Here is a 72,089-nt window from a genome sequence, read left to right as displayed (position 1 = left end):
CCCTCAAAAAAAAAAGAAATTACGCCCACCAAAAGGCCCCCACATCTATTATTTTATATAAATATTAAATTTAGAAAATATGATATACAGTATACTGTAATCTTCTTCCATAACTCACCCCCAAACACCCGCTGTCTGTCCTCAGTCCTCCTGTCACTCTTGTGTCTGCCGTGGCCACCGCCCTATAAGATCCAGCCTGCCCCGCGTGAGATGGAGTGCCCTGATGTCTGACGTCATTGTGCACACCATGATCATGCAAGGGGCGTTCCCCAGAGGAGACACTCCGCCTCCTCATACTCATCAGTTTGCACTACAGGCGGCAGTAAGAGATGGAGAAATACCGCCCGTAATGTAACGGCACACAAAACTGTTGGAAAAAAAAATCTTGGGTGTCATTTTGCTGCCCCTCTCAAAGTGCTGCCTGGGTCCAATGGACCCAGTGGGACCCATGGTAGGGCCGGCCCTGGTGGGCTCTATCTGACCTACTGCGGTTTCTAATGCACACCTTGAGGATCTCATAGTGTGCACTGAAATTAGAGTAAGCAACTTCAGTACAGGAGAGGAGTCTGTACAACTGTGCAAGTGTTCAACTTTAAAGAGAGGGCAGCAATGTGCTCTGCCCTCTCTGTCAGCATTTACTAACTGAATCCAATATCCACGAGATACTGTCTCACACATGCTGCACATGCACGATGTATAACAAATTCATTTTCTTTACATTAAAGCGGAGTTCCAGCCATTTACTCACCTGTCCAACGGTCCAGCGATGCGGCCGCCGGAAGCCTCGATCCTCTCCCTCGGCGCCGGCATCACTGCTGTGGGCACCCGGCTGTTACAGTTTGCGGCTTCACAGCCGGGTACCCACTGCGCATGCGCGAGTCGCGCTGCGCGCCGTGATTGGCCGGCAATCTTCTGGGACCTCTGACGTGTCCCAGAAGATTGCAGGGAGGGAGGGGGAGAGGAGAACTTCCGCTCAGGGCGCCGCGGCGCTCCGAGCGGAAGTGGGAGCGGGTACCTGTCAAAACTAGGTACCCGCTCCCCCCCCCCAAAAAATGGCATGCCAAATTTGGCATGTCGGGGGGTCAGGACTCCCTAAAGCAGAAGTTCCACTTTTGGGTGGAACTCCGCTTTAAGCATGTGTCAGTCTCTCAGTTTGATACATGGAAAGGACGTCATTGCAGTGCAGACACCTACAATGGACATATAGAGAGTCAAAAAGGCATGCCATGAGCGCCGCAGTTTCCTTTCCAGTGAGTCCAAACAATTTATACAAATTATCTTTTTCCCAAATCTTTACTTACACTATATTACCAAAAGTATTGTGACCCCTGCCACATGAACTTTAATGGCATCCCAGTCTCAGTCCGTATGGTCCAATATTGAGTTGGCCCACCGTTTAACAGCGTCAACTCTTCTGGGAAGGCTGTCCACAAGGTTTAGGAGTGTGTCTATGTGAATGCTTGACCATTGAGGTCAGGACTCTGTGCAGGCCAGTCAAGTTCCTCCACCCCAAACTCACTCATCCATGTCTTTATGGACCTTTTTGCACTGGAACAGTCATGTTGGAACAGGAAGGGGCCATACCCAAACTGTTCCCACAAAGTTGGAAGCATAAAATTGTCCAAAATTTCTTGGTATGTTGATGCTTTCACTGAAACTAAGAGGCCACCTCCAACCCCTGAAAAACAACTACACACCAAAATCCCCCCTCCACCAAATGATTTGGATCAGCGCACAAAGCAAGGTCCATAAAGACGTGGATGAATGAGTTTGGGGTGAAAGAACTGGACTGGCCTGCCCTCAACCCAAAAGAACACCTTTGGGATGAATTAGAGCAGAGACTGCGAGCCAGACCTTCTCTCCAACATCAGTGCCTGACCTCACAAATACGCTTCTGGAAGAATGGTCAAACATTCCCATAGACACACTCCTAAACCTTGTGGACAGCCAACATGTTTTTGAGTATAAGGCCCCATACACACTGGACGTTTAGCTCTGGTGCATGAGGCTCTGGTGTATAGCTGTGGGTGGAGGGCACTGGGGGACCATCCAATCCTGCTGCCAGCACCCTGTAAAACTGTAAGCTGCTGTGGTTAGAAGTGTCTGGTCAGTGCAGGGCAGGGGTGGATCCAGGGGGGGAGGGGCAATGGGGCAATGGGGCAATTGCCCCCCCCCCCCCGAGAAAATATTGCTCACTCTCCTTCCTGCTCTGGGATGACGGGTCGCAAGCCCAGATTGTGGGTTCCCGACCCGCCATCCCTGAGCATCACTGTAAATAATGGAGCCGGCACTAGAGGAAGCGGATCCGATGCTTCCTGTATAGTGTTGGCTCCTGTCACAGGCGGAGTGATACCAAATGTACTCCGCCTGTGACAGGAGTGATACAGGAAGCAGCGGCTCTGCTTTCTACTGCAGCCGAATGCTTCCTCTAGTGCCGCTCCTGTCACACTGATGGTCAGGAATGGTGGGTTGAGAACCCAACAACAGTACCAGCCAGCAGTACCCGCCAGCAGTACCAGTCAGCAGTACCCGCTAGCAGTACCGACCAGCAGTACCAGCCAGCAGTGCCCACTAGCAGCAGCAGCCAGCATTACCCATCAGCAGTAACAGCCAGCAGTACCCACCAGCAGTACCTGCCAGCAGTACCCACCAGCACCAGTCAGCAGTACCCACCAGCAGTACCCGCCAGCAGTACCCACCAGCAGTACCCACCAGCCGTACCCACCAGCCATACCCACCATCAGTACCAGCCCGCAGTACTACCCAGCAGTACCAGTCAGCAGTACCCACCAGCAGTACCAGCAAGCAGTACCGACCAGCACCAGCCAGCAGTACCCACCAGCAGTACCAGCCAGCAGAACTCACCAGCAGTACCAGTCAGAAGTACCCTCCAGCAGTATCAGCCAGCAGTACCCACCAGCAGTTCCAGCCAGCAGTACCCACCAGTGCCTGCCAGCATTACCAGCCAGCAGACTCCACCAGCAGAATCCACCAGCAGTACCCCACGCAGTACCAGCCAGAAGTACCCACCAGCACAAGCCAGCAGAACCCACCAGCAGTGCAAGCCAGCAGAAACCACTAGCGATACCAGCCAGCAGTACCCACCAGCAGTACCAACCAGCAGGGCCCACCAGCACCAGCCAGCAGTACCAGCCAGCAGAACCCACCAGTAGTATTAGCCAGCAGTACCCACCAGCAGTACCAGCCAGCAGTACCCACCAGAAGTACCAGCTAGCTGTACCCACCAGCAGTACCAGCCAGCAGAACCCTCCAGCAGTACCAGCCAGCAGAAACCACCAGCAGTACCAGCCAGCAGAACTCACCAGCAGTACCTGCCAGCAGAATCCACCAGCAGTACCCACCAGCAGTACCAGCCAGCAGTACCAGCCAGCAGTACCAGCCCGCAGTACCAGCCCTGTAGGACAGCCAGCAGCAGCCAGCGATACCTGCAGTAATCCTGAGGAAGAAGTGAAGATTGAGGTTAGTTGACGTGCAGGTAAACAACAGTGCAGCATTAGGCCCCTTTCACACAATCAACCTAATCGGGTCCGCCTGTCTGTTTTTCAGGTGGACCAAATTGGACCCTCCATTCACCTCTATAGAGTGGCAGAGGTAAATGGATTTGTGTCCATGAACACCCACCTATCTCCAATCCTATACACTTGAAAAAAAAAAACAGAAGGGGATCCGTCCCCTTCTGTCTGGGCGGATCAAAGGGCTTATAAAGTAGATAGGGCTTTGTCAGTGTCTGCTCTGCATATGCTGAGTGGACATGGACCTGTCATCTGCCCGCTCTGCTCATTGTGGCCTGCGACTGGTTACCAAGGCGCTAAAGTGTAGGCCCTCTCTCCTCAAAAGGTTGGGCACCCCTGCTGTAGGGGCATGAGTCCCAGATGGAGAGGGGCGCTGTAGCAGCATTCCCTCTTAGTTTCGCCGTGGTGTATGGAGGAGGGAAGGAGTCCCAGATGGAGAGGTGCCCTATACTGTAGCACATCAGGAGACCTGCTTGGAAAACATAAAGGTCTCCTGTGAAGTTGAGAAGTGTTAAGACCACCGCCACTGTCGTGGCTAGCCTTAACATTTTCTCTTACTATGGTTGGCAGGTCTCACTATTCTTCCCTACCTCCCCCGCACTGAGAGGAAGTGGCATCATTTTAAAAATGTCACTGTTTTAAACAAAGTTAGGACTGTATGATACGTTAAAAAAACAGTTCTGTAAGCAACAACTTATTTTCTGGCAGTGCCCCTCCCGAGACTAGACTCTGGATTCACCCCTGGTGCAGAGAGTGCTACTAACATTTACCAGTGACCAATGCCCTGAACACAAGCAGTCTGTGATCCAGGCATTCCTCCCTGGGAGCATACTGCCTTGGACTGAAGTACTGCTAAGTGCACTGCCCAGCTTTATTCAGCCACAGCAGCTGTCAGACTGTCATAGAGTTTGACATCAGTGGGTTTAGGCGGTGCACCTGTGCCTTCTGCCTGCTCCTAAACGCCAGAGCCTTATGCACAGTTTGCATCTCTCTGTGCTTAGAGCCCATCTATACTTGCCAGCTTTGGTGCAGATGTATCAGACTATTATTTACTTTATTAGATTGTACCTATTTAAATGCTTTCATTTAAATGTATATTTTTCATTAGCCACAATGAATGTAAATTCACTTTGTGTGCACCAAATGTCTTCTCTCCTATATCACCATGTAAAAGTAGCAGTGACATCATCACTGTGCTGTACATAGCCTGTGCAGAGAGCCGAGCTGTGGGAGGAGCCTAACAGGCTCCACCCACTACAGGCTTCCTTTAGAAAAAAACTTTAGGAGGGGGTGGAGACAAGACCAGTCATACTGCACAAGGAGAGAGAGCAGCATCTATTGGTCTTTGTTACAGCAGGCCCCAGCAGGCAAACTAAATTTTTCAGTTTTTTTTCAAAATTTTTTTCAATTTTTTCAGAGAGCACAGAGAGCGCAGTAGGCAGGGCAGTGTGTATGTCTCACTGTCAGAGTGGACCTGCAAGGATGCAGAGTGAGCGGAGTGGTGGGTGGATCCCAGGTGTGTGCAGGGAGCCCATTGTGTGGGGGTGGATCAGGCCAGTGCACCGTGGAGGAGGAGGAAGAAAAGGAGGAGGATGTCAGGGTGGAGTAGCCCCCCTGCTCTTTGCTGTCGCTGGAGATCCCGACATAGGACACCACTACCACTCCCACCTGGCTCCGCTGCAGGACTGGTGGGATCTGGGCGGATTAGTCATTCCCAAGATGTGTGTGATCAAAGTGACACTTCTGTCTTGTTGCCTCCTCCTTTCCGGCTGCTGCCCTCCTGTTCCACTGCCCCCTCCTGTGATACTGCCTCTCTCATGTCCCGCTGTCCCTCTTCTATGACACTAACCCCCTCCTGTCCAAAATGACCTATCGTCTGTGTAGACAAAAATCCTTATAGAAGAAATGGCTGCACTCCAGGTATGATCAAAATTCTCGTTTATTAACCGAACATCCCAATGTGGCAAACAACAGGTAGACGCGTTTCACACACTAGCAAGCAAACCGAGGCGTGCACCTGTACATCATCAGGCTTCTTGATTCACCTGGAGCAGTGAGTCTTCCTTATCTTTGTAGACAAAAATCTTTGCACCCACCATGGTTGCTAGTTAGGCAATTTGGTTATATGGTTGTGGTTCACTTGTATCTTCACATTTGCTGTGTTTCCTGATTGCTGATGTAGACAATGTCAGTAGGGCAGAGGATGGTGTCGGTAGGGTTAAGGTTGGTGTCGGTAGGGCAGAGGTTGGTGTCAGTAGGGCAGTGGATGGTGTCAGAAGGGCGGTGGATGGTGTCAGTACTTTTTAATTTTTATTATTTAACTTTTGCATTCTTTTTTACAATTCTTTTTTTTTTTTTTGACAATTTTTTTTAGGAGCCCTCTTGGGGGGCTTTGGTGAAATATTAGGAGTCTAAACAGGCCCTTGATATGACCGAAGAAAGGACTAAGGACATCGACAGTGCCCTTCTCTGCAGCCTCAGCTGCACTGGACAGTGAATGAATGGGAAGTGCTCTGAGCTGATCAGCTTCAAATTCATTCACAAACAGTAGCATAGCAAACACCTTTAACTATGCTTCAGTTATGAATGAACACAGAAGCAATCGATGCTGATCACTCACTGTGTTCATTTAGAAAAGGACGGGACTGATAAATTACATATTTACTGGCCTCTTCCCCCACTCGCCATCCTGAAACATCCCTTGCAGCAGCCAGCAAGAGAGAAGAGGGGAGAAACCGGCAGTGCTGCGGGGGTGGGGGGGCACTGGGCAGCCCAAAGAGGACGGACAAGAACAGGAGGGGTGACATTTACTGGTACCTATCCCTTTTCTTTCCTGCAGCCTCTGCTGCATCCACCTAGGAAACTATGACCGTTTGTTTCTTTTTAATACTCGTATTTCTCCTTTAAAGCAGAGTTCCGGCCTATTTTGCAACTTTAGTGATTCCTGGAGCGCTGGCTATGCTGATCCACAATTGGGCATCTAAATTTATTTTCGGGGGTCCCTTACCTTAGTTTCAGGGCATTTTTGATTGTACTTCCTCCTTCTCCCCACTCTGTGGCCATGGCCACCGACATCCCTTCTGCCTTTGCATTGCATCCTGGGAGCTGTTTGTCATCACTCCCAGGAGGCTGGAATCAGGAAGAACTCCCAGAACACTCCCTGGAATCAGGAAGAAGGACACAGCAGATTACACTGCGGCTTCAGATGCCCACATCCAAGATGGCCGTGCCCAGACAGCATTTTTAAAAGTAAGATTTTGACTAAAATCCAATACTGTACACCTTGTAAGTATGAGAATAGCGGTTCTGTAAAGGGCCATGGATTAGTATTATAGGGGTATTTTTAGTTAAAAAATGTATTTGAGACTGGAACTCTGCTTTAAGACAGGGGGTGAGCAGGCCACATATCAACTCCCCACTGCCTGTGAAATGCCCTCTGCAAAGTAATCTACTGCAGATCACTCTTCAGGGGGGTATTGCAAGTGTAAACAATCCCTTGTGGAGGTTTTCCCATGACACAATGTGGTGCAGCTTATTGGTACAAATGGTGCCAATTGCGATTGTTGCAAGCAAACCTTTTTTTAATTATTTTTGATTGCCAGTGCATTTTGGCTGGGTTGTGAAAAGGCCCGGACTGGCTATAGAGCACACTGGGCATTTGCCCGGTGGGCCAGGGCCATATGTCCTAATAAGAACTGGCTAATGCAGGGGTCCGCATCCCCCAGGCCGCAGACTGGTACAAGTCTGTGGCCTGTTGATGACAGGGTCGCACAGCAAGAGGTAAGCGGCGACCATGTTCCGGACCGGGCTAACACTGGCGGTGGTTGCCGCTCACCTCCCTCTATATGGCCCTGCAGCAGTATCATTCTATCAGCAGAGCGGGGGTTGGAGTAGCTGGAGATCTGCACAGAGAGTCTTTTCATCAAGAAACAAGTAATCACCCACTTGTTAATATAAGGTGGATCTGAAGCTCCTGGTGCCCCCTGCCCTGCTGATGGGCGGACATCATTGGTGAGGTGGGAGAGGACACACGGCGGAATCCTGCCTCTGCCCTGCGAAGGTAGGACTGTGCATGGGAGGCAGAGAGTAAAAAGGGGCACTGTGATTAGAGAGAAAAGGGAGGGCATGACTGCAAGGGGCACTGTGATGGGGGCTGTGATTGCTAGGGGCACTGTAATGTACAGGGGCAGTGTGATATAAAGGGGAAACAATAATGGTTAGTGTTGCGCTGCCCTGTGTTGCGCTGCCGTTAAATTACCGATAAGCTAAAGTGCCTTTAATCTATAAAGTGCAAAAAAACTAAGAAGGTGTCAAATGTTCTGTCAAAGTGTTGAAAAACAATAATCAATAAATATAATAAAACATCTTAACATTATAAATCATCATATTTACATAGAGTTCAATAATGTAAAACATCCATAAAATGTACCGTGCAACAGTGCAAAACTACAATGAATGTTCTGTGTGCGAAGCAATTAATGAAATCAAACAAATGGGAATTTCTAATAAGCATTCAGGTGAGTCCTTTCATACATAAAAAGTGTACCGTGCAAAGGTGCAATCTTCAACGGACATATGTAAACCATCGATCGATAAAAAACATGAAAAAGTCCTTGAAAGCTATTCAAGTGAATCCCTTTACCAGTGTGAATAACTGGCACCTCTGTGCTCTGTAGCCAGGGCTGGCACAAGATATTGTGCTGCCTCGGTCTAAGAATGAAATGCTGCCCCCCCAAAAAAAATACTGTTACCTTCCTCCATAACTCACCACCGAACCTGCCCGCCAAACACCCACTGTCTGTCCTCAGTCCTCCTGTCACTTCTGTGTCTGCCACGCCCTAGAAGATCCAGCCTGCCCTGCATGAGATGGAGTGTGCTGATGTCTGAAGTCATTGCGCACACCACGATCACGCAAGGGACGTTCCCAAGTGGAGATGCTCCGCCTCCTCATACTTATCAGTTTGCACTACGGCAGCAGTATGAGATGGAGAAATGCCGCTCGTAACGCGCCGCAAACTTGTGACACACAAAACTGCTGGAAAAAAAATCTTGGGAGTCAATTTGCCGCCCCTCCAAGTGCTGCCTGGGTCCAATGGACTCAGTGGGACCCATGGTAGGGCCAGCCCTGTCTCTAGCTTCTCATCTCAATTAACTACTTAAGGACCGCCCGACGCACATTTACTGCCGCAGGCAGCCCCTATTGCGCGAACCGACGTAACTGTACGTCGGTTGCGTGCCTGCAGCTAGGGGGCGAGCGAGTGATGCCGGTGGTGCGCTCCTGCCCCCACTCAGCAGCGGGTACTCCGATGCATGGGGCAGGCGGCTCTGATTGCCGCCGGGCACCTGCGATCGTTCCCCGCTGAGAGAGAAGAACAAGCAGCTGACCGTTCTTCTCTCTGGAATGATCACAGAGCACCTGTGATCCTTCTATGTAGGAACACAGGTCTCTATGATCATTTCAAAAGCCCCACCCCCATACAGTTAGAATCATTACCCTAGGCTTACATTTAACCCCTTGATCACCCAGTGTTACCCCCTTCCCTGCCAGTGTCATTATTACAGTAACAGTGCATATTTTTAGCACTGATTACTGTAGAAAGGTCCCCCCAAAAGTGTAAAAAATGTCAGTTAGGGGTCTGATCTGTCCGCCGCAATGTCGCAGTCCCGCTAAAAATCGCTGATCGCCGCCATTATTAGAAAAAAAAAAAAAACAATGAAAACGACATAAATCTTTCCCGTAGTTAGTAGATGCAACAACTTTTGCGCAAACCAATCAAAATACACTTATTGCGATTTTATATAGCAGAATGGGAAAAATATTGTTTTTTTTTCAGAATTGTCACTTTTTTTTGTTTATAGCGCAAAAAATAAAAATCGCACAGGTGATCAAATACCACCAAAAGAAAGCTCTATTTGCAGGAAAAAATGGACATCAATTTAATTTGGGTACAGCATTGCACGACTGCACATATGCCCGTTAAATAACGCAGTGGCGAATTGCAAAAAATTGCCTGGTCATGGTCATTCAGGGGGTAAATCCTTCCGGTCCAGAAGTGGTTAAACTTGAAGCAGGCATATAGTGTTAATACTGGATTGATCGATTATCGGCGATGCCAATATATCTGGGGCCAATATGCACTTTCCCCGATATATCGGAATCGGCCCCTGAGGTTACCGATATTGCCGATATTTCGGGAAAGTGCTTGTACCGGAGTGATGCCTGCAGCTAGAGGCATCACCCCGGTACAGGCGTCCATAGCCGACGGTCAGCTGTCTTGTAATGACAACCGATGCGGCTGAGAAGCCACTCGACTGTCATTACAAGGAGCGGGAGGGAACATCACCCTCCTTCTGCTGCCACTCGCAGCTCGCCCGGGTCTCCCGTCCAACCGGGAGACCCGGGTATCCTACCTGCACGGCCGCCGAAGAGAAGACCTGATCAAAGCCACATTCGGCTCTGGTTGGGTCTCCATGTAAAAAACCCGGAAGTGATGTCATGACATCACTTCCGGGTACTCGGCGGCAAATTAAACAAAATGCGAGCATTCAAAACAGCCAAACTTGGGGTTTTGAATGCTTTTAAGTGCAGAGGAGGGGTTTGGGATTGTTTTGACCCCCTGATCCCTCCACCAGAGTACCTGTGAAAAAAAATAAATGAAAAAAAATTTTTTTTTAAATGTCCGAAAATATCAGCCAATATTGGGCGATACCAATATCCGAAGACCAAAATATCGGTATCCGTATCGGCACTATAAAAGCGATATCTGTTGATCACTAGTTAATACATCCTTGGAGTAGCCATCCTCTATTTTCACCACTAGATATCTTCAGCGCATATATATCCAATGATATATCAGCCCTATCCCTGGCTGATATTCTCAGAGGCCATTCGGAACCCTTGTCACCGTATGTTTGTAAATGGGGGTGTAAAAGGATACTCTCATAGTGTAGTATAGTTAAACTATTTATTGATTCAATGCAGCAAACACTTATAATTTGAGTTAAAAACATCCAGCGGTAGTTTACAGGTTTCCTGCTCGTAGCAGTACAAACGTCACTTCCGGTAACTTCCGTCTACGCCCTATGCGTGACATCACGGTCATGTGACTTCTTCAGGGAATCCCCGGAACATATGGATGTTCTAGGTTTTTGCACTCTATATAAATATGATGATTTATCATGTTCAGATGTTTTATTATATTTATTGATTATTATTTATTCAACACTTTGACAGAACATTTGACACCTTCTTAGTTTTTTTTGCACTTTATAGTTTAAAGGCACTATATCTTATCAGTAATTCAAGGGCAGCGCAAAACCAACCATTATTATTTGCATATCGAAATCGCTGAGGATAAGCGCTTGAGTGTTCTCAGCAACCCTTTTAAGTACACATTTAAGGCCCGTACACACGTACCGATCGTCGGCATACAAACGTCGGCGGACGAAAGATCTGCCGATTGTACGCGTGTTAGTATGGTGCCTCCGACAGATGTCTGCGCACAATCCGCGGACAAAAGTCTTTCTTGCAAACATGAAAATTTTTGTCTGCGGACACCAGAACGGACGATTGTTCGCCAGTCAGTACAGAATTCGGCCGACAGACCGCAGATTTGCAAGACTGGGCATGCTCAGAAAATTAAAAACACAGGGAAAGTTAACCATTACATGACATCACTTCTGCAGTCAGCTGAAGTCTGCAGACAAAATTCTTGTGCTGTCCTTGTGCTGTCTTTGCACTTTTCAACAGACACCGACATCCCGGGGAGAAAAGAGGAACATTTGTATGCCGACCATCGGTACGTGTGTACGGGGCTTTAGATTATAGATTTTTTTTACTCTTATACACATTGACAGCGCCAGGTTTTTTTTTTTCACATTTATACAATGTGGTATAAAGGGGGCTGCACTGTAATCATTACAGTACAATCCCCCTTATATCACAGTGCCCTTTAACCACTTCAGCTCCGGAAGGTTTTACCTCCTTAATGACCAGGCCATTTTTTGCGATTCGGCACTGCGTTGCCTTAACAAAAAATTGCGCGGTCGTGCGATGATGTACCCAAATACTATCAATGTCCTTTTTTCCCACAAATAGAGCTTTCTTTTGGTGGTATTTGATCACCTCTGCGGTTTTTAGATTTTGCGCTATAAACAAAAAAAGAGCGACAATTTTGAAAAAAAAACAATATTTTTTACTTTCTGCTATAAAACCAATAAAAAAAAAATAAAAATCAGATTTTTTTATCAGTTTAGGCCAATTTGTTTTCTGCTACATATTTTTTGTAAAAAAGAATCCCAAAAAAAGCGTATATATTAATTGGTTTGCGCAAAAGGTATAGCGTTTACAAACTACGGGATAGATTTTTGGACTTTTTTTTTGTTGTGTTTATTAGTAATGGCGGCAATCAGAGATTTTTAGCAGCACTGCGACATTGCGGCAGACAGATCGGACCCCTAATTGACATTTTTGACACTTTTTGGGGACCAGTGACATTACTACAGTAATCAGTGCTAAATAACATGCATTGTTACTGTATAAATGACACTGGCAGGGAAGAGGTTAATTACTGGGGGGTGATCAAGGGGTTAAATGTAAGCCTAAATGTGCTTGCTAACTGTGGGGGGAAGGGGCACTGTGACAGGCACACAGAGATCGGTGTTTCAGCTTAGCTGAAACACACAATCTCATTGTGCCTGTCTGACAGGAGAGCCGCCTGCTTTGTTTACATAGCCAGGCGGCTCTTCTGTCAGTTTCCCCAAATATTGTGGGAGGCCGGCGGCGATCGAGCCTGCTCCTCCCGCGGTCTGGCTCTCGCTGTGTCTAATCACAGTTGGAGTGAGGTTCTGGCGCCGCGCGCGCACCGCCGAGACTTTGTGCACATAATCACGTAGATCTACGTGATTATGCGCAGCCGAGCCGCCGTGCTGCAGTAAATATGCATGGGGCGGTCGGCGAGTGGTTAAATTACAGTGCGGAGGACGGACTCCATGAATATCCCGTCACCAACCTCCCCCATGAATGCCTGCAAAATTAATGAAAACAGAGGCAGTGTGATTGAACACTCTGCGCCGGAAGGTGCAAACCACATTTGCAGCACTGTGCAAGCAAGCTGCTGAAAGCTGGTCCAACATGTTCTCCGTGTCCCCTACAGTGTCACGTCTACTGGACAGCTTTGCCTGCATGTATCGCAGTATAAAAAAAAATAAATCTAAATTAAGGCATGTGAAATATTAAAAAGAATAAATATACTAAAAGCTTTTATCACATTTATTATCTCCATCCATTCACCAGAATACAATATTTCTTTGCAATAGCTGTCCTTTAATCAGCTGTTACCAGACAGTTACTTCAAATGGAATCAATGTATTTAAATGACGTGAAGTGAAATCTCTTATCAGAAAGCAATTAACATCTCATGTGTGGGCCTTGAGGGCCAGAATGGAGCACCTCTGGTCTGGTTTATGAGATGCAACATTTTCCATTTTCCCAATAGATGAGCAATTACTCCAGTGATTCACCAGTGATAACCAGCAGACAGACCTTGGAGAGGCCGTGCCATGTGTTTGACGCACATTATGAGCGCATTAATTGCAGAAACTGTGAAAGACCAAAATGAATGAAAGGCCATATGGGTAGTCAGGCTGATCAGGATGAACAGCATAGCTAACCTGTTTATCAGGCATCTTACTCTTTCTAGTCATCTGCTGTAGCCCGAGGGAGCAAGTGCCATGACACTTTAAATTATTACTCTAGGGTAATGTTTGACAGCCTCATCATCAACACTTCGACTCGTGGATTGGTCGTGATGCTTTCACTGTGTATAAATAGAACGGGCATCCCTTGGATAAATCCCACTCTTCACAGCCTGTCCAGAGCACCTGATCCATCACCGATAGCTACCCACTTGTGGTCATTCATCCTCTTGGGCTGCAATCATGAACTCACACGTGAATGGAGAAGTCAACTGCAACTATATAACCAGCCACACCAATGGCACCATTGACATGAAAAAAGCTCTAATACAGCAAAATCTGAACCAGAGCAAGAAGGAACAGCTTGATCAAGAGAAGCTGCCTGCTTTAGAAGGTGCCTACAACTCCATCCTCCGAGAGCTGGGTGAGGACCCCGAAAGAGACGGACTGCTAAAGACCCCCCTGAGAGCTGCAAAAGCCATGCAGTTTTTTACCAAGGGATACAATGAATCCATTTATGGTAAGTCCACATGGGCACCTGGTGTAAAGTATACCTCCTAACCTTCTTAGGTGGGAAAGAGGGACAACTTTTAGCAGTCAAAGGACTACAACACCCATGCAGGCTATGTAGGATAAAAAAAAAACAAAAACCTTTGTTAAACCCAAAAAGGTTTTATTTTTCAAATGTAATCTTCTTTAAACTGTCACTTTAACCACTTCTGGACCGGAAGGTTTTACCCCCTTAATGACCAGGCCATTTTTTGCAATTTGGCACTGCGTGATTTTAACTGGTAATTGCGCAGTCATGCAACACTGTACCCAAATTAAATTCATGTCCTTTTATTCCCACAAATAGAGCTTTCATTTGGTGGTATTTGATCACCTCTGCAGTTTTTATTTTTTGTGATATAAATTAAAAAAGATGACTTTTTCTACTTTTTCTTATAAAAAATATCCAATGAACATTTAGCCCAAAATGTATTTAGCTACATGTCTTTGATCACAATAAGCGTATATTTATTGGTTTGCGCAAAAGTTATAGCATCTACAAACTACGGTGTATATACTGAAATTTAGACAGCTTTTACTTTCTGACTGCCTATCTCATTTCTTGAAGTGCTAAAATGGCAGGGCAGTACACAACCCCCCAAATTACCCCTTTTTGAAAAGTAGATAACACAAGGATCTTCCTGTGAGGCATGCTGAGCCCATTGAATATTTAATTTTTTTGTCACAGGTGTATGAAAATCTTTTGTTTTTTTTTTACACAAAGTTGTCATTGAAATGATATATTGCTCACGCATGCCATGAGTATATGTGGAATTATTCTGGCCATACACTATGCAAAAAAATCGTTCAAACTCATTTTTGAGAAACGAACACTCAGTCGTGAGTCATGTGATGACCGATAAATCATTCAATGGACATAAATGAATCCGTTTTTTAATTTGTTTTTTTTTCACATATAGCTAATGCAAACAGTTTGGACGAGAAACACAATAACCTTTCAATTTATCGTTCATTCGGCAGAAAATTTCCAAACTCATCCTTAGTTTTTTAGGTTCAAAAACGTCACAACCAATTACCGATTCGTGTCCATTAACTGGCCGAAAAACTAAAAAACTGTCCAATTTTCTGCCGAATGAACGATAAATTGAAAGGTTAATGTGTTTCTCGTCCAAACTGTTTGCACTAGCTATATGTGAAAAAAAAACAAATTAAAGTGGAGTTCCACCCTGGGAATTTTTTTTTAATAAAAATACCCCCGGGACAGTCAGGGCTAGTACATTCCACAATGGCTAGCCTCTGATCTGTCCCGGGTTGCACTTACCTTTTAGAAGAAATACTTACCTTGAAAATGTATTGTCCAGCGCTGCCATCTCAGGTGTGGGCAGCTTGAAGCCAGCGCGATCCTCTTCTGTGTCCTCTTCCGTCTTCTTCGGTCCCACGATGCACTGCACTGGCCCCGCCGTCACTTCCGGTGGCGCAGCGTCATCCCTGCACAGCTTCTGGGCATGCCCAGAAGCTGTTTAGCAAGGTATGACGGCGCCTGCACCGAAACTGACGTCGGGGCCGGTGCAGGCGCATTGATTCCTGGGAGCAATGACTTCAGCTCCCAGGAATCGATGCAAGCCAGGAAGTGACGAATCACCGTGGCTGCCAAGGAGAGGAAGTAAGGTAAGTAAGAAAAAAAAAAAAAAAGGTGATTATCCATTTGTTTTTCAGGTGACCCGGAACAAGAAGATGGAGGTAAGTATAATTTTAGGGTGGAACTCCGCTTTAAAAAACTGATTCATTTATGTCCATTGAATGATTTATCGGTCATCACATGACCCACGGCTGAGTGTACCCGCATACAGGACCCCGAAAACCAATCACTGCCTTCAGGCTTTCTAAGGGCGTAAATTGTTGAATTCACTCCTCACTACCTATCACAGTTTTAGAGGCCATGAAATGCCAAGTTAGCACAAAACCCCCTAAATGACCCTTTTTTGGAAAATAGATACCCCACACTATTTGCTGAGAGGCATGGTGAGCCCATGGAATATTTTATACTTTGCCACAAGTTTTGGGAGTATGACAATTTTTTTTTTTTGTACTGAAAGTTGTAACTTAAATTATATATTGCTCAAACATGCCATGGGTATATGTGAAATGACACCCAAAAATACAATACATTCTGCTGCTTCTCCTGAGTATGAGGATACCCCATGTGTGAGATTTTTTGGCAGTCTAGCCGCGTACAGGACGCTGAAAACCAATCACCGCCTTCAGGCTTTCTTAGGGCAAAAATTGTTGATCTCACTCCTCACTACCTATCACAGTTTCGGAGACCATGATATGCCAAGATAGCACAAAACCCCCCCAAATTACACCTTTTCGGAAAGTAGACACCCTAAGCTATTTGCTGAGAGGCATGCTGAGTATTTTGCAGATCTCGCGTTTTGTCACAAAGTTTTGAAAATTGAAAAAAGAAAAAAATATATATATTTTCCTTTTCTTTCTTCTTTTCCATAACAACTGAGAGCTGCAAAATACCATGCCTCTTAGCAAATACCTTGGGGTGTCTATTTTCCAAAAAGGTCTAACACGTGGTATTCCAGTACTCAGGAGAAGCAGCAGAATGTATTTTGGGGTGTCATTTAACATATACCCATGGCTTGTTTGAGCAATATATCATTTAGATGAAACATTTTTGTAATTTTTCTCAATTCCATGATCCAGTGGTGTGTTTAGGCTTTGTGCTGCCCTAGGCCCGACTAAACTTATGCACCCCTAAATTTAAATATGACCCACCCCTTCCTGCTAAGGCCACATCCCTTCCTGTTTAAGACCCCCCTGTCATCTTCAAACCACACCCCTTCTTCTTTAGGCTTCACCAACGCAGCGGCTGGTGTGAATGGACCCTAAGCTGTATTGAGAGGCTTTTACTTGCTTCAAGTAGGTTTTCCATACCTATGCAAGTCTATTGGAATGCAAAATGCAGCCCATGGGCTGAACGAAAAAAAATGAACATAGCAGATTCCTACATTCACATCAGTCGATGTGGAATAAGAAATCTCTGCCAAGAAAAGTGTTAAAAAATAAATGGTGAAGCATAGGGGAGATCCGCCCCTCTGTGTCCACCCCATCCCCTATGTTTCGCCATATATGCTCTTTTTTTTTAACTGCGGTGGTGAAATCACCTCCTACAGCACTGCAATCATTGATTTACATATATGCTAAGAGCTATTGTTGTCAGAATAAACAAATCGGTGCTGCAGCTGATGGGCGTACCTGCAAAGCAAACAATGGTTAACAATAAAACACAATAACAATAAAACATTACAATATAATACAGTGCAGTAAAACAGTAAAATGGTGGTATCCGCAAAGAAAATTATGGTTAACAATGAAAAAGCACAACAACAATAAAACATTAAATTATAATAGCAGACAGTATAGTAGAATGGTGGTATCTGCAAAGCAAACTATGGTTAACAATGAAAAACAGTAACAATAAAACATTACAGTATAACAGTATATTATAAACTACAATAAAAGAGTAAGAACAGAAAATTATTGCAATAAAATGACAATTATTTTTGGCTTTTTTTTTTTTTTAACTTTTTTTGTAACTGTAAAAAAAACTTTAACGTTCCAGGTTAGAGCCTCTCAAAATGCAAAACCATCTAACAGCTTTCAAGACCCTGTGTGAAAGTGTGCCCTAGACTGTGCCAGGCTGTACCTTATTCTAATACTCTACTAGTGCGTGGTAGCGAGGGAAACAGTCACTGATGCAGAGACCGGGTTGGCTAGGACAGGAGAGACAAAAAAAGTGGGTGTCACGCCTATATCTGTGTTTTCTGCAGACACAACCTCTTCTTTGGGATGCTCTTTGGGTAGGGGTACCAGGGAGGACATCCGAAAAATGTCTCTCAAGCAGCCAGCTCACTGCATCTGGATTGCGAATTTGAGCCACAGCACCTTCTGAATACAGAAGGACTGTGATGATCTCTTCCTGGAATTTTAGCAAGAATCCACTTCTTCAGGAGACAATTGAAATAAGTATACAGACCCTTTTTTTTTACCAGCTTCTAGCCTTACGTTAAGTACGGTGCCATCATCTGGTCGTTGAAGCCCACCCCTCCCATGTTAAGATTTTATTTGTGGGGCTTCTCAACAACACCAGTCGCCGTCGCCCCCCCGTAAGTCAGGAATCTACAAGCCGTTGGGGGAAGCCCTAGTGATTAGGTCGCACGGTGCCAAATACCCCAATTACACAGAATGCTGGGCAGGACTACCTAATATACAGGAGGGTGTAGGGCATAGAGTACAGGGTTCAGATGTTTGCTTTGCACATAGGACACTTCTGCCCCCACATCCAAAGCTCACCTCTGCACCCTTCTTTCACAGATTATCTCTGCAGCCACCTTTTAGCCCTTCCCCCACAACAGCCAAACTCTTCATCTCTCCATGCAGCTGCATCACCTCTGACCCCTGCTACCCCACTGCCCACCCCCCCCCCAATCTGCTCACCCCCCCCCCCCCCCGGGTCTCAGCCCTCCAGACAGTTAATTTTTGGCTCTCCCTCTCCTCCACTGAACAGCAGCGGGAGCAGCAGGGAGATCGTCCAGCAGGGGGCATCGGCATCCAAGCCACCAGGCTGTTTCTCAGCCAGCATGGGATGCCCTGTCTACATTAATTCGGCCCTGAATACGCGGACAAAACCATGGACAGACTTGGACCAGAGACAGTGTCCTCAGTCCAGGGACTGTCCCCGGAAAACTGAGGACGTCAAGTCACCCTACTACTGGGCCAATCATATGCAGCTGGGAAACTCCCTGACCCCGCAGCCACACGTATGGAAAAGGTGTGTAATGTCCCAGTACAGGTCACAACTTCCTGGTGGGCTTGCTCAGGTGGACTGGGATCTGAACTCACCCGATTTTATCCTTACTGTTTGGCTGATAATTTTCCACCCAGCTCAGTCTTTTTTATTTGCAGGGCCACCCATGGCTTGAAATTCTATGAATTAAGCAGGAATTGGCTGAAAATTAAAGTTAGAGCAAATTCCCATACATGACTTTTACCTATGGGTAAGCCTATAATAAGACTTACCTATAGGTACTGTAAATAGCTCCTAAATGTGCACCGCTTAGGAGATATTTACTGTACATGGCGCTGGTGACATCACCAGCGCCATGTGCAGTAAATATCTCCTAAGCGGTGACATCATGTACATGCTGATACAGGCCGCTGGTGACATCACCGACGCATGTGCTCTGAAGGAATGGCCATCTGGGATGTTCCTGCGCTATAAACGGCGGCTCCTATGCACATGCGCAGGAATTATGTAATCGCGGCTCCAGCCAGTCACATAGTCAGAGTCCGCGAACCTGGAAGGAAGACAGGTGAAGATGAAAGCCATTTTAGTGGTGACAGCTCGCCGTTTGAAGGGCTTTATTCTAAGGTAAGTTTCATATAACTTGCTATTATACAATGCATACTAGCACATTATGGCTTTACCTTGCAGGTTAGAAAAAAAAATTGTCTGCGGTTTACTACTGCTTTAAACTATTTATGGCCTAATGTTGGCCATAGACAGTTTGAATCTCAGCTGGATCAGGTTGGAATTCTTCCCGTGAGGAGAACACAATAGCTCTGTGGGAGGGATTCCCCTGTCAACATTGTCTGCGATCATGGGGAGATCAAGCGAATTTATTCACTCCGGAGAAATTTGCTCCATCTATAGCCAGCCTTAATAATCTTCTCTCGATCCCCCCACTCTGCAGAACATGTGACATTTCCTATGCCTCTCTGTAAGGTAGTCCCTGGTCTAATTGCCTGGCCCAAGCTCTATATCAGGGGTGTAAAAATCTATTTAATTGCGGGCCGCATCAGCATTGTAATTTCCCTCAGAGGGCCGGTTGTATCTAAAAGATGAGATGTCCAGAGCACCCTACCCCCCTTTACATCAGATGTCAAGAGCCCCCCCACCGTCAGAAGTCAAGAGTCCCCAAACCTCCCTTACATCATAGTGCAACCCACTTACCTGCTGCCTGGAAAAAGCTGGGTTAGGAGCTTGGAAGCAAAAAAATATGGGTCCTGGAGTAGGACCAGAGGATGACGGGAGTCAGCTGCCTGAGTCTGCTGAATGCTGAGACCAAGGGAGGCGGATACAAGGGGGTTATGTGGCTGCACAGAGAGGTGCAGGATCTGTAGGAGGAGTTCTGTTTTTTCTACTAAGATGGGGGCAGAGAGGACCCTCTCAGTGGCTGCACAGAAACAAGCAGGATCTGGTGGATGAGTTCTGACCTCTTCTCTGCTGTTGACTGCTGAGACAAGGTGGGGGCTGAGACGGGGGTCCAGCAGCTGCAGGAGATGTGTAAGGGCCACATAAAATAGCCTGGAGGTCTGGATTTGGCCCACGGGCCTTGTGTTTGACCATGTGCTCCATATGGTACAGGTGGGGGATGGTGTGTATAACCCTTAGTAAGCATACCTTCCCATAACTTTTTGAGAGGGGAACGGGGGACACCTATTAGCAAAAGTATGTAGCATAGGACACACCTCCTGCCACGCCCCCTTAAAGGAGAATTATACAAAAATGTACTTGTTAAACTTACAAGTGTTTTTTTTTTTTTTTTCTACCGCTAATATTCCTTTATATTGGCTGTTGAAGTTTATAGATGGAGCAATTTAGAAATTGGATAGAAAGTTTTTCACTGGGAAACACTTTTTGAAACACTTTTTGAAAGATAAATAGTGCATTTTACATACAAATATAAAGATCTGACCAAAATGAGAGACAAATGAGGAGAAAAGAGGGACAGAGGGACTTTGTTCCAAATAATTGACAGTCCCTCCAAATGAAGGACAGTTGGGCGCTATGAGTAAGTTTCTACTTGCTCAGTAAGTCCGTACTGACCCAGTGGTCTGAATTCAAGTAGTGGTTGAAAGGTACATGCAGGGCCGCTGATTGGGGGGGGGGGGGGACCACCAGTCCTCCTGTAGGGGGCCCAGGCACACAGAGGGGGACCCGAACAGTAGGGTTAATCAGTGTGGCTGGGTGATTACAGAATTATGTCTGTCCATGTATGGCGTTTCACCTCTCCAGGTAACTTTGATTATCTACTAATAACAAATTATTGACGTGCTGCCAGGAGGGTTTATGCATTATATATGGTGGCATTTTTGTACATGGCACTTGTAGTGAACAAAGCCCACAAGGCTGAAACGTGTTTACATCTTCTGTCTGTTACCGTGTCTTTTATGGAGAATCAATACATTTTGAAGATTTTAAAGAACAAGTAAGGAGTTGCGGGCTATCTTTCCACGCAATTTCACGATTACAGGAGCATGCTCTGTGCGGCTCTCTGCAGCAGCTGAAAGCCAGTTTTCTTCCTCCTGACAGCTTTTAGTGGCTACAGGGAGAGACACTGAAACAGGGCATCGTTCTTGTAATTGCTTCCCCCACACAAACCCCCCCCCCCCTCCCTGTTGTCCCTGCTTCTGATTCTCTGCTTGTGCCCCCCTGTCACTGTAAATCCCCCCTCCCGTGCTGCCAGATTTTCTGTCCTGCCGCCAGCCACAGGTACGGGGCATGGTTCAGGATGGAATGGACAAAGTGAGTGATCAGTAACGATCACTCCCGTGTCCATTGATAACTGAGCATAGTAAACTATGTTTAGTATGCTTCAGCTTACTAATGAACAGGAGCCTCTGTGTCCTGTTCATTCATCTTCAGTGTAGCTGGGGGGCTACAGAGAATGGAATTGAAGAATCTGTGTCCTCAATTCCCTTCTTTGTCTCAAACGTGAGATATCAGAGGTCTGTTTAGACCCCTGATTTCTCACCAAAGCCCCCCAAACAGCGTTGGAAAAAAAAAAAAAACGAAATATAAAAAACAGTTTAAAAAATGTAAAAAATAACTAATTGTAAAAAAATATTTTTTTAAAAAAATGGCAATGAACAATTTAAAAAAAATTGTAAAATAAAGTTTAAAAAATATATACATTTTTTTAAATTATAAAAAAATTATTTAAATAAATTGTAAAAAAAAATGTTAAAAAATGAAGGGTGCTAATTCACATGAATTCTCGGTTAGGTTTGTTTCTGCTAATATAGATCTTGTTAGTGTATTTTTAGTGAAAATACTGTTTTGATATATTTGGGGGGGGGGCATGCCAGGTAGGCTGTTCGGGGCCCCTTGATTTCTAGCAGCCCTTGGTACAAACCAGTTAGGATTTTTTTTCCTTTACTCCATAGCCTTAGGTACTCTAGAAAGCTCTTTCATGCCTTCTATGCTGGAGAACCCGCTATTCTCCCTTCAGCATCAGATCACATGGCCTTACTTAGGTAATATTCAGGCAGGTCCGGGGAGTCTGTAACTTGCTCTGTGCACATACCTGATTTTTGGCATAGATCGTGTTACCAATACCTTGAGGGGGTATGTTATTTGCAGATTAGGAGTGTAGATTGAAAACTTCCTGTTCCTAAAGCTATAGAGCAGCAAACACAGACATGGAAAAAGTGTGGCACATTAACATTTTCTATGGTATTACTTTCTGTGGTGCGCTGTCCCTGTATGGTACAGTTTCTTGCAATCTCTTTGAATATTGCATTGTATATCCCAGTCTCTAGCAGTCCTATATTGCAGTCTCTTGCAGTATCACTATGCAGTGCAGTCTCTGGCAGTCACCTTCTAAGGTGCAGTCTCTGTATAGTAGAGGTTCTGGCAGTCCCTCTGTATAGTACAATCTTTGGCTGTCTCTTTGTATAGTGCACTGTTTGGCAGTATCACTAAATGGCGCAGTCTCTGACATCCCTTCACGTGGTACAAGCTCTGGCAGTCCCTGTATATAACAGTTTCTTGCAAATATTGTCCTGTCACTTTCAGCCTCCCTGTATATTACAGTTTCTGACAGTTTCTCTATATGGTATATGCAGTGGTGTATTTAGGTTTTGTGCTGCCCTAGGCCTGACTATACTTGGGCACCCCCTAATTGAAACATGACCCAACCCTTTCTTTAAAGGCCACACCCCTTCATGTTACCCGCCCTGTCATCTGTAAATCACAGGCCACAACCACAGTCTATCAGTGCCCTTCAGTGCAGCCTCATCAGTTCCCATAAGTTCAGCCTCATCAGTGCTCATCAGTGCAGCCTCATCAGTGCCCATCAGTGCAGCCTCATTAGTTCCCATCAGTGCCCATCAGTGCAGCCTCACCAGTGGCCATCAGTACAACATATCAGCACATCAGGACAGCATATCAGTGCGTCCTCATGCCCATCAGTGCAGCACATCAGTTGCCCATCAGTGCAGCACATCGGTTGCCCATCAGTGCAGCACATTGGTTGCCCATCAATGCAGCACATCAGTTGCCCATCAGTGCAGCATATCAGTTGCCTATCAGTGCAGCACATCAGTTGCCCATCAGTGCAGCACATCAGTTGCCCATCAGTACAGAATATCAGTGCCCATCAGTACAGAATATCAGTGTCCATCAGTGCAGCTTATTAGTGCTGCCTTATCAGTGCAGCCTTATCAGTGCCACTTCATCAGTGCAGCCTTATCAGTGCCCATTAGTACAGCCTTATGTCACTGGATTAGTAAGATTACTCCTTTCTTTTAAGATATTTGGACTTGTGTTTTCTGCCACTGATTGTAATCATAGGATTGTTTCACTTATTTGTATAATAAATAGGAAGTGCATATTTAATATACAAATAAGTGAAATAATCAGTGGCAGCAAACACAAGTCCAAATATCTTAAAAGAAAGGAGTAATATTACTAATCCAGTGACATACTGCGATAGCACATATGAGGTGAGCAGGTCCAAAATATTATTGCCATCCTATACAATTAAAAGTCTTAATTGTATATGATGCAAATCAATATGCTCGCTCAAGGAGAAGGATGTTTAAAGAAATGAAATTATATTATTGACATGATTCCTGACATACCTGGGGGTGGAGGAGGGTAGGTGGAGCATTAGACTGCAGCGCCACACTTATTAGCATTGGCAGCCATCAGGCCAGTTGTATTAAGTGTGGTCGGCGGCCTGCGGTCTGTCCGAATGTCCTCACCCACCGGTATTATCATACCGGCAGGTAGCAGTGTGACTGCTTTATTGGGGTGCCAGACTGATTTGCCTCCTGGACCCTGCCCTCCAGCCCAATTCGCCCCATAAGACTGGTACTATACTAAAAGTGTAGCGCAAGCTGGCTGGGACCCTCTTTGTGCGGGAACTGAGAGGAGGCTGTTTTTTTGGGGTTTTTTTGTGCGGGGTGTAGCTTTTTTGCTGCCCCCCTGCAAAGTGCTGCCCTAGGCCCGTGCCTTGTTGGCGTAGGCCAAGATACAGCACTGGGTATATGTGTCCACATGGACATGAGGGCTCTGAGAAATATGGCAGGATCCCTTTAACCGCTTGCCGACTGCTCACAGTATATTTACTGCGGCAGTCGGCCCCTCACAGGCAGAGTGACCTAGGTCTACGTCGCTCGCCTGTGAGGCTCTGGGGAGCGAGCGCGCGCCCGCGGAGGCGCGCTCCCGCGCGGTCACGGACCCCCCCCCGCGCGTGTGACCAGCGGACCCGATGTCCGCCGGTCACTCGCCGATCGGCGGGGGAGAGGGAGAATGTCAGGCAGCTTGTGTAAACAAGCCACCTGTCATTCTCCTCGCTGTAAAGACACTGATCACTCGGATCGAGTATGTAGATCCGTTGATCAGTGTCCTTACAGCTCAAGCCACAGCCAATCACAGTAGAAAGCACGCCCCTAGGGACACACACAGCCCCTCCCTCCCAAATAAAGTTAACCCCTTCACTACCAGTGTATTTTTACAGTAACAGTGCATATATATAGCACTGATTACTGTAGAAATGTCACTGGTAACCCCAAAAGTGTCAAAAATGTCAGTCAAGGGTCCGATCTGTCCGCCCCAATGTCGCAGTACCGCAAAAAAAAATCGCAGATCGCCGCCATTACACGTTTAAAAAAAAAAACACCAAAAATGACAGAAATCTTTCCCTTTGTTAGTAAACGCGATAACTTTTGCGCAAACCAATCAAAATACGCTTTTTGCGATTTTTTTTACCAAACATAGGTAGCATAAAACAAATTGGCCGAAAATTTTAAAAAATTTAGATTTTTACATTTTTTTTTGGGGGAATTTCATATAAAAAAATGTGAAAAATATTGTTATTTTTGCAAAATGTACGCTCTTTTTTTGTTTATAGCGCAAAAAGTAAAAATCACACGGGTGATCAAATACCACCAAAAGAAAGCTCTGTTTGTGGGAAAAAAAGGACGCCAAATTTGTTTAGATACAGCGTCGCACGACCGCGCAATTGTCTGTTAAAGTCACGCAGTGCCGAATCGCAAAATACCCCCTGGTCGTTTAGCAGGAAAATCCTCCGGGGCTTAAGTGGTTAAACGTGATTTCCCTTTGGGAGTATCTCACCAAACATTGAATTTTTTGCTACAGGAGATGACTAAAATTTGACATATATCAGTGCAAACTTCTAAGAAAATCTGTGAGCCAATCACACAAGCAGAAAATGACATTTCTGGAGGGCGTTCTGTATACCATCTGTGTACAGAACACCTCCAGGTTGAAATATTGCATTTTACAGAAAATGACAGCAGTGCAGATTGAAAAGAATAGTCAATTTTTTAAAAAAATTCAATATTTATATGACTTGTGTAGCAATTGTATATGATATATTTTTTTTATTTGCTATTTTTTTTCCCAATGAAAGTGGAGTTAACTTTTAAAGCGGAGCTCCACCCAAAAAGGGGAAGCTCTGCTTGTTTGCACACTCCTCCCCTCTCCTGCCACATTTGGAGCTTTTTGGCCGGGAAGGGGGGGAGTGGATATCTGTCAAAACCAGGTACTCACTCCCACTTCCAGGTAAAATAGCCGCACAATGATCACGGCAATCTACAAAATTTCTGGACCCTCCTCCTTCCTCAGCTGCCTTGTGGGAAACACACAGGTCCCAGAAGACAGCGGGGCCATTCAGAAAGAACAGCACGACTCACGCATGCACAGTAGGAAACAGGCGGAGAAGCTGCAGGGCTTCACTTCCTGTTTCCCTTATTGTAGATGCCAGCGCCTGCATTCACAGCCTATGGATGAATAGGTTAGGGGTGCCAACAGTACAAGATACCTCGACAGGTAAGTGTCCTTATATTAACTGCTTTATGACAGCCCGCCGCAGTTATACATATATAACTGCGGCAGGCAGCCGCTCCTGAGCAAACCGACGTAACTATACGTCGGTCGCGTGCAGGAGGCCAGGGGGCAAGCGCGCACCGCCAGTGGCACGCTCCTGCCCCCACTCGTCAGCAGGGAAGCCGATGCAGCAGGTGGGCAGCTCCGAATGCTGCCTGATACCCGCGATCGTTCCCCGCTGGGAGAGAAGAATGGTCAGCTGTTGTAAACACAGCTGACCGTTCTTCTCCCTGGAATGATCGTAGAGTCCCTGTGATCCTTCTATATAGGAACACAGGTCTCTATGGTCATTCCACAAGCCACTCCCCCCCACAGTTAGAATCACTCCCCTAGGCTCGCATTTAACTCCTTGTTTACTTATACTGTTAACCCCTTCCCTGCCAGTGTCTTTATTACAGTAAAAGTGCATATTTTTAGCATTGATTACTGTAGTAATGTCACTGGTTCCCCACAATAGCGTCAAAAATTTCAGTCAGGGGTCCGATCTGTCCACCGCAATGTTGCAATCCCACAAAAAACCGCAGATCACCTCCATTACTAGTAAAAAAAAAAAAAAAAACAATAAAAATGACATAAATTTTTCCCGTAGTTAGTAGACGCAAACCAATCAAAATACGCTTATTGCGATTTTTGTTACCAAAAATATGTAGCAGAAAACAAATTGGCCTAAAATGTTAATAAATTTCGATTTTTTAATTTTTTTTTTTTTGGGAATGTTATATAGCAGAATGTGAAAAATATTGTTTTTTATTCAGAATTGTCGCTCTTTTTTTGTTTATAGAGCAAAAAATAAAAATCGCACAGGTGATCAAATACCACCAAAAGAAAGCTCTATTTGTGGGAAAAAAAGGACATCAATTTTATTTGTTTACAGCATTGCACGACCGCGAAATTGTCCGTTAAAATAACGCAGTGCCGAATCGCAAAATATGGCCTGGTCATTAAGGAGGCAAATCCTTCCGGTCCAGAAGTGGTTAAAAGTCATCAGCTACAGTTTTTGTAGCTGCAGACTTTACATTTTTCTTTACAGGCTGGAACTCCGTTTTAAGTAGTTTTGTAGAGTGCAGTCTCTGTATGGTGCAGTCTGACTGTCTCTCTATACCACCGGCAGTCCCTGACAGTATCTATGCACCACAAGCAGTCTCTGGAAGTTCCTCTGTAACTTATGTAATGTCCAAAGTTTTAAATGCAGACAGATATGTTAAAAAAAAGAAAATCATACACTGATGCAGTAATCAGAGTCGTCACCAGTGTTAATTTTGGCAGCAAATTTCAATTTAGTTTTAGTCTTAGGACTAAAATGGCATTTTAGTTTTAGTCCCATTTTAGTCTTCTGCAAGTGTTTTAGTTTTAGTCGTATTTAGTCGACTAAAACTCCAGTACATTTTAGTCGACTAAAACTCATTTTAGTCATCTATAATCGAATGGGTGTAGTTCAATTGTAATTTGTAATGCATTATTTAAGCATTTCTCTACAATTTTCAAACTCATTATATACTACTGCTGGTCCTGCATTGAAAAATCGAATATGTTATTATTTATGGTATTAAGCTTTGAGCATGCACCAGTGTTAATTTTGGCAGCAAATTTCGATTTAGTTTTAGTTATAGTCTTTTGACTAAAATGCCATTTTAGTTTTAGTTGTATTTTAGTCTTAAGACTAAAATGCCATTTTAGTTTTAGTCGTATTTTAGTCATCTGAATTGTTTTAGTTTTAGTCGTATTTTAGTCGACTAAAATTGTGTTAATTTAGTCGATGAAAACGTTTTAATCGGTTTTAGTCGACTAAATTAACACTGGTCATTACAAAACAATATTTCTTGGAATAGCGGTCCTTTATGCTTTAGGCCTTAGGCCGGGTTCAGAAGTTGGGCCTGTGGGTCACAGCAGGGGGCCTGGTGCATCCCTGTTCTCCATTTCAGGTGCGAATCAGGCCAGAATTTTTGCCTGAATTTGGACCTGAAACGGACCAGAAGACGCACAGGACGCTTTTCCAGTGCGGACCATGGCCGCCCCAGAGGTGAGTGAACCGGCTCCATTGAAAGCCGGTCATACTCTTCTGTCATGCGCATTGGATGCGTGGAAACCTGTATCCAATTCGCATAAGTGTGAACCCAGCCTAAATCAGTAACAAAACCATAGATCCCAACTGTCCCTGATTTTGAGGGACTGTCCTTGATTTGGAACAAAGTCCCTCTGTCCCTCTTTCCTCGCCATTTGTCCCTCATTTTGGTCTGCTCTATATACTGTAGTTGTATATACTATTTATCTTTCAAAACAGCGTTTCCCAATGCTAAACCTTTCATCCAATTTCTAAATTGCTCCATTTGTAAATTTCAAAAGACAATATAAAGGAATAGAAGTAGTAAAAAAAAAAAAAAGCACTTGTGGGTTTAACTAATCTTTTTTGTATAATTCACCTTTAAGGGGGCGTGGTAGGGGGTGTGTCCTATGCTACATACTTTAATAGGTGGCCATCTAAAAAGTTGGGAGGTATGATTAAACTACTTAAATTAAGCAAATACTTTTGTGTTTTATAGTTCTATTAAGTTTAACAATTAATGCTATTATAATTTGTGTCTCTAGATATACTCAACAACGCCATATTTGATGAGAACCATGATGAGATTGTCATTGTGAAGGACATCGATGTGTTTTCTCTTTGTGAACATCACTTGGTACCATTTTTTGGCAAGGTATGAAACCAGTTTTATGATTATAACCAGGAGGAGATGGGAAGGGGGACGGGGCAGGGGGACAGAGACATTTAGGGGACCCAGAGATAGAGAAAAGTTCGATTGCAGAAAGAGAAAAGGAGAAAGGAAAGGAAAAGAGAACTAAAGATAAAAAAGTGGAGTGGGGTCAGGGAAGGGTTGCCACCCATTCCGTATCATTACTGGGTCATCTTGGATTCCTAAAGTAATTCAGTATGGGATGCAGCTGCCAAATATTTCATTTAAAAAAGCAGCTCTGTATGAATAGTGATAGTATTCAAATGTGCATTAACAAAACTGAGTTTTAAATCAAATAAAATAGATCACAATAAAGTGAATAAAAGCCCAAAGTGTAAATGAAATAATTCCAGTGCTATTACTCCATAATTTCAGTAAAGCACTGTCTGTGTGTTGCCGTCACCAAAAAGTGCACACTCACCAGAATACGTTGCTGTCTAAATTTTAGAACAGCAAAAGTGCATTCAGTATTCAATGGCCTTCCTTATAAAGATACATCTGATACCCTATGGATGTGGTAGATGTAATTAGCGGTGTGAAGTTTTCTCGTGGGATCGGGCAGGTGGGTTGGGGACTAGCAACCTAACAGGTGAAGTCGTCAGGGAAAATGCTCAATCTCATCGAGCCAGACAGAAGGATCACCAACAGAAGAAAAAATTTCTCCCAGTGTAGTATTTAGTGGCGGCTGGTGCATGGTAATTTGGGGGGGCGGCAAATCCACCCCCCCCCCCCCCCCCCGCGGGACGCATGGCAGGCAAATACTCCACCCCCCGACCAGCGGGACAGCCGGGCGGCTGGCAGGCAAATACACCACCCCCCACCCCCCAGGCGGGACGGACAGACAGTCGGCAAATACACCCCCCCCCCCGGCAGGACAGACGGCCGGACAGCCAGCATTCCTACCTCCTCTGGCCGTGTGTCTCCTCCCTCTTCCTGGCCAGTAAAATCGCTTCTCTTTTCAGCCAATTAGGAAAGAGGTCTCACGACCCGCTTCCTGATTGGCTGGGAGGAGAATCCGTGTGATAAAAGCGCATATTCATTTGCTATTGTCATACAACTGGGTGGGCTCAGGGCGCAGTATTCTGCGCCCCAGGCCCACCCTTTTTTGAAGCCTATAACAGCCTCTGCCTCCAATCAGGTGCTTCAAAAAAAAAAAAAACTCAATTGGAATCCATGCATCCGGCACCCTACATTTAGATTAGGGTATGCATGGATGGGGGGGGGGGGGTGCCCCTGCGCCCCCAATGGACGGGCTGCCACTGGTAGTATTGATTAAAAAATGTAAGAAACAAATTAAAAACACCACCAAACCGCAGGGAATAGTGTTTGGACTCTACAACTAACCATGCAAGCAGTCCATATAAAATGCATAAGAAAACATAAACTCACATAGTATGCTGCCAAACTGAGCTCCAAATGGCAGCAGGATCTCTGGCATATAATTCAAGCTCGGCACCACACAGCGTCATTCATTTCCATGGTGCAGGAGGACCAATGGCAGCACCATGAAAACCAATGATGCCATGTGGCCATGACACATAGCAGTTGGTTTGCTAAAACTGGAGAGTGCAAAATCTGGTGCAGCTGTGCATGGTAGCCAATCTGCTTCTAAATTCAGCTTGTTCAATTAAGCTTTAACAAAAAAAATCTGTAAGCACTAAGAAAACACAAAGCATTCTCCAAATGGTGTCCCTACCATGCAGCAAAGGTCCTGTGCTCACAATGGGCGATAGGTGTGGGACCCAGAAGTTAGTGGAGTAGCTGTGTCTACTTCAATGTTTTCAGCTTCTAGAGGGATCCCACAGGAATAGTATATGCATAGTTACATTGTTCCAAGTTGAACCAACTCAAATATATAAAACATGCCATGTCTGGATTTAAAACGAGTCCTCACTTACCAACTGTAGCAGTAGGGGCTGTAGAGCAATTCATCCTCAAATTATACAAGAGACACAGTGAAGTTGTTCAAATTGCACTCTCTTGTCTTGTACACCTGCTCTGTGTTTTATATTAGAAATGAGAAGATTTGTAGGCCACCAAGCTCACTGCTGAGGGGGGGGGGGGGGGCTGAGCTGCAGAGAGGCATGAAAGCAAATTGTAGAAGGTGCAAATGAAGCATGAAGAATAAGATAAGAATACATTGCTTCACAGTGGCTGCAGCGTCAGAGGTCAGTGAGGGCTTGTTTTAAAGTTTATTTAACCACTTGCCTACCGGGCACTTTTACACCCTTCCTGCCCGGGCCAATTTTCAGCTTTCAGCACTGTCACACTTTGAATGATAATTGCGCAGTCATGGTACACTGTACCTATATAAAATTTTTGTCATTTTTTTTCACACAAATAGAGATTTTTTTTGGTGGTATTTAATCACCACGGGGTTTTATATTTTTTATTTTTTGCTAAACAAACTAAAAAAAAAACAAAATTTTGAAGAAAAAAACTTTTTTTGCATAGTTTGTTATAAAATTTTGCAAACAGGTAATTTTTCTCCTTCACTGATGTGCGCTGAAGAGTCTGCACTGATGGGCAGTAATGAGGTAGCACTGATGGGCACTGATGGCTGGGCACTAGTGGGAACTGATAAGGCTGCCCTGATAGGCGACACTGATGGGCACTGATAGGTGCCACTAAAGGACACTGATTGATGGCACTGATGGGCACTAATAGGTTGATGGGTGGCACTGATGGGCACTGATAGGCAGCACTGATAGGTGACACTGATGAGGAAGCACTGATGAGCACTGCTTGGCAGCAATGATGGGTACTGTTGGGACTGCACTGATAATCAGTGCCCTGTATATCAGTGCCGATGTCCCTTTTACACAAACCAGTTATTGGCTCTCTTCTCCTCATGCTGTCAGCTTGAGGAAACAAATGCCGATAACCAGCCTGTGTTTACATCGGGATCAGTTGTCATTGGATACAGCTGATCAGGTGGTAAAGGGTCACTGTGATTGGCCCGTTACCCAAATTTGTGATCAGCTGTGTCCCAAGGACACCTGCGGCATGCAAGCAGCTCGATCACAGGAGGACGTCTATGGATGCCCTCCGGGCAATGTAAGCCTGTGCTGTAGCCATCTTATGGCTACAGCGTGGGTGGGAACTGGTTAATGGCTTGTTAAGAATTTTCAAATATTTAAATGTGATTTACATGCTATGTGTCTTTGAAACGAGTGTACTGATCATAATAGTCCAAGAAAAGTCAGAATCCTTACATGCACACTTGTTTTAAGACTTACAAATCACTGAAGCTAGAGGGTCGGCGTTGCAGCCAGTTAACCAGTATAGGTAAGGTGGAACACGTAACAGTAGCAGCTTCAACATTTCTTTCATCTCCGGTTTACTTTCAGCTTTTACAAAATCTATTATGGGATTGTGGGCAGCACAATGACTTCGTTTTTAGCACTTCTGCCTTGCAGCACTGGGGTCCCTGGTTTGCCTGGTTTGAACCCTGAAGTAAGTAGAGATGGGCTCAGGCATGTTTGGGATCCTAGTCCCAACCCACCTGCCTGATCCTGCCAGGAAGCCGACACTGCACACCGCTAATCAGAGACAGTGAGACATTTGCTGGTCTGCGCAGCTACGGGCTGGGAAATGTCTCAATGCCTGTGATTAGCGGTGTGCAGTGTCGTCTTTCTGGTTGGACTGGGCAGGTGGGTTAGGACTAAGATCCCAAACGGGCCTGAGCCCATCTCTACTGGTAAGAATACTGTCTGCATGGAGTTGTGCTTATGCTGGTTACCTCCTACACTCCAAAGTAATGCTGGTAGGTTAAATGGCTATTGCCTAAATCAGCCTTTTTTAACCAGGGTGCCTTGGGGTTTCTTCAGGGGTGCCTTGGCAAAATTTCTAAAATTGCCAAAAAACTGTATACAAGCCACCGTGTGGATGAAGGCTGCCTTTTAGTTACATAAAGACACAGGTTTTCATTATGCACCATTACATTCTTCTAGCTGCTCGCATCCTAACGACCAATGGCATCATCAGTTGATATAGAGCAGGGGTTTTCAAACTATGGCCCTCCAGTTGTTCAGGAACTACAATTCCCATCATGTCTAGTCATGTCTGTGAATGTCTGAGTTTTACAATGTCTCATGGGACGTGTAGTTCCGCAACAGCTGGAGTGCCGTAGTTTGAGGATCCCTGATATAGAGGATGTCAGTTGCCTGCATAGCATCCTTTTTTGACCCTCCCTGGCCTCTCTCCATCAGCATTGGGGTCACATTAGCTAAGTGATGGAGAAAAACTGAGGGAGAAGAGAAACATTGGAATACTAGTCAGTATCAGTTTGCAAAAGTGTATTTGCTTTGGAAGAATAAATCACCTCTACATTGGGTGTCCTATGTGTGGATGTCGCTAGATTGTGTAAAACTATTAGGATCGTTTTTACATTTTAGAATAGGGTGCCTCAAGACTGTCCATCACTTTGAAAGGGTGCATTGACTGAAAAAAAAAGGTTGAGAAACATTGGTCTAAGGGCCGGTTCACACTTGTGCGATGCGGGAAGGCTGCGAATTCGCAGCCTGTTCCCGCATCACATCCGCACATCTGGCAGTTCACACTGCCATATGCGATACGCAGGGGGTGTCAATTAAATGTTAACGACACCCCCAGTTTTGATCGATTTGGCCTTAGACTGGCCAAACATTATACAATTTTTAAATTCAGTTTCCTTTAGATTTACCCTCAACTACGTAGTGCAAGGGCCTGCCTGATTGCATAGGAATTGAACGTGTTTGAGCTCATATTGTATGGTTTTGGTAAATATAAAGGAAAAATGTACAAGAAAATTGTATAATGCATGGCCAGCCTAAAGCTGGATACTCATTATACAACTTTTGTTGTTTGATTTCCTTTAGATTTACTTTCAACTATGTAGTGCAAGGGCCTGTCTGATTGCATACAAATTGAAAGTGTTTAGGTTTGACCTCATATTATATGGTTTTGGTAAATCCAAAGGAAAGTTGTACAAGAAAAATGTATAAAAGTTGTATAGTGTGATGGTGGGGACTGATGTGAATGTATAATATGTAAAGCACTGCAGAAAATGTTGGCACTATACAGTATAAATACCTGAAATATTGTAATAAATCAGACTCCTCTGGCTTTCACAGGTTCATATTGGCTACTTGCCAAACAGAAAAGTAGTTGGACTGAGCAAGCTGGCAAGGTAAGTTCTTACTGGAACCTTAGTACTGACAGGTAACTAATAAAATATGACATACCGTGGATATAAAATTTTACACACCCCTTGTAAAATGTCAGGTTTCTGTGATGTAAAAACATTAGACAAAGATAAATCATTTCAGAACTTTTTCCACCTTTAATGTGACCTATAAACTGTACAACAAACTGAAATCTTTTAGGTAGAGGGAAATAAAAAAAAAAAAAAAAACTAGATAATATGGTTTCATAAGTGTGCACACCCTTAAATAATACTTTGTTGAAGCACCTTTTGATTTTATTACAACACTCTTTTTGGGTATCTATCAGCATGGCACATCTTGACTTGACAATATTTGCCCACTCTTCTTTGCAAAAACACTCCAAATCTGTCAGATTGTGGGGGCATCTCCTGTGCACAGCCTTCTTCGGATCACCCCACAGATTTTCAATCAGATTCAGGTCTGGCCTTTAGCTGGGTCATTCCAAATCTTCTTCCGATGAAGCCATTCCTTTGTTGATTTGGATGTGTGCTTTAGATCATTCTGAAAGATGAAGTTCCTATTCATGTTCAGATTTCTAGCAGAAGCCTGAAGGTTTTGTGCCAATATTAATTGGTATTTGGAACTGTTCATAATTCTCTCTACCTTGACTAAGGCCCCTGTTCCAGCTGAAGAAAAACAGCCCCAAAGCATGATGCTGTCACCACCATGCTTCACTGTGGGTATGGTGTTCTTTTGGTGAGTGTTGTTTTTGCACCAAACACATCTTTTGGAATTATGGCAAAAAACTTTAAATTGGTTTCATTAGACCATAACACATTTTCACACATGCTTTTGGGAGACTTCAGATGTGTTTTTGCAAAATTGAGCCAGGCTTGGATGTTTTTCTTCGTGTTCCATGGCATATGTAATGCCTTGGAAATTATTTTGTACCCTTCTCCTGACTAATACCTTTTAACAATGAGATCCCTTCTGATGCTTTGGAAGCTCTCTGCAGACCATGGCTTTTGCTGTAGGATGGGACTAAGAAAATGTCAGGAAAGACCTACTAGAACAGCTGAACTTTATTTGGGGTTAATCACTTTAAATGATGGCAGGTGTGTACTGACTCTTATTTAACATGAGCTTGAATGTGAGTGATTAATTCTGAACACAGTTACATTCCTAGTTATAAGAGGGTGTGCACACTTATGCAAGCACATTATTTTAGTTTTTTAATTTCACCCCCAACCCCCCCCCCCCCACACACACACACACACCCAAAAAAAATCTTAGTTTATTTTTCAATTGAGTTGTACAGTTTATAGGTCACATTAAAGGTAGGAAAAGTTCTGAAATTATTTGTCTTTGTCTCATTTTTTAACATCACAGAAACCTGACATTTTACCAGGGGTGTGTAGACTTTTTTAAAAATTATACCTGTGCTGACTGCCTTTATTTTTTTTCTTTCAGAATTGTTGAAATCTTCAGTCGGCGGCTTCAAGGTTTGTAGAGGAAAAAATTATTATGTTATATTTCTCCCGTAAAAAATTGTAGGGTATTGTAATTCCCCATCCCAAAAACCTTTTGATACCCATTCACATGGGGGGGGGGCAGGATCTGGGGGCCCCCTTGTTAAAGAGGGCTTCCAGATTTTGATAAGCCCCCTGCCTGCAGACCCCGACAACCACAGCCCAGGATGGTCAGGAAGAGGCCCTTGTCCCCATCATGGGGACAAAGTGCTTTGACGTGGGGGTGGGAGGAGAGCCCCCCTGCCCCAAAGCAACCACCCCCCCCCCCCCATCCCATGTTGAGGGCATGTGGCCTGGTATAGTTCAGGAGGGAAGAGAGCGCTCGCTTGTCCCCTCCCCTTTCCTGACCTGCCGTGCTGCATGCTCAGATAAGGGTCTGGTATGAATCTTGGGGGGGAACCCCACACCGTTTTTTTATTTTTTTTTATTTTGGCGTGGGGATTTCCCTTAAAGTTCATACCAGAATGTATAGACTGGGGGGGGGCCATGCCGTTTTTTTCTTTATTTCTTAAATAGCCGGGTGCCGGCAATTGTAACCGCGAGTTATTTTAAATGGAATTTGACTGTTATTTTTTTTATTCTTTGGAAATTTCATTTTTGCTGTAGCATGTTTTATGCGTGCTACAGATGCACCACTTTACAGGCACATTAAGGGGACACCCCCAGCCACTATATTTAGAGGAACTGTTAATTTTTTATTGTACTTTATCCACCTCCTTCCCCAGCCTATTCTGACACTCAAAAATCCATTTTTTTTGCTAGAAAAATACTTAGAACCCCCAAACATTATATATAAATAAATATATATATATATATATATATATATATATATATATATATATATTTTAGCAGAGACCCTATAGAATAAAATAGTGTGTGTTGCAATTTTTTTTATGTCACACTGTATTTGCACAGTTTTTTGAAAAAAAAAAAAAAAAAAAATCACATTTATGAATAAAAAAAAAAAAACAGTAAAGTTAGACCAATGTTTTTGTAAAATGTGAAAAATGATGTTACACCAAGTAAATAGATACCTTACATGTCACGCTTTAAAATTGCGTCTGCCCGTGGAATGGCGGCAAACTACTGTGCTTAAAATTCTCCATAGGCGACGCTTTAAACGCCTTTACAGGTTACCAGTTTAGAGTTGCACAGGAGGTCTGGTCTCAGAATTATTGCTCTCTCTCTGACGTTCGCAAGAATACCTCACACGTGTGGTGCGATCACCAAAGCACATCACCACCCAGCAGCATTCTTGAATGTCTTCATATGGGAGGATTTTACAGCTAAATACCACGCATAAAATACATTAAAAGCACATTTTATCTTGTGGGAAGATTTTTTGTTGAAATTAATGGTCTAGTGACAGCATATATTTTGCTAAATAATGTTCTTTCATGAATGTCTTATGTCAAAATTTGACATGAGTATCTTAAAGAGTATTTGTTTGCTGCACCTTTTGGCTGTGCAGCAGTGCGATTAATAATCTCCTGTTTTATGTATTTATAGTTCAAGAGCGTCTCACAAAACAAATCGCATTAGCCATCAATGACGCTCTGCAGCCACTAGGGGTGGCTGTTGTTATGGAAGCTTCGTAAGTATTGTCTTCAATTACTTATTTCAAAAGGTTTTTTATATGTATTTCAATGTCATTCATTATTTATCCCATCCAGGGTCAGAACTGGGCAAGTTGATGTATAGCTATAGACGATAGAGGTGGCTTTTCTCTGCATCATGCCATATATTCAGGGCCATCTTTAAAGAGGAAGTAAACTCTTCCTTTTATTTTTTATTTTTTCTTTCCCTGCAAAGTAAATGTATAATGTGCTAGTATGCATAGCATACTAGCACATTATGTGACACTTACCTGCAAACGAAGCCCGCATTGTCCCCACTGTCGGCTGCATCCATCTTTGCATGTCTTCCTTCTGGGTGTGCGGACTCCGGCTGTTTTACTGGCCATAGCCGTGTGACGTCACTCACAGGGCTCTGAAGAAATGGCATGGGCAGCCATTTCTTCAGAGTGCATGCTCCGATGACGTCATCGGCTGCATGCAATGTAAATATCTCCTAAATGGTGCAAGTTTAGGAGATATTTACAATACCTATAGGTGAGTCTTATTAAAGGCTTATCTATAGGTAAAAGTTCTAAAAGTGGGTTTACAACCACTTTAAAGCGTGCAAAAGGGGCAGCTGTCCCCCCCCCCACCACGCACTCTTGACTGATTGATACAAGAGACCACACTTTTACAGGGGAGAGGCACATTTGAGCAGTAATGATGTGCAGTAACCTAGCAACCAATGAGCGAGCGGTAATGATGTGCAGTAGCCTCTAGCAACCAATCAGTGAGGGTTAATGATGTGTAGTAACCTCTAGCAACCAATGGGTAATCAGTAATGATGTACACTAACCCCTAGCAACCAATGGGTGAGCTGTAATGATGGACAGTAACTTCTAGCAACCAATTAGTGAGTGGTAAGGATGTGCAGTAACCAATCAGTGAGCCTGGACCAGTTCCTTTTGTTTACATTACTAAAGATTTTTGAAACAAGTCTATGTTTGCATCTGTTTGTTTTTTTGGATGTTGGGGTGGAAAGCAATATTGCATGGTGGGGTGGGCGGCCCCAAGAAAACGTTAAAAATAACAAACATGTTATACTTACCTGCTCTGTGAAATTGTTTTGCACAGAGCAGACCAAATCCTCCTCTTCTTGGGTCCCTTGCTGGAGCTTCTGGCCCCTCCACCCCTGCTGAGTGTCCCTACAGCAAGCAGTTTGCTATGGGAGCACCCGAGCCGAGCCAAAGCTCCGTGTGTTCATTCAGACACGGAGCCGCGGCCCGGCCCCATCCCTCTCTCTCCTCATTGGCTCACTGAATTTGATTGACAGCAGTGAGAGCCAATAGCTTCACAGTCAATAGAAAATGACTGCACTCAGGATCTTTTTTTTTTTTTTTGGAAAATCTGTTTATTAAGTTTTAAACAAAGAAAAAAAAAAACAGCAACAAACAAGGTGCAGTGGTTCACAGCGTAACTACCCAAATGCTCAAAGAATAAGGCAAATTACCCGTGCAGGGGTCCATATGAAAAATAAGTACATAAGGAAAAGAAAACACGGACATGGCAGTCACAGTCTACTCTGCACTCAGGATCTGTAACGCTCCTGCGTTTTTATAGTAAGCTGGATTTGCAGCTGCAGAATCTCCACTCAGTAGTCATGTAGAGATGTGTTGAAACACCAGATCCAACTCTCCAGACTCATCACTGTGGGCCTGTCTGCTTCAGCATACAGATATACACACACTCAATAAGATGTTCCTGGAGTGATGGGATGTATATGACAGTATGGAGGTGATGTGCTGAAGGGACAGGTGTGAGCAGTGACAGCAATGATAAGCACTTGATAGAAATGTTCAGGAGAGTAGTAGATGGTAATAGGTAGAATGCAGATAGGTTAGTAATCATGTATGGTAACAGGTGGTGAGGACAGCAGATGATATATACAGGATAGACTAACCCAGTGCAAGGATAGATGGTAGTAGACTCAAGAGCTAGCAATCTATGTAACAGTGCAGATGATAGAATTAGTATGCATAGATAGTAACAGTCCTTAATGTGCAGAGGTAGATAGTGTAAGTTAGTTATGGAGGAATCCCCTGTGGGGTACTTATCACTAGTAAGGCTAGTAAGTAGAGGGGTCCGGTAGTGAGGGAGTGATCCGGTAGCGAGATACGGGATCAGTAGCGAGGTTCCGGTCTGTTCCAGGTAAAGAGAATAGCTGGAGGCATAAGACAAGGCTTGTGAGCTTGCGGTAACATTGAACGAACAATGTGAGAGAGAAAGCCGGCGATTGAAATAGCCGCTCAGAGCGGCGCTCAGCGATGATGTCATCCGGCTTAAAGGTATATGCGTTCCACCTAACTAAAAAGGTGGGACGCAATATAGAAAGGAAAATGGGCAATAAGGGTACCAAAGGTACCAGAATCTTACAGGATCTTAATGAAAGCATCGAAGTCTTTATTCCTCACCACAAGTAAAATGTAGACCGTACATCATAGGGACATGTAAAGGTTGACGCGTTTCACAATACTAAAGATCGCTTACTAACTTACTGTGGTTATGAGTAAGCGATCTTTAGTATTGTGAAACGCGTCAAACTGTACATGTCCCTGTGATGTACTGTCTACATTTTACTTGTGGTGAGGAATAAAGACTTTGATGCTTTCATTAAGATCCTGAATGGGGTCATTTTCTATTGACTGTGAAGTTTTTTGGATGGCGTATCCGACTCGCACCAGGAAACATTGGCTTCACCTGAGCGGCTTTTCTTTGCCAGAATTAGTTTATCTCTGTGAGAGCCAATAGCGCCATGCTGCCTTCTTAGCCAATGAGAAGAAAGATTCTTGGGCAGCTGAGACACTCCTGCAACACTGATGGATCAAAAATTGGCTCAGGTAAGTAATAGGGGGGCTACTGCACACAGAAACCTTTTGACTTTAAAACCAATTTAAGGACTCGTTTCCACCATTTCCATCGAGTTGCAAAGATCAAAGCAGGTTTGACACAGGAGGGGACAAAGAAAACAATTGTTTTCCATGTTTTCTGAAATCATTGGACTTGTTTCCAAGATCTTAAGTTAGGCCCCGTTACTTAATTTAAAAAAAAAGAAGTGTGCCTAGTTTATCATGGCGAAGACAGCAAACGATTTTTTTGCATTGTGCTTGGGTGTTGCAAGGATTGCAGAAGACCTAAGGCTCCATTCACACTTGTGTGACTTGTCATGCGACTTTGGACACATAAAGTTGCATGACAAGTCGCAGCCCATTGTTTTCAATGGCATGCAATGTGGCAGCAACTTTTAAATGGTGCCTGCACTACTTTTGATGTGGCTTAGTGCCAGAGAGTGTAAAGTCGGATCAAAGTTGTGCTCCAAAGTTGCAATGGAAATTGTGAGACTTGGGAGTAGCACAAGCGTGAACGGAACCTTAGTTCCACCTGTGTTTTTAGCCTGACAATCATAGCCTGTACCTGTAATCATGGAATAATTTGGTTTTCTTCTCACCCCAGGCACATGTGTATGGTAATGAGGGGTGTGCAGAAGATGAACAGCAGAACCGTCACCAGTACCATGCATGGAATCTTTCGAGATGATCCTAAAACCAGAGAAGAATTTCTCTCACTGATCAAACAATAAGAAGCTGCTCTGTATATGTGGATTATTTTATCACAGGCAATCAACTGTAAAAGATATGATTCTTAAACTAATGGTGCTAAACACACTGATTTTATTGTGTTTTCCTGAAAAAAATAAAAATAAAAATGTGTTTGTACATAATAACCCGAGTCAGTGAATAGGAGTCTACTTTGCACAGCTACGTTTGTGTGATGGACGATTTTATTTTGTGCTCTGAATGGTTGAATGACTATTGGCTTTGCTCAGTATACAGTGCAAGAGCAAAGAGGCTGCCGTACACAGCTTGAATCAGCCGACTTTTGCCAAAGAAGCCAGGTGTAAAATTGCTAACTAAAGTGACTGAATAGGTATAGCAGGTGGTGGTGGCTGTCAAAATACAATAGCCGGCTGCAGGAGATTGCCCATCTGTGCTGTTCAGCGTGGATAGGGAATCTATTAGATTTCTGAGGGATCTATTTATTAGGGATCGACCGATTATCGGCAAGGCCGATATATCGGAGGCCGATATTGACTTTTTGCCGATATATCTGCATTGGCCCTGGAACTGGCCAATATTACCGATATTCAAAATATTTAAATTGAGGAAGTCCCGCGCTATGGATAAAAGGAAAAAATAGGCTGCAGCCTCCCTCCAAAGGCTATATCAAAGATTATGATCCAAGTAAGGGTAAGGGAATTGGCGCTGCCAGAAATAGGGTATATGAATAATGTATATAATGATAAAATAGGTGTGATGGTGAAAGGACTCGTGTATAAGCCTAAATTGTTGGGGTGATAAAAAAATGTCCAATAATGAACAACACCCACATAGAAATAAAATGAATCCTAGCTCATATGTAGATAGATGCAATAAATAATCATATATAAATATATATACACACAAATAGTTCCCAATCACCTATGCATAGGTATACATAAATCAGGTAAGGTAATCACATGTATATAACCATACAAACCAATCACCTATGCATCAATATGAATATGAATAATGCATATAAATCCAAATAAATCACGTGTGGTAAAAAATAACAAAGTGACTTATGTGACGTGATCTGCGCTCATAGAAGGTCAGCCCAGTAAAGTGACTTGGTGACATAAAGTGCAATCAGGATGGAAAATGCAAAAAATACCTTGTGAACAGTATAATAAGTATAAACTCGTAAATGGTGTAGCAAATAATGTGCCAAAAAAAAGGGGGGGGTGGGGGAGAAATATATCCAGTGATATATAATATTATAAAGTGACTAGTGCAAAAGTGCAACACCAATGATTGGTAGATCAAACAGTACGCAAGAAAATAAATATAAAAAAAAAAGCATATACTCCAATAGCTAGCATATAACCACTAGGTGTGTGGGTAATACCTTGCACAGTGTAATATATGCAAAGGGTCGTGAGTAAATCAAGAAAATAAAGTCCATAAAAAATATTCTTTTTAATACAATTAAGACTTTATTGGAAAAATGGAATACAGGGATGCATTCTTGGTTTGGTAGATGTAACTTACTAAAAATGACAATATTACCGAAAATTTTGTATTTGATACAAACATTACCAATCAAGATTCCAGTTAAATATTTTAAACAGATCAATACACTGTTTATTAATTTTGTTTTGGCTAAAAAGAAACCTAGACTATCACGTAAAATTTGGAGGTGTAGCTTTACCAGATGTACACAAATACTATCAAGCTTCACATTTGTGTGGACAGATAGATTGGTGTAAACATAAAGAGGGTAAGCTATGGGTACAGCTGGAACAAGCTCAAACGGAAATACCACTAAAAAGGGCCGCTTGGTGTTTTAGTATTCTGCCATCTAAGTTGAGGACTCATCCCTTGATAGGTAATACTCTAAAAATAGTTTCAGGGAGCGGCCCTCGGATTCTGGGCCAAATGGATAGATCTCCCTTATTCCCTATTTTAGGGAATCCGAGTTTTCCTGTAGTCCTAGATGCACATCCCTTTGGAGATATGCGGGATAAAGGTGTGTTTCAAGTTTTACACTTTCTGGTGGGGACAAAATGGCCCACGATAGAAGAGTTGATGGACAGGGAGGGTAGATATAGGCTACTATTTTGGAATGCGATACAGTTACATCATTTCTTGCACTCTATCCCCAACCCCCAAGACTTTGACAGACACTTTACTCTTTTGAAAAATATTGTTCAGACCCAGGTGACATGACCCATACTTTGTCCAAAATGTACAACTTATTAATTACACCTCTGGATCAATTGAGCTCAATTAGGTTTGATAAATGGGAAAGTGAATTGGGGTTCTCTTTCTCTCCCATACAGCGCCATAAGATAATAGAACGAGTTTTTAATTCTTCAATATGTATCAAGATCCAAGAGACTAATTATAAAATACTGACAAGCTGGTATTATACTCCAGATAGATTAAATAAGGTCTACCCTACAGTATCGGATAGGTGTTGTCGCTGTTGGACAGAGCAGGGCACTTTAATTCATATATTCTGGACATGTCCTAAGATAAGGCATTACTGGGAAGAGGTTAACCACTTTACCACCGGAGGATTTTGCTGTCTTACGTCCAGGCCACTTTTCTGTTCACCACCGCTCCTTCCCGTCACCCGACTCCCGCTGTGTCTAAATACAGCGGGAGCGAGCCTCCGGCGGTGCGCGCGCGCTGCCCACAAGGGGAGAAGTCCAGCGACGTAGGTCTACGTCTCTGGATGGGAACGAGCCACTTTGCCGCAGTACGGTCAACGTGACCGGTCGGCAAGTGGTTAAAAGAGTGACACAAAAATTTACTGAATTAGAGATTACAACAGACCCTGCCTTCTTTCTCCTACAATTGTCGGAAACTTCAACCAAAAAATATAAGAGCTCGATAGTGAATCATTTAATAAATGCAGCAAGAGCATGTATTCTGAGAAAGTGGAAGAAAGAGTTAGCACCTACGGTAAAAGATTGGGTAATGAAGGTTGAGGAAATAAAAAAAGTTTGAAGATTTAATTTCTCTTACGTCCTCCGACAGTCGCCGCCCACTCACAAGTCTTCACCAATGGGGTATTGACCTTTGCTCCGTAGGAGTAGCTAGGCAACAAGAATTGTTAATACAAAGCTTTTAACATAGACACACCCCTAGGGGCTGTCCCCTCAGTCAATACCTCCCTGCACCAGCATTCCCAACTCAGTTTGACTTTGCCTAGCTTAGGAGTAGCTGGCTATCCTGTGCTGGGGCTCAGTCTCAGCCTTCTACCCTTTCTTTGATTTTATTTCAAGTATTTTTCTCTTTTCCTTGCTAGCTGTTATTTTGTCAGCCTTAGTCTAGGGATCTTCTGATGAAGAATCATCATGCGGAGCTGGGTCTCGGACTGGCCGCCCTGCATCCCAGGGCTGAGAGCCAGATGGATCCCCAGCCTGCCATCGAGCGTTCAGCTTAGGTTTTACCCTGGCACATTGAACGACCCATCCCTGTTCGCTGCAGGGATGCTGCCTGTGAGGTGGCTACCTCACTGGACGCCATGACTGCGGTCCACAAGCGTCCTGGCTGCGGCACTCCCTGTCTGCCCTGATAACGGTTTGTCGCTGAAAACGGCTCCCCACGCCATCTGGTATGGTAAGCACCTTCTGTGTGGGGACCTTCTGTATGGGTGTCAGTCTGTGGCTGTGTATTACCCTCCATGTCTGTGTAACTGCGGGCTCCCTGTCAGGTCCCTGTGTGGCTGCATGCCTGTGGGCTGCGAGGGGGGGCCATCCTGCTCTGCTGTTTATTATGCTCTGGGTGCAGTTTGTGTGCAGACATGTGTGTGTGCGGCGGTCGCTGCGGCGATCCGCCATTTTATTTGCCTATATACTGTGACCGGCCCTGTCTCTATGCAGCGCTGCGTTTTGGCGCCATTCGCCGCCATTTTGGCGGGCGATACTGCTCATGCACATGGCGGCGCCATTTTATTGTAGTCTTTTCCCTCTGCCGAGCGGCCATTTTGCTGGAGCCTTCCATAGGCTATATCAATCAGTCAGCATTGCATCACTTCCTCTTTCCCCGGGAACAGCGATCGGTGGCAGCAGTCTGGTGTGCTCTCTCCAGGTTTTTACCTTTCTGTCCTGTAATTCCTTGCTCAGTATTGTCTATCCCTGCGGGGTCAGTGCATACAGCAGTGTGCGGTGGGCTGCGCTCGCCGTGGTTTTAAAGGGCCAGTACCTTTATTGTTTCTCTGTACTGGGGCATGTATTCTCAGGATAGCAAGTTTCCCCCCGCCCTGGTGGGGGACCAGGGGGCTGCTGCGCCCTCCGAAGGGGCCGATCTGACCACTGTAGTGGCTTCCTTGGTGTCTCAGGTGCAGATGCTGCTGGCTGAACGATCCGCAAAAAGGGCAAGGTTATCCATTTCCTCTGATTCAGAGGGCGATGTGGCTGCTGTGGCTGGCGTACCCTTCTCAGGGTCCCGCTCATCTTTGGACCTTGTGGAGTCCGAGGGAGAGCCTGAGGTGGTGGGGGTTGATGTTTCTCCCCCTGGCTCGCCTGAAGAGCTTGCACTCATGAATGAGCTGATTGCTTCCATAAAGGACACCTTGCACCTGGAGGATGAGCCTACTCCTCCTGCTAGGATGTCTGCTTTCGGAACACAGAGGGCTCGCAAATCAGCGCAGGTTTTTCCCTGCCCTGCTGAATTTCAGCATACGGTTAATGAACAGTGGCGCAATTTAAAGAAGCCTTTTACTGTGCCAAATAAGTTTAAATTACTTTATCCGTTTGCGTCTGCCATCGACGAGCGTTGGTGTGTGGCGCCTCCGGTGGATCACGCGGTAGCCGTTTTGAACAAAGCTACTGCGGTGCCCTCCGAGGATACCCCGGTTTTCCGGGACCCTACGGACAGGAGAATAGAGTCTCTTGCCCGTCATGGCTGGTTCTATGCTGAAGCCTATTTTTGCTTCCCTTATGGCGGCACAGGCTGTTGCTGATTGAACCAAGATGCTCAGGCGCACCTTGGCGGCTGATTCCGCTCCGCCTACCACGTTGGCTATGGTGGACCAGATCCATCAGGGTGTCATGTACTTGTGTGATGCGGACTTGAATTTAGCTCCCTTGGCTGCGCGCCTGTCCAGCGTGGCGGTACTGAACCGTCGTCTGATTTGGCTGAAGAATTGGTCGGTCGACCAATCTTCTCGCAAGACGCTGGCGGATTTTCCCTACGCGGGGTCTCGCCTTTTTGGCGAAGCTTTGGATACCCTGATAAAAGGGGTTACGGGAGGCAAGAGTACTCTCCTGCCCCAGTCTTTCAAGCATAAGTCTTTCCATGGAAAGCGGAATTCCTCGTCTAGGCCCTCTCAGGGGTCCTTTCGTGCCTTTCGGTCGCAGTCCAAGGGCAAGCCCTTCAAGGGCCAAGGCTCCCAAAAGGAGCCGTGGGCAGGGAAGCAGAAGTCAGGCCAGTCCGGTTCGTCTTCCCATACCACTTCCGCCTGAAGGGGCGCCCTCACCCGTTTCTGGGGTGGGGGGACGTCTGCGCGGTTTCCTACAACCTTGGCTGGCCCGCGTTCGGGACAGGTGGGTTCAGGAAATCGTTCGATCTGGTTACAAGATCGCATTTCTCTCTTGGCCGGCGGGCAGATTTTTTCCCTCGAATCTTCAGCTGTCTCCGGAGCGCTTGCAGGATTTGCACCTGGCGGTGCGGGACCTGCGGGCCCAGGGGGTGGTGGTCCCGGTGCCTCATCGGGACAGATTTCGGGGGTTTTACTCCAATCTGTTCACTGTGCCCAGAAAGGAGGGCAAAGTGCGTCCGATTCTGGACTTGAAAGCTCTGAACCGCTTTGTGCGGGTTCGCAAGTTTCGCATGGAATCCCTGCGCTCAGTGGTGGCTGCCCTGAGTCCGGGGGAATTCATGGCCTCCATCGATCTGAAGGATGCGTACCTACACATCCCCATTTTCGAGGGTCACAAGAGGTACCTTCGATTCGCCATTGCGGAGGATCACTACCAATTCGTGGCGTTACCTTTCGGTCTCGCTTCGGCTCCGCGGGTTTTTACCAAAGTGCTGGCGCCGGTTCTGGCCCTGTTGCGAGCACAGGTGTCATTTACCTTGGTGGAGGCCAAAGTGCTGAGAGGGCTTCCCTTGCAGCTCGGTGCGGATCACCCCTGGTGGTGAAACAGGAGATGACACGTCCCAAGGAGAACTGGATGCGGATGGATCCCGGATGGATGGATGGTGATTTAGGACCGCTTCCAGGAGATCTATAGATGCTCAGAGAAAAGAGACAAGATTAATGCCAGGCCGAGGGTCATACACAGTGAATCAGTCCGAGGAAATGGAGGTACAGAGGGGTAAGACAAGAAGAGAGTCCGTGGAATCCAGGCCGAGGTAGGTACACAGAATATCCAGCAGAGGTATGGTTCAGGCAAAGAGTCGTCAGGCAAGCCGAGGTCAAACAAGGAGAAGTGCAGATGGGTCAAGGAGCAAGCCGGGTCAAAAGCAGGAACGCAGATAAACAAACAGGTCACAGGTACTAGAGCTGATGATAAACCAGCACTGAAGCACAGCCAGACAGTGCTTTATATAGGGCCAGGGCTGGGGAGATGGGCGTGGTGACACACCTGATCTGCCTCCAGCGTTCTATTGCTGCTGAATGGTAATTCCTTTCCTGACAACAGGGCATTGCTGTCTTGGGGTATCTGGACGATATCCTGCTACGGTCAAACGCCAGTCAGAGCCTGGTGACCGACCTGTCCACCACGATGCGGACTCTGCAGGAGTTCGGTTGGACCATAAACATTCCGAAGTCGACTCTGTGTCCTTCGGTTCGCCTTCCCTACCTGGGAATGATTCTGGACTCTGTCCAAGCGAAGGTCTTCCTGCCGGAGGACAAGCTTCGGACTCTTCAGGACGAGGTCAGGTCCCTCAGGGACAACCGGCACTTGTCTCTCCGGACATGCATGAGATGTCTAGGTCTAATGGTCTCGTCTTTCGAGGCGATCCCTTTTGCCCAGTTTCACACGCGGGGTCTCCAGGCGGAGATTCTGACCGAGTGGGATGGGCGGCCGCAATCTCTGGATCTGCGGATCTCGTTGAGCCACGACACCAGAAGGGATCTTCTGTGGTGGCTCCAGTCCCCGACGGTGTCGGGGGGCAAGTCTTTTCGTCCATTGTCGTGGACGGTACTTACCACGGATGCCAGCCTGTCGGGCTGGGGTGGTGTTCTGGGCGTTCTGTCCGCCCAGGGAACTTGGTCGGAGGAGGAGTCCTCCCTTCCGATCAACATCCTGGAATTGAGAGCGATAAAGCTTTGCCTTCTGAGATGGACGGACCGGCTTCGGGGCCGTCCGGTTCGGGTTCAGACGGATAATGCCACCGCGGTGGCTTACATCAACCACCAAGGGGGCACCAGGAGTGCCCGAGCGGCTCGGGAAGTAGCCGACATTCTGTCTTGGGCCGAGACGCACGTCCCGGCGATAACGGCAGTTCACATTCCGGGGGTGGAGAACTGGCAGGCGGACTATCTGAGTCGCCAGACCCTGGACCAGGGAGAATGGTCCCTTCACCCGGATGTCTTCCAGATGTTGTGCGAGAAGTGGGGTTCCCCAGATGTGGACCTGTTCGCGTCTCGTCTGAACAACAAGGTGGAAAGGTTCGTGGCAAGGACGCGCGATCCTCGGGCAGACGCCTCAGACGCGTTGGTGGCGCCCTGGCATCAGTATCGTCTGATGTATGCCTTTCCACCGATTCAGCTGCTGTCCAGGCTTCTTCGCAGGTTAGCCTCGGAACCGCACACGGTGATTCTGGTAGCGCCGGACTGGCCTCGCCGGTCCTGGTAAGCAGACCTCGTAAATCTGGCGGTCGACGCTCCGTGGCGTCTGCCACTTCGAGAAGATCTCCTGTCTCAAGGGCCAATATTCCATCCTGCTTTACAGTCGCTGGCTTTAACGGCCTGGCTGTTGAAAGCCAGGTCCTGAAGGATAGGGGTCTCTCCCCAGAGGTCATTCCCACTTTGATCAAGGCTAGAAAAGCCTCTTCGGGGAAGATTTACTACCGTACTTGGAAAGCGTATTTTGCCTGGTGTGAGTCCAGGGGGTATTCCCCTCGCTCATACTCGGTGTCAAGGGTGTTGGCTTTCCTTCAAACGGGCGTGGACCAGCCTTTCGGCGTTGGCCACTATTAAGGGTCAGATTTCTGCGCTGGCCGTTCTCTTTCAACGCCCTGTGGCGTCTAATTCATTGGTTAGCACCTTTGTTCAGGGGGTGCGACATTTGGCCCCTCCTAGGAGGGAACCTGTACCTCCATGGGACTTGAACTTGGTTCTGTCCGTGTTACAACAGGCTCCCTTTGAAAAGATCAGGGAGATCTCGTTGTCTCTATTGTCCAAGAAGGTTGCCTTTTTGGTGGCGATCACTTCGGCTCGCAGGGTGTTGGAGCTGGCAGCTTTGTCCTGCAATTCTCCCTACCTGGTGGTCCACAAGGATAAGGTGGTCCTGTGGCCTAACCCATCTTTTCTTCCGAAAAGGATATCGGAATTTCACCTGAATGAAGACATTGTCTTGCCTTCGCTCTGCGCGAAGCCTAAGCATCCGAAGGCGGTTGCCTTGCATTCCTTGGATGTTGTCCGGGCGATCAGAGTTTACCTGTCATCCACTAAACCCTTTTCGCAAGTCGGATTCCCTCTTTGTCCTTCCTGAGGGACCTCGGAAGGGCATTGCGGCGTCGGCTGCGACCATCGCCAAATGGATCAGACAGATCATTGAACAAGCCTATGCCTTGAAGGGGAAGGTTCCTCCCTTCGTTGTGAAGGCGCACTCTACCAGGTCTTTGAGTACATCTTGGGCTTACCGTCATCAGGCCTCTGTGGCCCAGGTGTGTAAGGCGGCGACTTGGTCGTCCGTTCACACCTTCTCAAAATTCTATAAGGTGGATGTTCAGGCATCGGCTGATGCCTCCTTTGGCCGTAAAGTTCTCAGTGCGGCAGTCTCCTAGGGACCCTTGTTTTCATGGGCCCTTGGTTGTTGTGGTGTTTTACCCCTGGGTTACTTGTTTTCCTGGGTTGTTGCTCCTGTTGAGCACGTTTTCCTTTCCTGTTGCCCAGTTGGTTCTCTTACTGTGGTAAGGTTCCTTTCTCTGATGTGGGTACTGCGTTGCCTTTCTATGGTTGCGTCTCCCACCCCTCAGGTCTACACTGCTTTGGAACATCCCATTGGTGAAGACTTGTGAGTGGGCGGCGACTGTCGGAGGACGTAAGAGAAAACTGAATTTTTGTAAAATCTTACCGTAAAATTCCTTTCTCTGAGTCCTCCGACAGTCGCCGCCCCCCGCCCCTCTTTTGGGGTTTTTGTGTACTCTTACTGCTATGCTACCAAACTGAGTTGGGAATGCTGGTGCAGGGAGGTATTGACTGAGGGGACAGCCCCTAGGGGTGTGTCTATGTTAAAAGCTTTGTATTAACAATTCTTGTTGCCTAGCTACTCCTACGGAGCAAAGGTCAATACCCCATTGGTGAAGACTTGTGAGTGGGCGGCGACTGTCGGAAGACTCAGAGAAAGGAATTTTACAGTAAGATTTTACAAAAATTCCGTTTTTCACCTCTAGACATAATAGGGAGAAATATAAGCAAACCTGGGAAGCCTGGAATCTATTTATTCTCTCGGAAGAAGGAAAAGCTCTAATGGAGTAATGACCCTATGGGGAAAGAATTTGGTGCCATTGGGTGAGAGGAAGGTGGGGGGGAGGGGAAGTGAAGGAAAGGAGCAAATTTTATTTTTTTTGTTTTGTCTTGTTCTGCTATTGGTTTTATGGTTTGTTTTGGGGTAAATTAGGGATAAAATAGGTGAAGGCATCATCAGGTTTTTTTTCTGGGATAATAAGATGTGACTACAATGTTCTCATTATTATGGAATTATATTATTGTCAATATATGTCTGTTTATCAATGATGCCTTTAATAAAAAAAAAGATTAAAATTGAAAAAAAAAAACCAGTACGCAAGAAAATAAATATAAAAAAAAAAAGGTGACGTGCATATATGCTCCAATAGCTAGCATATAACCACTAGGTGTGTGGGTAATACCTTGCACAGTGTAATATATGCAAAGGGTTGTGAGTAAATCAAGAAAATAAAGTCCATAAATGGGGGTGTTAAATCTTCATGTGGCACTCCCAGCAAGCCTTGGGTGTGATTATCTTGACAGATAGGAGGGTGCCCAAAATAACTCTGATACAGATTGCACTCACCAGAGTGCCTAATCCACACAGGGGTATTAGGCAGGGGTTAATCTACTGTATAAAACAGTGGAGATGGATGGTCCTGTGGATTCTGGATAGTGGTCCTTTATTCGTATCACCGAAACCCGGGGGGGGGGGGGATCCTCAGTTAATGGTATATTGCCAGGCTATGCTCCAACCATGGTATAGGAGAAATGAACAAGGGGGGGGGGGGACAGATAGCGTAATACTGTATCGGATGTGTTTATTTAAAGCCGAGTTCCACCCTGGGAAAGTTTTTTTTAATAAAAATACCTCCGGGACAGTCAGGGCTAGTGCATTCCACAATGGATAGCCTCTGAACTGTCTCGGGTTGCACTTACCTTTTAGGAGAAATACTTACCTTGAAAATGTATTGTGCAGCGCTGCCATCTCAGGTGTGGGCAGCTTGAAGCCAGCGCGATCCTCTTCTGTGTCCTCTTCCGTCTTCTTAGGTCCCACGATGCACTGCACCGGCCCCGCCGTCACTTCCGGGGCTTCAGCGTCATCCCTACACAGCTTCTGGGCATGCCCAGAAGCTGTTTAGCAAGGTATGACGGCGCCTGCACCGGAACTGACGTTGGGGCCAGTGCAGGCGCATTGATTCCTGGGAGCGATGACGTTCAGCTCCCAGGAATCATTGCAAGCCAGGAAGTGACGAATTGCCGTGGCCGCCGAGGGGAGGAAGAGGAAGTAAGGTGAGTATATATTCTTCTAAACAAGGTAAGTAAAAAAAAATAAAAATTGCCATTATCCATTTGTTTTTCAGGTGACCCGGAGCGAGAAGATGGAGGTAAGTATAATTTTAGGGTGGAACTCCGCTTTAAGTGTACAAAGTAGGGTACTCACATAAAAACGAAAATATACAGCAATGTTAAAAGGAACGGTCAGCAATCAGTCAGCTCAGCAGAACTCCGGAACACCGTGCGCTCCACGGGGAAACCGGAACAGGAAGTGACGTGACTAGGCTGTACGCTTTTCGTCATTCGACGGCCTCAGCAGCGTCGTCTGCAGGACCACTATCCAGGATCCACAGGACCAGCCATCTCCACGGAGTGGTATCACCCGGGTGTCACTTACAGCAAGTGGGTGAGAGACGGATCGGTATCGGGTGGGTGGGAGATGGAGCGGGTGAGAGACAGAGCAGTATTGAGTGGATGCCGGATGGAGCGGTATAACCCGGGTGTCACTTACGGCAAGTGGGTGTGAGATACCGATCTGCCAGCAGATCTGCTAATGTAGAATTGCTTATATCTTTTGTACATATGTGAGTGGCATATTCAATAACATTTGTAAATAGAATTATGCTATGTGACATCATTTTACCCTTACATGAGCATCACCACCTAATGGTTGGAGGAGGAGAAGACTAGTCTCGGACCCTGACATAGGATGTACAAAATATCAGCCAATATCGATATGCGATGGCCAAAATATCGGTACCGACAACAAAAAAACATTAGTTGGAAGAATCTCAAAAGCATTTCTACAAGTTGAAAGAAAAAATGTCCCTCTGTAGGCTCGTACACACTGTAAGAAATCGGGCGAGAATTTTCCTCCAAATAACTTTCGTACGATTTTCGTATACTATGTAATTTTATACAGCCGATTCAGATCTTCTTAATGAAAATTTTCCGAGGGGACAAGCTCCAAAAATTTTCTCATACGGGAACTAAACAAATGATTTTTGTTTAAAGTGGGGTACACATTATAAGAAAATCGGGCGAACGATCGTCCGATTTTCCTCGTTGTTTCACAGCAAATTGGAACCGATGAACGCAAATTCGTACGAAAAGTCTCGGACGACAAAGGCTTTTTTTTTGTTGTTTATTGCTTCTGATCATGCGCAGTCTTTCTTTTCTGATCTTTCTTGTACAAAAATCGTACAAAAACGGTACACATTAAACAAAAATCGTTTGATTTTTTCCATACGAGAAAAATTTTGGAGTTTTCCCCTTCGAGAATTTTTGTATGAAAATTCAGAATTGGCTGTCGAAAGTTGTATACACACTATACGAAAATCGAACAACAATGCTTTGGATGATAATGTTCGCCCGATTTTCTTATAGTGTGTACTAGCCTTAATGCTGGCCATAAACTATACAAAAAATCGTTCAAACTCATTTTCTAAAAACAAACACTCGGCTGTGAGAGATAATGCCATCATGTAATGACCGATAAATCGTTCAATGGACATAAATGAATCCGTTTTTGTTTGTTTTATCTCATATGCCGAGTGCGAACAGTTTGGACGAGAAATACAATAACCTGTCAATTTATCGTTCGTTTGGAAGAAAATTTCCAAACTTGACCTTTGTTTTTTTTGGCTCAGAAACATCACAACCCATTACCAATTCGTGCCCGTTAACTAGCCGAAAAACCATAGAACTGTCCCAATGACCAAATTTCAGCCGATTTTTCGTACAGTGTATGGCCAGCATAAGTCTCGTACATACGATCAGATTATCGGAGAGATTTTCACCCGTTTCTATAAGAAAATCGGCCAAGAATTTACGTTTAAAAAAATTTCATACGATTTTCATATAGTGTGTTCACAACTTTCTACAGCAGATTCTGACCTTCTGAACAACAATTTCCAAAGGGAGAAGCTCCAACATTTTTCTCGTGTGGGAACAGAACAAACAATTTTTGCTTAATGTGTACTGTTTTCATACAATTTTCGTACAAGAAAAATTCAGAAATGAAAAACTGCGCATGATCAGAAACAAACAAAAAAAAAAAAGTATTTGTCATACGAGAATTTTCGTACGACTTTTCTTTCATCGGTTCCGATTTGCTGTGAAACAACGAGAAAAATCAGATGATCGTTCGCCCAATTTTCTTATAGTGTGTACCCCACTTTATGCTGGCCATACACATATAGATTTTTGTTCGTAAACTTTCGTTTTAGGAAAATTAGTTTGGTTTTCTAATCGTTAGTGGGGGTCAAATCGATGTCAGTTTTCGAAAAGGGGAAATTCGAAGAGGTAGGAAGGAAAATTCTCGATCAATGAATTTTCTTACAGTGCATGTGGTTATCGCCCAGAAATTACATTCAATTTGAAATTGAATGTTAAAAGCAAAAGAGAATTTTCAAACGACATTTGTCCATTCATCGAATGTTCAAAAAATTATCATACAAATGTTCTACGAACACTCTCGTCCAAAAATCTATACATGTATGGCCAGCAGCATTAGTTTAACATTGAAAGTGAAGAGGTTACTTTCATACAAAAATTCTCGTATGACAGAATTCAACTTCAGAAGTGATGTCATGTGTTGAATTGTTTTGTATGTGTTCTTTCGTTTCTGAGCATGCCTAGTCTCGCTCTTACGATTTTTTCACACAAAAACTCTACTATTTAAACAAAAATCGGAAGTTGTGTTCACGTATGATACATTTTTATAGCTTGCACATCCAGTTTTTGTCATCCAAATATTCATCAATTGGCTTTCGAAAGCACTATACTAACTATCTGAAAATCGGCACATTGTCCGTCGGACGAAATTTTACTTTCGATTTTCTTATAGTGTGTATGGGCCTAAAGTCCTGGTTCACATTTGTGCAATGCGGGAACACTGCGAATATGCAGCGTGATCCCGCATCGCATCCGAACCCCTGGCAGTTCACACTGCCATATGCGATACGCAGGGGGTGTCAATTAAAAGTTAACGACACCCCCAGTTGCGATCGCATATCGCAGTGCGATCTGCAAGTTCACACAGAATCGGATCCCACTAGTGTAAACCACTATGCGATCCGATCCTGTTGCGGATAAAAAAAGGGTCAGGTGCGTGTTTAGTGCGGATGCAGTGCGAATTAAGCCATACTAAGGTGTACTTTTATCAATGGGTGAATTTTTTTCTCCGTTGGCTTCTCCGCAGTTCTCCGGGGAAAATGATCACATCTGGCACCCTCTTTATGAAGCAGAGAACTTCAGTTCTCCCAGGGTGATCAGAGGAGAATGGTTTTCGCCGAGATCTGTGTAGAAGTGAATGGAGCGCCTGTAATCTCATGAGACAAAGCGAGATTACAGTAGTATGAAAATCCCTGGCGCGCTTTAACAAGCAGTGATAAATTATGACTGCTGAGTACACGATCCCCATAAGCGCCGGTTCACATTGCAGCGACGCTACTTCGCGCCGCGACCTCTGAGCGGCCGCCACGGACTTCATAACATTGAAGTCTATGGCGGTCGCCTCCGGGTCGCCCCAAAGAAGCTCCGGACCCTTTTTCTAGGTGTCGCTCCTATTAGAACGGGTCCGCAGCTTCCCTATGGGAGGCGACCTGCGGCGACCTGTGAGGCGACCAGGTCGCCTCACAGGTCGCCCTAGTGTAAACCGGCACTAAATAATAGTCCCCTTACATAAATATATATATATATATACACTGAATACACACATGCATACATTATATATATATATACACATTAAATATATAGCTACATGTATGTGTGTATATATATATACATGTATATATATACATAAATATGGCAGGGGGACATGATTACTGTGTTGGGGGGTCTGAACGAGGAAGAAGGAAGTCGATAATCTTCCTTTTTCCCCCTCAGTTCTCCCCCGATTCTGTCTTCACTCCCCGCTTCACATGCTCCAGGCTGGTGAACCCGGGAGTGTGAATTCTGGCACAGATCGCCAGTGAAGTGCGGGGATCGCAGCTTCATAACCTGGCTGTTTCTGTGTCTGTCAATGACAGATTCCCATGTGAAGAGATGATCAGCAAAGAACATGTTCTCCCCCGATCATTTCTGTTTCATAAACTGAGAATGATCGGAAATGAGCTGTGATCAGCAGGATCACTGCTCATCTCCATTTCATAAAAGGACACCAAAGTGTATGGCTGAAATTTGCACCACACATGAGATCGCATGTCATTTAGGAGCAGTGCGCTCCGAATTACATGCGATCTCTGTGATCGCACTAATGTGAACCGGGGCTTAACCACTTTAAAACCGGAAGGATTTGCCCCCTTAATGACCAGGCCCTATTTTGTGATTCGGCACTGCGTTACTTTAACGGACAATTGCGGGTCGTGTGACGCTGTACCCAAAATAAATTTACGTCCTTTTTTTCCCACAAATAGAACTTTCTTTTGGTGGTATTTGATCACCTCTGCATTTTTATTTTTTGCACTATAAACAAAAAAAGAGCAACAATTTTGAAAAAAAAACAATATTTTTCACATTCTGCTATATGACTTTCTCAAAAAAAAAATTTAAAAATCAAAATTTTTTAACATTTTAGGCCAATTTGTTTTCTGCTGCATATTTTTGGTAAAAAAAAATCACAATAAGCTAATTTTGATTGGTTTTCGCAAAGGTTATCGTGTCTACTAACTACGGGAAAGATTTATGTCATTTTTATTGTTTTTTTTTGTTTTTTACTAGTAATGGCGTCGATCTGCGATTTTTAGCGGGACTGCGACATTGCGGCGGACATATCGGACCCCTAGCTGACATTTTTGACACTTTTGGAGGTACCAGTGACATTACTACAGTAATCAGTGCTAAAAATATGCACTGTTACTGTAATAATGACACTGACAGGGAAGGGGTTAACCCTGTGGGTGATCAAGGGGTTAGGTGTGAGCCTAGGGGAGTGATTCTAACTGTGGGGGGGCGTGGCTATGGAAATTATCACAAAGACATGCGATCCTATATAGAAGGATCACATGGGCTCTATGATCATTCCAGGGAGAAGGACAGTCGGCTGTGTTTTCTCTCTCAGCGGGGAACGATTGCGGGTGTCAGGTGGCAATCGGAGCCGCCTGACACCTGCATCGGCTTCACCACTGATGATCAGGGGCGGGTGCACGCCAGCGGCGGCGCGCGCTCGCCCCCTAGCTGCCCCCAGGCGAGTGACGTAGACCTATGTCGTTTTGCCTGTACGAGCCAGCTTGCCGCAGTAAATATACCGTAAGCAGTCCGGAAGTGGTTAATGTGTACCATTTTCATACAAGGAAAATCAGAAACATAATGCCTTGTACACACGTTCAGATAATCATATGAAAATAATCGCTTTTGACTTGATCGCACGATAATCTGATCGTTAGTACACAGCTTTCGACAGCCAATCACGACAGTTCGTCCAACAAAATCTGAAGGGACAAACATGAAAACTTCTGTCGTACGATAGCCTTGTGAACGACAATCGTTTAATCAGTACAGTGTGCGTCCGCTAAAAATCGACAGGACCGCGCATGATCAGAAACACTAAAATAGCATGGAAAAAGCCTGGCTGCCATTGTTTTTGTTTTTCACCATCTGATACGTAGCTAAGCAACCAGGAAGCTTTTCCGGAATTGTACGAAAAAAATCCTACGTGCATTGTTGAATTTGATATTAGTATCATGCAACAAAATACGAACGATAAGTCGTCCGATTATCTGAACGTGTGTACGAGGCATTAGACTGCGCATGATCAAAAACAATAAACAAACAAACAAAAAAAAGCCTTTGTTCCACGAGAATTTTCATACAAATTTTCTTTCATCGGACGATCGTTGTGTGTGTGTTTTACTGTATACCTTGTCTGTCTACCGCACTATCACAGTCCCACTGTAAGTCGCTAATTGCCGCCATTACTAGTATAAAAAAAAATCCAGTATTGCATTGCGAAAGTATTTAGCCCCCTTGAACTTTGCGACCTTTTGCCACATTTCAGGCTTCAAACATAAAGATATAAAACTGTAATTTTTTTTGAAGAATCAACAAGTGGGACACAATCATGAAGTGGAACGAAATTTATTGGATATTTCAAACTTTTTTTTAACAAATAAAAAACTGAAAAATTGGGCGGGCAAAATTATTCAGCCCCTTTACTTTCAGTGCAGCAAACTCTCTCCAGAAGTTCAGTGAGGATCTCTGAATGATCCAATGTTGACCTAAATGACTAATGATGATAAATAGAATCCACCTGTGTGTAAACAAGTCTCCGTATAAATGCACCTGCACTGTGATAGTCTCAGAGGTCCGTTTAAAGTGCAGAGAGCATCATGAAGAACAAGGAACACACCAGGCAGGTCCCAGATACTGTTGTGGAGAAGTTTAAAGCCGGATTTGGATACAAAAAGATTTCCCAAGCTTTAAACATCCCAAGGAGCACTGTGCAAGCGATAAGATTGAAATGGAAGGAGTATCAGACCACTGCAAATCTACGAAGACCTGGCCGTCCCTCTAAACTTTCAGCTCATACAAGGAGAAGACTGATCAGAGATGCAGCCAAGAGGCCCATGATCACTCTGGATGAACTGCAGAGATCTACAGCTGAGGTGGGAGACTCTGTCCATAGGACAACAATCAGTCGTATACTGCACAAATCTGGCCTTTATGGAAGAGTGGCAAGAAGAAAGCCATTTCTTAAAGATATCCATAAAAAGTGTCATTTAAAGTTTGCCACAAGCCACCTGGGAGACACACCAAACATGTGGAAGAAGGTGCTCTGGTCAGATGAATCCAAAATCAAACTTTTTGGCAACAATGCAAAACGTTATGTTTGGCGTAAAAGCAACACAGCTCATCACCCTGAACACACCATCCCCACTGTCAAACATGGCGGTGGCAGCATCATGGTTTGGGCCTGCTTTTCTTCAGCAGGGACAGGGAAGATGGTTAAAATTGATGGGAAGATGGATGGAGCCAAATACAGGACCATTCTGGAAGAAAACCTGATGGAGTCTGCAAAAGACCTGAGACTGGGACGGAGATTTGTCTTCCAACAAGACAATGATCCAAAACATAAAGCAAAATCTATAAAGGAATGGTTCACAAATAAACATATCCAGGTGTTAGAATGGCCAAGTCAAAGTCCAGACCTGAATCCAATCGAGAATCTGTGGAAAGAACTGAAAACTGCTGTTCACAAACGCTCTCCATCCAACCTCACTGAGCTCAAGCTGTTTTGCAAGGAGGAATGGGCAAAAATTTCAGTCTCTCGATGTGCAAAACTGATAGAGACATACCCCAAGCGACTTACAGCTATAATCGCAGCAAAAGGTGGCGCTACAAAGTATTAACTTAAGAGGGCTGAATAATTTTGCACGCCCAATTTTTCCGTTTTTTATTTGTTAAAAAAGTTTGAAATATCCAATAAATTTCGTTCCACTTCATGATTGTGTCCCACTTGTTGTTGATTCTTCACAAAAAATTACAGTTTTATATCTTTATGTTTGAAGCCTGAAATGTGGCAAAAGGTCAAAAAGTTCAAGGGGGCCGAATACTTTCGCAAAGCACTGTATATCCCATCCTTTGAAGATGCTATAACTTTAATACACACCAAATAATATACACTTATTATAACTTTTTTTTTTTTTTTACCAAAGACATGTAGCAGAAACATTTTGGCCTAAATTTATTAAGAAATTTGAATTTTTAATTGGATATGTTTTATAGCAGAAAGTAGAAAATATTTGTTTTTCAAAAAAAAAATAAAAACCCAGTGGTGATCAAATACCACCAAAAGAAAGCTCTTTCTGTAAAAAAAATGATATAAATTTATTTTGGGTACAGTGGTGCATGATCGTGCAATTGTCAGTTAAAGTAGCACAGTGTTGAATAGGAAAAAAAATGGCCTAGTCAGCAAGGGAGTAAAATCTTCTGTAGGGCACGTAGGTATACTAATGTATGTGTAGGCTTAAACTCCAGTTAACCATGCTCCTTCAACTGGCTTATAATTGTGCATCTGTACGGGGGGAGGGGGGGGGGAGGCTGACAGGATGTAGTGACCCAGCACTGCGATGGATGTTTCCTTGGCTGCATGTGGGCGGCTGAGCAGTGGGAGCCTGCTATGCTGGGATTTGTAGTGTCATATAGAGTCTCTCCCTCTTTTACTTACTTCTCTTTCCCCCTCTCTCATTGCCTCTTTCTGTTTTTTTTCTTGCCCCCTCACTTACCCTCCTCCCTCTCTCCTCCTCTCTTACACTCCTCTCTCTCTCCCCCTCTCCTACCCTCCTCTCTCTCTCCCCCCCTCTTACCCTCCTCTCTCTCTCTCCCTCTCTTCCTCTTCTCTCTCTCCCCTCTCTTACCCTCCTCCCCCCTCCCCTACCCACCTCTCTCTCTCCCCCTCTCCTCCCCACCTCTCTCTCTCTCCTCATCTCCTACCCACCCCTCTCTCTCCCCCTCTCCTACCCTCCTCTCTCTCTCCCCCTCTCTTACCCTCCTCCCCCCTCTCTCTCTCTCTCCCCCTCTCTTACCCCCCTCTCTCTCCCCCTCTCTTACCATCCTCTCTCTCCCCCCTCTCTTCCGCTTCTCTCTCCCCCTCTCTTACCCACCCCCCCCCCTCTCTCTCTCTCCCCCTCTCCTACCCACCTCTCTCTCTCCCCCTCTCCTACCCTCCTCTCTCTCTACCCCTCTCTTACCCTCCTCTCCCCCCCTCTCTTCCTCTTCTCTCTCTCTCCCCCTCTCTTACCCTCCTCTTCCCCCCTCTCTTACCCTCCCTTCTCTCTCCCCCTCTCTTACCCTCCTCTCTCTCTCTCCCCCTCTCTCCCCCCCTCTCTTACCCTCCCATCTCTCTCTCCCCCTCTCTTACCCTCCTCTCTCTCTCTCCCCCCTCTCCTACACCCCTCTCTCTCTCCCCCCTCTCTTCCTCTTCTCTCTCTCTCCCCCTCTCTTACCCTCCTCTCTCCCCCCTCTCTCTCTCCCCCTCTCTTACCCTCCTCTCTCTCTCTCCCCCTCTCTTACCCTCCTCTCTCTCTCTCTCCCCCTCTCTTACCCTCCTCCATCTCTCCCCCTCTCTTACCCTCCTCTCTCTCTCCCCCTCTCTTACCCTCCTCCTCTCTCTCCCCCTCTCTTACCTTCCTCTCTCTCTCTCTCCCCCTCTCTTACCCTCCTCATTCTCTCTCCCCCTCTCTTACCCTCCTCCCTCTCTCCCCCTCTCTTACCCTCCTCTCTCTCTCTACCCCTCTCTTACCCTCCTCTCTCCCCCTCTCTTTCCCTCCTCTCTCTCACCCTCCTCTCTCCCCCTTCTTTCTCTCTCCCCCCCTTACTCTTTCCCCTTTCTCACTCTCTCCCTACTTCCTCTCTCCTCCTCAATTACCCATTTCTCCCCCCCCCTCTCTTACCCTCCTCCCTCTCTTCCCCTCCTCCCTCTCTCCCCCTCTCTTACCCTCCTCTCTCTCTCTACCCCTCTCTTACCCTCCTCTCTCCCCCTCTCTTTCCCTCCTCTCTCTCCCCCTCCTCTCTCTCTCTCCCCCTCTCTTCCCCTTCTTTCTCTCTCCCCCCCTTACTCTTTCCCCTTTCTCACTCTCTCCCTACTTCCTCTCTCCTCCTCAATTACCCATTTCTCTCTCTCCCCCTCTCTTACCCTCCTCTCTCTCTCCCCCTCTCTTACCCTCCTCTCTCTCTCCCCCTCTCTTACCCTCCTCTCTCTCTCCCCCTCTCTTACCCTACTCATTCTCTCTCCCCCTCTCTTACTCCCCTCCCTCTCTCCCCCTCTCTTACCCTCCTCTCTCTCTCTACCCCTCTCTTACCCTCCTCTCTCTCCCCCTCTCTTCCCCTTCTCTCTCTCTCCCCCTCTCTTCCCCTTCTGTCTCTCTCCCCCTCTCTTACCCTCCTCTCCCCCTCTCTTCCCCTTCTTTCTATCTCCCCCCTTACTCTTTCCCCTTTCTCACTCTCTCCCTACTTCCTCTCTCCCCCCTCTCCCCCCTCTCTCCCCCCTCTCCCCTTCTCTATCCCCTCCCCCATCTCTCCCCCTCCCCTCTACTCAATACTCTGTGTTGTATGTTACATAGTCCTAACCAAAGTGTTCATTCCCTCAACAGTTACTAATTTTAACAAAGTTCTTCTTTAAGGTAGGCTCGGACAGACACAGTGATATCATTCTATGTGCAAAATGCAAATGTAATTGAAAATTATATTAAATAAATGATCCTCTACAGTAGGTATAGAAAAGTTATAGAAAAGTTAGTTGGAAAAAGGATCACCCCCTTGTTTCAGTATTTTGTTGAACCACCTTTTGCTTTAATTACAGCCTTTAGTCTGTTGGGATATGTCTCTACTAACTTTACCCATCTAGACTTTGCAATATTTGCCCGCTCTTCGGTTCAGCACTGCTCAAGTTCAACTTTGATGGTAACCATTTGTGGACTGCAGACGTCAATCATTCCACAGATTTTCAATGGGGTTTAGGTCTGGGCTTTGACTAGGCCATGCAAGGACATTCACCTTCTTCTCCTTCAACCACTGTGTGCTCATTATTGTTGTGTGCTTTGGGTCTTTGTCATGTTGGAAGGTAAACCTTCTTCCCATTGACACCTTTCTGCCAGCAGAGGGCAGGAGATTTTTCTCAAGAATTAGACGGTATTTTACCCCATCAATTTTTCCTTCTATCCTGACAAGTGCTCCAGTCTCTGCTGTAAAGAAACACCTCCATAACAGGATATTTCCACCTCCATGCTTTACTGTAGGAATGGTGTTATTTGGATGGTGAGCTGTATTGGATTTCCGCCAGACATATTGTTTGGTGTTGAGGCAAAATAATTAAATTTTAGTCTCATCTGACCATAACAGCTTTTTCCATGTGGCCTCAGAATCTTCAAGGTGTGTTTTGGCCAAGCTCAGTCATGACTGCATGTGGCCTTTTTTGAGGAGTGGCTTTTTTCTTGCAACCCTCCATACAAGCCACATTCGTGGAGAATTTGTGATATTATTGTTGTAAATTCCTGCAATTGCGTCAGAGTTGCTGTAGGCCTCTTGGTCGCCTCTCTGACCAGTTTTAGGCTCTTTCATCCATACCAAGAAGGTAATTAACTACACCTGATTGAGTTTACAAGTCATTTTTTAGGAGGGGGATCATTTTTCAAACTCAGTGATTCTGCTTTTGAATTTTTTTTTTCTGACATGTTGGTGTTCTATCACTTTGATGTTATAATTTGCATTTGTAAATACAGCTGGATAAAACAAAAACTGTTTCTGTCTTTATCCCAGGCTGCCAAGAAAAAAAATAATGTTGTTATTTTAAAGGGAGGTGATTATTTTCTATACCCACTGTATTTCTGGACCGGTCTATATATATGTATATACAGTTTTATATACAGTTTTATATCTTTATGTTTGAAGCCTGAAATGTGGCAAAAGGTTGCAAAGTTCAAGGGGGCCGAATACTTTCGCAAGGCACTGTATATATAGATATATATATATATTTTTTTTTTTACCACAGATCATTCTAGTTAGGTAAAAAATATTGTTTTTTTTCTGTATTTTGGTTAAAGGGACATACATCCCTTCTGAGACACTTGTCTCATCCTGTGGGCAGGAAGAGTAGGTACATTTAGTTTTTGTGAATTTTATGTTTCTTTTTTTCTTTCTTGTGTTTTCCATTGCCACCTAATGGGTGCACAGATCTAACAGTAGTGAAAAGCAACCTTTGTGTCTCTCTGTGTGGAGTTAGTTCCAAGGCCACACCTCCTGCCTCTGCACACAGGCTGAGTAACAGAGCATGCATCTGGAGATTTTTCTGAGATACTTAGGCTCCGCTATCACCGAGGCGATTTAATTGGTGGATGAAAACACTGCGATTCTGCCCGGAATTCCAGAATCGAGGCAAAATGCCAGACGCGTTGGCAATGCCATTATTTCTTATTGGCACCCCAAACGTAGTGCGATTTTGCCACAACTGTCGAGTGATAAAACATGTTTAACCACTTCAATACAGGGCAGGTACACCCCTTTCCTGTCCAGGCCAATTTTCAGCTTTTAGCCCTGTTGCATTTTGAATGACAATTGCGCGGTCATGCAACACTGTACCTAAACCAAATTTATGTGATTTTTTCCCCACAAATAGAGCTTTCTTTTGGTGGTATTTGATCACCGCAAGGTTTTTTTCTTTCTTGCTAAACAAATAAAAAAAGACCAAAAAGTTTGAAAAAAAAAAAATTTTTTGTTTATGTTATAAAATTGCACTGATGAGCACTGATGAGGCCGCACTGACAGGCACTGATGAGGAGGCACTGATGGGGTGGCACTAATATGCAGCACTGATGGGCACTGATAGGTAGCACTGATATGTAGCATTGGTGGGCACTGATAGACGGCACTGATTGGCACTGTTGGGCGGCACTGATGGGCACTGACTGATAGGTGGCACTGGTGGGCAATAATGGGCACTGGTGGGTGGCACTGGTAGATGGCAATGATGGGCACTGGTGGGCAGCACTGATAGATGGCAATGGTGGGCAGCACTGATGGGGAGGGCACCACTAGGAGGCTCCCTGAGCCCTGATTGCCATCCCTGGTGGCCATGGTGGGCATCCCTGGTGGTCATCCCTGGTGGCCACAGGTGGGCATCCCTGGTGGCTCTAGTGGCACCCCCCAAGGGTCTGCACTGGTAATCAATCAATGATTACCAGTGCAGACCCCCCCTGTCTGGAGAGCCGCGGATCGGCTCTCCTTTACTAATGTCTGTCAGGCACGAACTGAGGAAAGCCGATCAACGGCTCTTCCTGTTTACTATGTGACCAGCTGTGATTGGACACAGCTGGGCACATGGTAAAGAGCCTACGTCAGTAGACTCTTTACCGAGATCGGAGATGCGGTGTGTCAGAGTGACACACCGCAGCACCGATCGCCGCTCTGTGCGCCCCCCGGGGGCCCACAGAGCGCATTATCCTGCACCACGTCATATGATGGCGGGTCAAGATAATGTAACCACCTTCCCGTCGTCAATTGGCTATAGGGCGGGCGGGAAGTAGTTAAATAGTGGCAAAAATCACAACACCAAACGCCCCTGGCTTTGTGCCATTTTTTGAGCAGAGGGAGGCCCATTCAAATGAATGGTGCCGCTCCAAAAACGCTCCACTAAAAAACACAAAAAAGCTAAAAAAAATGCGCTGCAGCAAAAGGGTGAGTGGGAGGGGAGCTGTGCCATGGGCCTCTGGGTTGTACTTGCCCCCTGGGCCAAAAGTTGCCAGTCAGCCCCTGCTGATGATGTTTCTTTCTTTTCAGTTGTGTCAATAGAGAAGGGAATAGCGGAAAATCCCTTCAACAAGAACACAGATGAAAATAAAAACATAACCAAGATTTTATTCCCTACCACTTTATCCAAAACAAAGTGTTTTTGGCTGGAGTTTTACTTATAACAGAGCTCCACACAACAGGGGAAGCTCCGCTTATCTGCCCCCCCCCCCAGAATCAGTGGTGGCTGGTGCTGGCGGGCCCCTCCAGCAGTCATAGCTCCCCTGGTGTCCGGTGCCTGACGTCGCGGCTTCTGTGTTGACCCGGTCTTCTTTCCGGAGTCTGGGTCTTTGACCTCCTCCTGTTCTGATTGGCCTGGGGCGGGAAGCCAGTGGCGAGTGTTGATTTGCTGGTATCGCAGGGTGGGAGGGTTCAGGGTACAGTGCTCTGCGCCTTGAGGACAATATAAAACAGGCCAATTGGGGCCTCGGGATCTGGTCTTGTGCTTGTGAGGGGGTGACAGACCTGGTAGAGACCCGTTGGTCTGGCGACCCACGCAGTGCACGGACACACACATGATGTTTGATTGTGCGGGCTGGGTGGACGGCGCCCCTTTGCCCCTTGTCGACCGGCCGATACTGTTTGGCACATTTCGGGGAGGGAGGGACAGGTAACTGGTTTTGACAGGTACCCACTCCCACTTCCAGGTGATCGGCCCCCTCTTCCTTCCCCTATTCACAAAGCACAGCGTGCTTCGCGCATGCGCAGTAGGGAACAGTTCTCTTCAAAGGCAATGGCGGCAGCACCCGAGAGCTGATGGAAGCATCGGCTGGGGTGCTGTCATCGCTGGATTCCAGGACAGGTAAGTGTCCTAAAATGTAAAAGTCAGTAGCTACAGTATTTGTAGCTACTGACTTTTATTTTTTTCATGGGGGGGTTGGACCTAATTTTTAACTTACGTAAATAAGGGTCACAAAAGGCGGGTGGCGGCACAGGCACAGCACAGCATGAGGGGCACCGCCCGCACCCGCTGGTCAATACTGATTCTAGGACCGGGTGCAGCAGGCAGGATGCTGGTGCCACCTGCTGAGTTGCGCCCTAGGCGGCTGCCTGGGTCGCCTTACAGGTAGCGTTGGACCTGCCTATGGCAGCTTATAATTAGGAATCAGTTCATATATTCGGTCATGCAAAGTCTCCTTTAAAGGAATCCTCCCAAACTCATCCCTTGTTTAGGGGAGGGAGGTCCTTTGTCTCAAATTGTAGGTATGTTACAAGAGTGATTATTGGTGAAAGTGGATAAATGGCTATTGTTGGGTTTCTGTATTATTTAATCCCCTCAGCGTAAAGTATCTATCTGTGGTGCAGGAGTGGATCCAGCAAGAACAGATTTGTGAGAATTTTGATGGTGAGTCTCATGCGATGTGAATTAGTTCCTCCATTTCTGCGATTTTCTCAATGCAAGCAAGCCATACGGAGATGGTCGGGATATGGGGGGATCCCCAGTGTTATGGAATACACATCTTAGCTGCGTTGATCATGTTTATGACCAAGAATTTCTGGTATGAGTGAACGGGTGTATTGGAATGATACAGTTTAAATTGGGCTTGGGTATGTTCTAGGGAGAAATTTGTGAGGTTAATTCATGAACTTGCATCCAAAATGATTGTATTATTGGGTAAGACCACCAAATGTGTAAAAGGGAACATTGTTCCCTGGAACATTGCCAGCATTTTTCTGGGACATCTGGATTAAATTTGTTGAGTAGGGTAGGTGTTTCGGTACCATTGGGTGAGTGTCTTATAGTTATTTTCTTGGATCGTGACATTGAGTGTAGATACGTTCCCATTGGTCTTCAGATAAATTTCCCTTGCAGGTTCCTTTCCCATATGCGGCATGCCTTTCCTGATTTGGGTGTAGTGATGAGCGGAACCCCCCCCCCCCCGAACCTGTTCGGTTCGCACCAGAACACCGCAAACAAGGGAAAAGTTTGTTCGAACAACCTCCATTGAAGTCTATGAGACTCGAAGGTCAGAAATCAAACGTCCTCATTTTGAAGGCTTAAATGCAAGTTATTGCCCAAAAAAAGTGTATGGGGGTCCGAGTACTGACCTGGGGAACACGTAGCAATGCAAACATTTTTTTTTTTTTAAACTATCGTTTTTAAAGGAGCAATGATTTACTGATTTTAATGAGGCTTAAAGAGAGACTATAAAAATGAAAAATTCCTTCAAATATCATGCCTGGGGGGCCCCCTGATGTAGCCTGCTGCAGCAATACTTTCTAAAGGAAAAAATATATACAAATATACATACAAATTTCAAATGGCATGTACTTGTCATACAGATGCAGAAAAATTGTGCCTTGGTTGTTGGTGGTGCCTGAACACCGCAACCCCTCACAGTTACTCTTGCTGGACGCAGGAACGGGCCCTGCTGCTAAAAATTCCATACAAATTTGAAATTGCATGTACTTGTCATACAGGTGCAGAAAAAGTGGGCCTTGGTTGTTGGTGGTGCCTGAACACCGCAACCCCTCGCAGTTACTCCTGCTTGGCGCAGGAACGGGCCCTGCTGGTAAAAATTCCATACAAATTTTGAAATCGCATGTACTTGTCATACAGGTGCAAAAAAATTGGGCCTTGGTTGTTTGTGGTGCCTGAACACCGCAACCCGTCACAGTTACTCTTGCTGGGCACAGGGACAGAGCCTGCTGTTAAGAATGACATACTAAATTTAAATTGTATGCACCTGTCATACAAGTGCAGAAAAATAAGGCCTTGGGGGTTGGTGGTGACCTAAACCAAAAACATTGTTGGAAGATAGCAGAATCAAGGTTGAGGAATAGGATAGGCAGCATATGCAGTCTTCAAGGAATGGCAGACCCCTAGCAAATTCAACCAGTTAAATCAGTATCAGGGGCTTGATAGCTCTTGTGGATCCAGGACTGGTTCTTTTTGATAAAAGTCAGCTGGTCAACAGAGTCTGTGGACAGATGCACTCTTTCGTCCATCAAAAAACCTCCAGCAACACTGAATGTCCATTCGGAAAGCACACTGGAAGCAGGACAGGCCAGTAGCTCCATTGCATATTGACCCAGTGATCCATCCTCAAGACCCAGTAACCCAGTGGATGCTCAGCTGGAAAGGTTTCCAAGTCTGCTCTTGCACCTAGATAATCATGCACCATATGATGGAGACGCTACCGATGGTTGCTTAAACCTAACAGCCCTGGGTACTGCTGAGGACTAAAGAACTGTTTAAAGGCATCGGTCAGCTGGCCGCCTTCTCCACCGCTTCTCCTTTGGCTGAACTATGCCTCAGAAACACGTCCAGAGAATGTTGACCTCCCAGTGTCTGGAAAGGTGGTACACACATCTTTTTTCAAGGCCTCCTCAAGATGTTTCATCCTCTGCTCCCTCTGCGAAGGCAGGATGAGCTCTGCAACTTTACCCTTGTAACGTGGATCAAGAAGGGTTGCCAACCAGTAATTATCCCTCTCCTTGATAGCACGAATCCTCAAGGTCCTTTCACAGGCTATACAGAATCAGGGAGCCCATGCAATGTAAGTTGGAGGAGACATAAGCTTCTGACAGTCCTCTGGGTCACTAAGGATGACATTGCCAGGAGCAACCTCTCCCCAACCACGTACAACTCATGGGGTTTCTGGGGAATCAAAACCATCCCTTGAAGACTGCTGTATGCTATTCTCTACATCCATGCTGCCTAAATCCTTCTCCTCCTCTTCCTCCTGTGTGTTTTGTGGCCCTGCAGAAATGATATCTGCATAAAGGGGGCCTTGTGAGGAAATGAAGTCCTCCTCTTCCTCCCGCTGTTCTGCCTCAAGTGCCCAGTCCATGATTTCACGCAGCATGTGCTCCAGCAGGTAGACTAGATTTATAGTGTCACTGATGAATGCATCGTCCCAGCTCACCATCCTTGTGGCATCCTCAAATGGTAAAAGGAAGGTGCATGCATCCTTTATCAAAAGCCACTGGTGTGGTGAAAAAAAGCCAAGCTTCCCTGACCATGTACTTGTGCCATACTCACACAGGTACTCATTTATTGCCCTCTGCTGCATGTGCAGCCGCTGCTGCATTGCCAACGTTGAGTTCCACCTGGTGGGCATGTCACAAATGAGGCAGTTGGTGGACAGGTTGAATTCCCGTTGAATGTCAGATAAGTGAGCACTGGCATTGTACGAATGGTGGAAATAGCCACAGACTTTTCTGGCCTGCCTCAGGAGATCTTGGAAGCATGGGTATCTGCTCAAGAAACGCTGCACCACCAGATTCAGAACATGTACCAAGCATGTATCATGTGTCAAATGTCCCGTCGGGGGGTGGAGAGAAGGTTGGTGCCATTGTCGCATACAACCATTCCTGGCTCAAGCTGTCATGGCGTCAACCATCTCTGAGCCTGCCCCTGCAGAGCTGTCAGAATCTCTGCACCGCTGTGACTCCTATCCCCTAGACCAGACATGTCCAAAGTACGGCCCGCGGGCTGCTTTAATACGGCCCCACAGGTAATTTGGAAAAATACATTGCCATCATTCATGACTTTTTTTCTGCCATGATTAATCATCATCGGTGGGTTCATATAGCGCTTATATGTGGTTAACACTTATGTGACTGATTAGGGAGCACGCATGTTCCGGATTGAGATGAATACATTGTAAAATCTCAGTTAATGTCAGTTGGTCTAAATCAGTTATCAATATATTTGAACACAACATGTATACTTGGTGTTATGTTCCTGTTCATATTTTTTTTTAACTTAAAGTTGACAGACAACTTTTATTACCAACAATATGTAATGTACTTTACAATGTTCCTGACATATATTTCAGCTTCCTGGATTTTTTTTTTTTCATCTGGCCTTCATATATGAAAGGCATAGTGATTTAACACCTGTTTAGATTTGTCATCCATGTGATGAAATAAAAAGTATGCTGTTTGCAATAAATAGTTAGTTTTATGCAAAGTTTATTGCAAACAGCTTCCTTTATTTTAATGGTCCAAAGAATGTCAGGTAAAATGGTCGGCCCTCACGCATGTTCACTTCATCAAATCTGGCCCGTTTTGAAAAATAAGTTTGGACACCCCTGCCCTAGACCGACCAACTGAAGCACGGCATGGCATCTTTTAGCCTGACTGCTTGCGTAGCCCCTTGAATGCTTAGGGAGCACTGCTGCTTCGGGGGACAATTGAGCAGAAGAGGACATGGAGGAGGAGGAGGTGGTGGAGTAGACAGATGTGGCAGAAACAGCACCAGCTTTTTGGAGGTGTGGTGGCAAAACAAGCTGAAACACCGAACCCTGTCCTGCATCCTTCCCAGCTGCTAGCAGAGTTACCCAGTGCGCCATAAACAAAATGTAGCATCCCTGTCAATGCTTGCTGGACCAAGAGTCAGCAGTATTGTGCACCTTCCTGCTGACTGCTCTTTCCAATGAGGCCAAAACACTACCTTCCACATGACGGTAGAGAGCCGGAATGGCCTTACGCGAAAATAAATGCCTTTTTGGTACCTTCCACTGTGGTGCAGCACATTCCACAAATTCACGAAAGGGAGCAGAGTCTACCAGATGAAAAGGCAGCAATTGTAATGCTAGCAATTTGGCTGAGCTAGCATTAAGACACTGAGCATGTGGATGGCTGGGACAGTATTTCTTTCTATGGTTCAGCAACTGGGGTAGTGAAATTTGCCTGCTGCTTAAATCAAGCGGTGGTGTACTACTAGCAGATTGGGTGCAAGTCTCTGTGGCACACATTGCTATACCATCATCCCTCTCAATGCAGCTTTTGGATAAGACATGAGGTATAGTAGGGTTAGAGATCCCAGATGAGGAGCAAGGTGATATATGCTTGATTTGATCTTGTGGCTCTTTCAGGTGCTGTTGTCAACGGACTGCATGGCAGGTCTTCATATGCCTTGTCAAGCATGTGGTGCCCAAGCGGCTGGTGTTCTGGCCACGCTTGATCTGCTCTAGACAGATTTTGCAAACAGCAACGCTGTGGTCTAATGCACATGTGCTGAAAAAGGCTATGCTAATGAACTTTTTGAAGTCCATCGGGAGTTTGCAGCACCCTGCACCTGTAGAGCTCTGTGCTGTGACGCATCAGGTTGGCTACTCCTATGGCGGCCTCTGGAGCACATCCTGCCTTGTTGGAGTTGTTCCTCCTCCTTCTCCTCCCCCCCCTTACTTTCCTCCTCTATCCGGTCAGGCACCCAAGTACAGTCAGTGATCTCCCATTGTTACCTCCTCTCTCTAAGCTCAGGTTTTCACTTCATCAACCTGGGAACCAACATCACAGCTTTCCAATTTCTGTGCATCCTCCAGCAGTATGTCACTGACATTATGATCGAATAGTTCAGGTGACTCCTCTGTGCATGATAGTGGGGCGACAGAAGGAGTAGCTGTGGAGAAGGAGCCTGTGGAACGGGCCGCTTTGGCAGCTGCGGTGGAAGGCAAACTACTGTGAGTGTGGGTGTCAGAAGACGAGGAGGATTAGGACGGCTTATTTATCCACTCCACCAACTCTTCCACATGTTGTGGCTGAATAACACGGGCAGCACCGGAAATAAAGGACGGACGTGCCCCGCCTGCAGAGGATGCACCATGTCGACTGTGACCAACACTTTTCACTGTGGACACAGAGGCTGCTTGCCCTCTTTTCATGGCCTGTGAGCGTCTGCCTCTCCTTGTCGGCCTTTCGGACATGATGTGGATAGAGATCAATATAGGGTATACGCAACTGACCGATAAATACTCAATGACCTGATATGATGTAATCGATAGCCCTATATATAGATATAGAGCAGATGGATATAGGGTATACGGAAGTGACTGATAGAATACTCAATGACCTGATATGATGTAATCGATAGCCTATATATAGATAGAGATCTGATGGATATAGGGTATACGCAAGTGACCGATAAGATACTCAATGACCTGATATGATGTCATTGATAGCCCTATATATAGATAGAGATATATGTATGGTATATGGTCTATGGTATGCACTACTGAATATGCTTCACTATCTGATCTCTTAACTTGTAAAAAGCACAAATCTCTCTCCCTGCCTCACTGCTAGGAATGTCTCACTGCACTGTCTGAAAAACTGCAAAACACTGTGCTCTCCCTGCCTGAAAAACAGGATCCTCTCCCTCCCTATACTCAGACTGCTAGCAATGTCTCACTGCACTGTCTGACAAACTGCAAAAAAACTATTCTCCCCCTGCCTCAAACACGTTCCTCTCCCTGTCTCCTCGCCCGCACAATCACACTACACGCTGCGGCTGCGCGAGCAGCCTTTATATAGTGTGGGGCGTGTACATAGCCCCTGAGCCATGATTGGCTAAAGACAGCCTGCCTTTTGTCCAATCATAGCAGAGATCATTTGATTGGCCAAAGTATGAGGTCAGGGTGCATGCTTTGGCCAATC

At 45.4% G+C, this 72,089-nt stretch overlaps 1 protein-coding gene across 1 annotated transcript; it reads left to right on the top strand.

Moving 5' to 3' along the window:
* The first annotated feature begins 13,406 nt into the window (after positions 1–13,406).
* GCH1 (GTP cyclohydrolase 1) lies at positions 13,407–40,627 on the top strand. Its single transcript, XM_082248875.1, has 6 exons — positions 13,407–13,749; positions 28,537–28,646; positions 33,797–33,852; positions 35,300–35,331; positions 36,868–36,952; positions 40,425–40,627. The coding sequence occupies exons 1-6, from the start codon at positions 13,473–13,475 to the stop codon at positions 40,549–40,551; spliced, it is 687 nt and encodes a 228-aa protein (XP_082105001.1). The 5' UTR covers positions 13,407–13,472; the 3' UTR covers positions 40,552–40,627.
* The last annotated feature ends 31,462 nt before the right edge of the window (positions 40,628–72,089 follow it).

This window comes from Pelophylax lessonae (assembly GCF_965119305.1).
Source record: "Pelophylax lessonae genome assembly, chromosome: 3".
In the NCBI taxonomy this organism is placed as follows: domain Eukaryota; kingdom Metazoa; phylum Chordata; class Amphibia; order Anura; family Ranidae; genus Pelophylax; species Pelophylax lessonae.
The sequence above is the reverse complement of the archived record's forward strand: the minus strand, read 5'-3'. Positions and strand labels throughout refer to the sequence as shown.

What these genes read in the sequence shown, in the direction of transcription:
- GCH1 (XM_082248875.1), top strand. Translation starts at nt 13,473, where the DNA reads ATGAACTCACACGTGAATGGAGAAGTCAACTGCAACTATATAACCAGC. An exon ending in CTTCAGTCGGCGGCTTCAAG is followed by an intron (nt 35,332 to 36,867) that starts GTTTGTAGAGGA and finishes ATGTATTTATAG; the next exon opens with TTCAAGAGCGTCTCACAAAA. An exon ending in GCTGTTGTTATGGAAGCTTC is followed by an intron (nt 36,953 to 40,424) that starts GTAAGTATTGTC and finishes TTCTCACCCCAG; the next exon opens with GCACATGTGTATGGTAATGA.